This window comes from Acyrthosiphon pisum, chromosome A1 (assembly GCF_005508785.2).
Source record: "Acyrthosiphon pisum isolate AL4f chromosome A1, pea_aphid_22Mar2018_4r6ur, whole genome shotgun sequence".
Lineage (NCBI taxonomy): Eukaryota > Metazoa > Arthropoda > Insecta > Hemiptera > Aphididae > Acyrthosiphon > Acyrthosiphon pisum.
This window is the reverse complement of record NC_042494.1, coordinates 74,955,663-75,008,749: the sequence shown is the minus strand read 5'-3', so window position 1 is coordinate 75,008,749 and position 53,087 is coordinate 74,955,663. Positions and strand designations below refer to the sequence as shown.

Here is a 53,087-nt window from a genome sequence, read left to right as displayed (position 1 = left end):
CTTCTCCGCTCATCTAAACTTTGAATATTTATAACTACATACTACTCGCCCCAAATTTGATTTTCATGTATCAAAATACTAAGAATTATATTCTGCTTTGGAATATAAAATTAAAACCCTATGTTGTCGTTCAAAAAAGTAAAAAACTTAAAAAATTATACGAATAAAAAATATTTAAAAATATAATTTTTTAAGAAAAACATTGTTTTATAAGCGACTTGAAACTATGTAAAAAAATATTTTCAAAAAAATTTATACTTTTTGAAATAATGAGTGTTCTATGATAAAAGAATCACCCAGTATATAAATATCCACATAAGACAATTTTTTTCCAGTGTACTTATTGGCATCGCTTCAGGTTTGATTTTTAATTACGCAGTGTGATCAACCGCAAATGTACCGAATGTAATATTATAATATAGTTTTTATTTAAGCACTTGAACAATGTACCTAAATACAGGATTAAATTATGTATATTATATTCAAATTCTGAATTTTAGAATTTTAAATACACGTCTTGAAGACCATATTTTTGAATACTTGAGATTTTTCGTATTTTTTATCAAATGATCTTGTGCCAATGTAAACCTCTTTTTTTCAAAAAAGAAGACCCCTTTTCACTTTTAATTATTCAGCAGATATTTTTTTTTGAGAACTTGAATGTACCTAAATCAAAATTCAAGAGAATAGTTGTGTTAGAGTTGTGTATTAAGGATAATATATGGCTATAGTAATGGGTTAAGTATATTTGGGGGCTTAGATGATTTGAAAAATTTAGTGATTACTATTGATTTATCAATATTAAATAAGGTATACATAAATATTCTAAAAATCAGAATTTGAATAAACGTAAATGGAAAAATAGTGCTGAGCGTGCTTAAAAAATTAACCTTTGTCGACACTCGTGCTGATATTTTCAAGTAAAATTACTAATACAATAATAGGCTGTTTAATTATTTAAACAACAAAGGTCTATTATAGGTGTAGACTTTCATAAATTTCCTATATAGGTACGCAAAACAAAATAAGCTTCAAAGTCTAGTCTTGATTTAAAGTCTGAAAAGATATTTCAACCGACACGGACATAAATTATAAGGTGATAAACGACCAATGTCCGATCGCAGAGTAAAAAATAATTAATGTATCGTAGAACCACAACAGACCTTCAACGGCATAGTGGCACCGCACAGGAATCCTACGCTCTGCGACGTGAGGGAAGTTACCGTCAGGAAAACGGCGAAGTAACCGAATCGCACAAGTTCCAACGATTGGCCGGTAATCGCGTACGCCGGTACGATGTAGACGAGACAACACAAGGTCTGTGACGAAAAATAAAAATATAATAACGTCGAGGTGAGTTTTCTCGAACAGTAGTTGTAGGTAGGTATCTACCTGTAGCGGTATTTCGACCAGCAATACGGATATGAAGTACGAGAAAAGCGTGTACCAACCGTTGAAGTGCTCCCTCTTCAAGATCATGTACTCCAATGGGACTGGACCAATTATGTCAGTGCGTTTAAACAAAATATATAATTAATGAGTATAATAATATAATATATTTTTACGAGTTTGAGCGCCTAAGTGATTATTAATATAAAAGCGACACTTGTATAACAATAATAATATTGTACCGTATGATTTTATTATATTAATATGCTCACAAGAAACGATGACGGCCATCAGACCGGTGTAGACCAAGAACAAATTGGAGCCGTACACGAATTTCATGTTGGCGAGCACTTGAGCAGCGTCGTTGCCCACTCCGAGGTACATGTAACTCATTATGAGGGCTACGGCCAAATGGGCGGCGATCCGCAACAGCAGGTTAGTCTGAAAAGTTTTCCAACCATGGTTATCGCACTGCGACCGTAACCGCGGTCGACAGTGAAGACGCATTCACAGCTACGCCGCGTGTGTCGTGATCAAGACACACTGCGATTGGACGTTACCAGTGTTCGGACTTATCTAGATAAATTTATCTATATGAATATCTAGATAATTATTCGTTCATCTTTTATCTTATCTAGATAAATAGTTACAAGGTATCTAAACGTTCATCTTAGATAATTTTTTTACTAATATAAATAAATTCATCTAGATACATTTTTTATTGATAAAAATCGCGACATTGTACTAAATTTTTAAATATTTATACAGATTCTCAAACAAAGTTTATGGTTTATAAATAATGTAATTATTTTTATTTATATCATTACTATTATTATTATGTTCCTAGTGCCCAACTAAAATATACCAACATTTATAACCATTTAAAAAAAAAATTGTATCTTTTTTTTTTATCTAGATAAGAAAGTATTTATCTTTATCTTTATCTAGATAAAAAAATACTTATCTAATCCGAACACTGGACGTTACTTGTTTGCATGTATCATATTGCAATAACCAAACTACAGCTAGACTTTTAATCAAATATGGTTACCAGTCGTAACCATACGGTTACCTCTCCCTCGCACGTCACAAGTAGCTGTGAATCCGGTTTAACCATTTTGTTATTCGTAGATTAAACCACGACATCGCGTGACGTTTCAGATTCGGAGTTAGGTCATTCCACTGGTCTTACAATGAGTTATTTTTTTCTCACTTAAGTAGGTATTCGAAACCTTTTTTTGTGTAAACCCTACTGCTTAGTTTTAATCAATTAAAAAAACTATTAAACACTGCATAACTCTTATATTATGTATGATGGCTGTTGCGGGCAGCAGTTAAATCATAACGCGCTCGCGACAAAAAAGTTAGCGTACTTTCCACTATATCCTACTAGTGGGTCTAACAAACAAAGGTTTAATAAACAATTATCTCACATGGTTTATAAACATAACGTGTTGAGGCTATTCATACCCACTAATTTATATTAATTTTATGCACATTGTACCTAATATGCATTACTAATTTTGTTGTTCTAGATCAGCCGCACTGATATATACACTCTTATAAACTCGAGGCGCAGCGGTTGATCTATTTTCCAACAGCAAAAATAAAAATTAAGACGACACTGTACGTTTAAATTAAATAGTTTATATTTTACTATCAATTATATTATCAATTTGAAATTATTTAAAATTTAATTTATCGATTAAAAATGTTTGGAAATATGTTACAAAATTAAAAACAGCCTAACGGTAAATAAAATTATTTTTGTGCGCACTATGAATTTCGTTTGTGAACGAGAAATAAAAACAATTCACAGCCGTTAAACTATGGCTTCAAATAAATATATATTGTGTAAATAGTCTAATCTAATTAACCATTAATATTATAATTTATGTAAATTGTTGACAATAGAGCTCAATAACTGCCTTATAACAGTATGATCAAAACTCATACACAATATATTATATTATATAGGTAATTATAACTTAATGAGCATTGAGCATACAAAATATAATTAATAACACATGATTATTAATAAATAGGTGTAGTTTGTATAGATATCTTCTTAAGCAACAGGTAAACTATTTGTTATTGTAGCTAACTATAAAGTAAAACATTTGACGCATATAGGTTGGTACAGACAAACATCCTTATTAACCTATATCTCGCGAAATGCCAATAGGAAGAATTTTAAACGAACTCGTGACTCGTGAACGACTTCAAAGTCTCAGTGACGTTAAATATAATAATATTATGACTAACAGAACTCTATCTAATTCAAATATTGGAAGTTTAAAACTTGTTTCAAATATGTAATGTTTTATACCTAAGACTAAATTTATAAATTTTATAAATCAAAATAATAACTACACCATTTTTTTATACACCATCTCCCAATGTAGCGAAATGATATAATAATATGTGTGCTGTCCGTATATAACTTTTTACCGAATTTACATAGTCACTTTATATTATAGTAGTATATGACTTATGAGTCATTATAATATTGTTTTATTAGAACCCGATAATATTCACTTAATAAGATTAAGTTCATTACATATTTAAACGACAATAGTTCCGATGTTATTATACCCACAACGTTATTATAATATCATATATTATTTACTCACTTTGTTGCGTTTGTACATGGTAACGTTTCGAAAATATAAATGATAGATCTGTACATAAAACGGGGGCTTTTTTAAAAGCTCTGTTTTATACAGCGATTGTTCGTCATTGGTATTGTTGTCTTCCTGGCCTACAAAATGAATAGATTCGCATTGCAATTTATTAATACCATCGCACTTATTATATCGATATTATTATATGTATTAAATATGATACATTATATTATTTTTATAATAAGAAAGATACACACGAATTTCTAGTTCTATTTCTTCGTGGTCTTCGTCACAAATTGTATGATACCCGTTGCGACCATTTGTGTTCGTGATTTTTGTTGTATCGAACAATCCGACGAGTACGTCGGTACCATATTCACCTATGGCCACTTCGATCACTATGAAAAATATATAATATTATGTACTCGATGATTTTTTTTTATGTATAACATAAATATGTTATGAATTAAAATGGTCGATTAACTACTAATACATATTATTTAAACTTAATAGTAAAATAATAGTAAATAATAGTAGTAGTATAATAATGTTTAGAGTAAGTGTTATTATTGACATATTTTATTGTTCTTATATGCGATTAGTATAGTTGTACATGCTTTCCAAATTTTTTTCAATATGTACCAATTTTGAGTAGTACACGATTATAAAATCATTGTCATAGTTGATACACCGACATAACAATAAATCATTATTGTGTTATGCAACATATAATATTACACTCACAAAAGTCAGCTGGATTGTGGTACGGTGGACATACGACTAACCGTTCGGCAAAGTAAGGAATGACTGAGCTGGGTGGCCCTTGGTAGATGCACCGGCCCGAGCTCAACGCATAAACTTGGTCAAACTTTTCGAACAGTAAAGCACTGGGCTGGTGCAGTGTGCAGACCATGGTACGGCTTTGATTGTGTGCTAATTCGGCCATCAGCGAAACGAATTGGCTGCAAGATTGGCTGTCTAAACCACTTCGGGGTAAAATATTTAGATTTAATACATCATGTCATATCATACTAATTATTATTACTATCATTATTATTATTAATATTATTTTTATGACGATTCGATTTGATATTATGTTTTTTGATATATTATACTTTTGTCCTATGTCTATATGGCGAACTGTTAAGAGGACGTCACACCCACGTGTCTTACGAACGTTGAACATAACAAATTTGCAGAATTGATTTTGTGATATAAGCAATTTACCATTGATATTATAGCGAATTATCAAATTAAAAATGGTAAGAATGTATCTGTGTTCTTACAATATTTTAATTTCTGAACGCAGAACGAAACATGAAAATTTTTAAATTACAATATTTTAAATACTTATAACACTCGAACAATTAAAATAATAACGTACAAACACAAATAATTTTCTCATCTTTAATAGTTTCATAATAAGTAAATTCACCATAACAATGAAACTAACTATACACTAAATTGGTTATTTCGATTACATTTTGCTGTATTGTGCGTCTGCAAAACGAAGACTAATCATGCAAGTGTTGTGCTCTATATATTACATTTTACAAAAAGACATTCTATAGCGTAAATAAAGAGAAATTTGACCCCTACCCCAGTCACGTATTCTGATCACGTAGTTGACTCGGAAGAGTATTAATAAGAGCTTAATAACTTTTTAGTTTTCAAACAACTTTTATAAACTTAAAAAAAATTTAAAAAAAAATAGAAACTGGTTTTTAATGTACCTATCCAAAACATAGCGATAAAAAAGACCTCTTGTCGGTTCGCTAAATATATTTGCTTCAATCATACAATTTAACGAATATTCTTCACTTTGGTACATAACGATAATGATAATTTAGGTACATAGAGCAGGTGTCTTACAATTTAGTAAATATATTAGTACGATGGGAATCATCCATAAACAATATCAGCCAAATAGTATTATCCGGTACTCACGAGGTGGGCTCGTCTAGGAATAATATCGACGGGTTGGTTATAAGTTCTAAGGCGATTGACAGTCTCTTTTTCTGACCTCCGGAGAGCCTTTTAGTAACGGTGTCTCCATGGATGGATAGCCCCAACGCGTCCAGCAGGTCCTCCACTTGGCTGGCTTTTGATTTCGCCGACACAGTTGTTGGTAACTTGAGGTGAGCCGCTATCGTCATTGATTCCCTGACGGTCAACAGGTCGCGAACGTAATCGTCCTGCTGTATATAACAGCTGATGTTCGCCATTTGATTTTTATCTCTTAACGAGTCGTTCAAATACACTTTGCCTGAACTTCCGCTTATCCTGCAACGTACATTTAAATCAGGTCAGCCGAACACTGACGTATTCACTGAAAATATGGTTCCGAAATATCGTGGAGCAAAATACTTCTTCGTTAAAAATAAATTGTGCGTACAATGTACGTTTTATCAATGGGTTTTAGGGTTCAGTACCCCCCCCCCCCCCCCCGAAATTTTTTACACAGTTTTTCAAACTGGAAAAATGCGTTGGAAACTTTTCAATCGCATTCAAATAAATTGTACCATGAAAAATCTGTAGAATCTGCTGAACACTTTTTATTTGTACAACGGGGCTTACAACCAAATATTGTTCAACAAATTGATGTAGGTTTAAAAAAACAGATTGAAGAAAATAAAAAAAAACTTCGTCGAATAGTTAATACTATAATAATGATGGGTAGGCAAGAAATTCCATTTCGGGATACTTCGGATTTTGGACGATTGACGGTATGCGATAGCGAACCTATAATAAACGACGGTAATTTTCGTGCAATTTTACGAATGCGTGTAAAATCTGGAGATATGGAATTAAAAAATCATATTGAAAGTAATCCAGGTAATGCACTTTATACTAACCCGGATATACAAAATGAATTTATTTCGTTATAGTATTTATAGTACGTTTTACACATTTTTTTATTTTTTTGATATATGTATTGTATATAGTTAACTTGTATACTAAAGTGTAATGAATTAAAATTATTAATGTAGAAATATAAGATAATGTACATAGTTACTTACCGAAATTTTTTAAAAAATGTCACGTTCTTAATTTAAATAATATTTTTTATAATTTCATATTTTATTACATAATATAACATTTATACTCTAACCCCCCCCCCCCCCCGAAATATTTTTTCTGGCTACGGCCTGGCGTACATTATCTATATACCAACACTACATGCGAGATATCAAGTACGAAATCACTGGGTATACTAATCGTTATATTATAACTAATTCTTAATGGAATTTTGTTTTGTCTAGGTATCTATATATAGTACAATAATCGACGTGTACCCTGTAAGTAATTTGAGCGCAGACGTTGTCCAAACTTCTTGGATTCCGACTACCGTCATGATCTTAACAATATTGAATAATATAATATATAAGTTTGGCAAGGTGAGACGCACCCATTAAAATCCAATGATGGGAAATTTCTCTTTAAAAATTAACTAGTTCAAGTTTGTCAAATTGAACTAAGGTCTAAGAGTAAATTATATTGTGTATAGAAATATTTAGGTAATTCATTTGATGATGCTGTCAACCCAATTAGGCTAATTTGAATTAAGAAGACGCTACACGGACATTTGTTTTCTCCGTCTTACAAGTGCACTTGCATATAATATGTTATACGTTACATAACAAATTTACGAGCAGCAAATTACGTTTATCTTCGTTGATTTAAAAATAAGAGTGAACCAACCTATTATATGAAACACGATGGTAAGAACATTATCTGTGTTGGTAATTCGTATGTGTGTTTTTACGATAATTCGATTTTAAGTGAGGTATGAGTAAATAATTCACGCTATACTATATACAAAAAACTTGCTAAAAATAGAACAGTCGTAAAAACCCACATACAAACATAGATAATATTCTTACCATCAAGTTTCATAATAGGTAGAATGACTCTAGTTTTTAAGCTAAAGGTGCTAAACGTAATCGGCTGAGCGTAAATTTGGTATGTTACACACGACTTGTAAGGCGGAGACAACAAATATCTGTGTACCTAGCGTCCTCTTGAGTTGTTTCTATTTATTTAACAACAGTTTAATAATAGTCAGTAATTTTTTTAATTTTCAAATATGTTCCATTCAAAATGAATGTGATAAATATATTATTTTGTATTTCAGACAAAAAGTTGAAACTTGAAAGACCAAATTGTATCTCGATCAGATGTGTAAATGTAAAAAAGATAGGGACCTGCAGCTAATATAAATTGTTACAATAAATGAAAAACTACGAGTCACCTGCTCAAAGATTAAAAACAATCATTATGCCATATAATCTTATAATATAAGATAATATTATTATGATGACTACTACATCACAAACGAATATTCACCAAGTATAAGAGTGCGTTGTGGTGACGGCTAAGGTACAGCACGCCAATCACTAAAGATAGGTACAATAATAACGAAGTCATAAAAAATATGTTTACATTAAATACTACTTTTACTATTGATAAAAATTATTTATCTTTGAAAAAAAAATTAATGTTTCAAAGTATCTCTTTAGTAGTTTAGTGTACCTATAAAACGTGTATTACGAAAAAAAAGTTTTATTTAATGCTCGAGACGTAAAATAAAAATGTGCCCATCACAATTCATAATATAAAATATTCGATAATATCCCATAACTGTATCAGGATACAAGATACTTAGATACAAAATACAATACTATCTAAAAATCTAAGTGTGAACTGGACATGAACACGTTAATTTTTCAACAAATGAATTTGAACTAAATTTATGATTAGGCAGTATCTCCGATACAAATTACTTAAATATGAAATTCTACGACTCTGTGTAAATCACACAAAATGAACCCGTTCTTCTTAGCTGTCACTGCTAAAATCGCATGGAATTCGTAAAATAATTATAAAGTGAGTGTACAGGGCCATCGCCTTTGGAAATATTTTCACCTTATAGAATCGTCACGCTGTTTGATTAATAATTATTCTTCATAATTATTACAATAACCCATACTTTTATATACCTGCAGACCGCAATGGGCTGGTTTTTATGAGTACTGTTTCGATGTATTCTCAACAGTCATCGGTATAATATTACACACCGAGGCACATGACTACGTTTATTAAAACTTTATTACTTAATGTACTCACGAGTATCCGGCGAGTACGTTGAGTAATGTGCTCTTGCCACAGCCCGACGGTCCCATGACAGCCGTTAGTTGTCCGGACCGGAAACTGCCGCCAATGCCGTGCAAAATCTCCTTTTTCACTGAAGAAACGATTACCAATATTGGTTAGACACTCGGGTAATTCAGACAATTACGGGAGATAAGTAATCTCCAAATCAATATTGTTGTTCAAACAAACAATAGGAACAATATTGTTTCATGATAAAAATAATCGTATATTATTATTATTATGCACACAACACTTTGCGAGTGACCATCGACGTGTACATGTTATATACCTATAGGAAGTATGATACACGTCACTCCCACTCACAATCTGATTATACATGCACTTTGCACATTGCATAATATGCCATAATATACCAATATTATTAGAGAATCACAAAACAATAAGATACATTGTTTTTTTGTTCAACAAATTGATGATATAATATTATATTTAAATAAGGCAAATTCGCTAAAAATACAACTGTATTATATATTTATATTATTATAATAGTGTTCCATGACGATATCGATATCTGACTATCTGAGACAATATTGTGACATGATATACAATATACAATAAAATATATGAATAATTACTATTTCTAAAAATACCGCATACACTGTGTATGCCAAAATTTCAAAATTTAAATAACAGTTTCCGTCACTGCTTGTCACCACTAATATCAAAAAAGTCGATTCCTGTTTCCGGGAAATATTAAAGTATACAGGGTGATTCATTAAGCGTAAAACACTCATTATCTCAAAGAGTATTAATGTTTTTGAAAATATTTTTTTACATAGTTTCAAGTTGTTAAAAGAACAACGTTTTTCTTAAAAAAATATATTTTTAAATTTTTTTATTCTTATATTTTTTTCAACGGCAGTATAGATTTTCAATTTAATTTTCCAAAGCAGAATATTTTTCTTAGTATTTTGATACATAAAAATCAAATTTAAGACGAGTAGTTTATGAGTTATAAGTATTTAAAGTTTAGACAAGCGGAGTAGTGGACAAACATTTTGCGGGGTAACCACATACCACTCCACTCCGTCCATCTAAACTTTAAATACTTATAACTCATAAGCTACTCGCCTTAATTCAATTTTTATGAATCAAAATACTTAGAAAAATATTCTGCTTTGGAATATGACATTAATACTATAATATGATGTCATTCAAAAAAGTAAAAAACTTAAAAAATTATAAGGATAAAACATATAATTTTTTAATAAAAACATTGTTTTTTTAACAACTTTAAACTATGTAAAAAAAATATCTTCAAAAACATTAATACTTTTTGAGATAATGGGTGTTTTACACTTAATGAATCCACGCTGTAGATACAGCATAATATGATTATTGATATGAGCTTCCAGCTCAAGCATCAGCCTCGCCATGTTTAACAACAAATGCATGCTAACCATAGTATTCGTGCTTCATGTACCGTAGTGCCTCATATAAAAACAATTATAATTGTGAAAATAAAATATCATCAGTACCGTATAGTTTTCATTAGCTGAATAATAATATTTTTTATTCGACGTACTTTATTCGTACCCACAAATAATCAAAACAAAAGGACGAGCTGAGTTGAATTTTGTATATACTTTTTCAATTACAAGTTCTCACTATTTTTAGGGATGTACAGAATCTATAAAATATTTAACTTTGAGATGAATGTATTGATTGTACTATGATTTTTTTTTGTGTATTTACACACAATATCTAGTAGAACGTTTGTTTTGATTTTCAACTTCAATATCTGTTCTTGTAGAAAAGGGAATCTAATTGGTCTTTCTGGGAGGTCAAAATTAAAAATTCCAAGAACTTATCAAAATAATAAATTCTGAAAAACAAAAGTAAATTAGGAGCAAACGTGCAGACCCAGTAATGACAAAATCGATTTCCTTATTTTGTTAATATTTTAACTCTCATGAGCAACCTATTTATATTGACATTTGACATTTTTCCTTTTCTTTTTAGTTTTTTTTCCTATAAATATGGTTACTTAAATTCGTTTTCGCTAGGTCAAAAAGCTTAAAAAAGTAATATAAGATTCCCTATAAGTAGGTTATCAAGTGACATCACTTTAAACCACTCATAAAAAACTATTCTGACTTCACTAGGTACTTTTAGATTTTGAGCGGAGCGATGAATGTATTGATTTTACAATAAGTATGAGTGGGTTTTTTTATTTCATTTTTTTTTTTGTGTCTGTCATCACTAGGGCTAGGGACATCATGCCCTTAAAAACCTTAAAATATGCATTCACTTATGCCCTAGAGAATCACAAATAGGTATGCTATTAAAATATGCATTAAAAAATAATCTGATGATTCATCATCATTTGGGGCAGTAAAACCGGTACGATTTTCTTCAACAGTATATTGTTCGATGGTAAAATTAATCTAGTTGGTGCATTCAGAAGATCGAAATTCACAACAAATTTCAAATTTCAAACGGGGGTCAAAATATAAAATTCCCAATAGTTTTTAAAAGCGTCGGGAAAACAACATAAAAATTAAGGAAAAACGGGAATTTTTACGCAAAATCAGTTTTCAACAAAATTAGAATGATTTTATTCAAGTGTCATATGCCCACCTTTTTTTAAATTTTAATTTCCAGTAAATAAACCTATGTTTAACAAATTATGATTTATGGGAAATTTTGTATCAAATTTTTAATCCTCAGGTTATGTACTTAATTAAAGATTTTATACATTTTTTACAACAAAATATTTTTTTCTAAAATGTTCATGTTTTTGATGAATTTTGTAAAAATTAGCGCTTTAACGCTTCCAAAAAAATATTGTGACTCATAAGTAGCTTTAATTTTTTTTATTTTCTGTGAAAAAACTTTAAAAGAACCTCATATTAAATATTCAACGTTTGCACTTGCACTCGAAAATTGTATTCTTCATAAACCGAAAAAATCTAAAATTTAGTCAACAATTTAAAATATCTATCTCTGTCTTCTGTGTAATTATAGCTATAATTATAGCTATAATTATTATAATATGACATCGTGTTCGACATTACGACAAATATTTTTTTTCAAATTTAATTTTTACCGCATTATATTTCTCTAAAAAAATAGTACAATCTATATTATTTGTAATTTACAAAATATCATTGTTTGTTTCACAGAGAAATGTACGGATACCTAAGTTCCCATATATTGTAAGTGCCTACACGATATTAAAATAATATTATAAAAATGATTTTAAAAATAAATTTGTTTTAATACCGGTGGCTATAATATAGCATCCTACCATTGATTATAAATACTATTCCTAATTATGTGGCTATGTATAATAATATATTTATACCTTTTTTCAAGTTTATGTAGGTATTCACGGTGTAGGTGAGACTTTCAAACGACAAGTGGACTTCGGGCTTTTTCGGGAACGATTGCAGCGCTCGTCCCGTGGTCTGCACTTCTTCGTTGTTGTTCTCGGTCCGGTGACACTTGGCGTGGTCGACCATCTCGGGAGAGAGACAGAATAACGACGCGCGGATACGGAGGAAAAATCGTGAACTTCGAGAATCGCTACCTTTACAGCATCACACACAGGCGCCGTCGCACTGTCTGCGTGTGCAGTGAAGCTCGTGAATGACTCGTTCGACGACGACGACGACGATGATTTTATTTTATTATTTCAGAAACTCGACGACTAGGGGCGCACCACCGGTGGCAATAAACAACGTGTCATCACGAGTCAGTCCGGCGTAGTCCGAATAAGGTATTATGTAATATCGAAATGGGCCCTATGTGGACGACCAGGCAGGCAGGCAAGTGGTAGGTGCAACCGTAATTATATTAATTATATATAAACGCGAAACGAGGACGGAACGACGACGACAACAACATAAAAAAAAAATCGATTTCCGCCAAAAACCCTGAACACGCGTGTTGTATAATATTATTATTATGACGTTTGTATAATATTATTATGTGTTCGGTCGGAGTGCTTTGCAAGTTTTCCGCGGCAGCGGGCGAGTCGACCGGGGGGGAATACGTTAAAACGAACTTTTCTGATGAAAATAAATGAAAACGCCAACGCGCGGTGATCGACCGTCGTCCGCCGTCGCCACTCAACTGTATGTTATTATGTTCAATGTTGTGCTTCGTGTCGATCGCGACCATTATTATAGTACTGTTCATTATACTGTACAGTGTACACCAATGTTATCGCACATTTATATCGATATATTATTATTAGTACACTATTGTTACACTGCGCGTACTATAATTTACAGCCGCACACTACGCTCGCCGCGTCGCGAGGCTTATCATGACGACCACTGCTAAATTACTAATAATATTATAATAATAATAATTAACAATTTATTATTTTTAACGATCCGGCCCAGAGACTCAAGCACCGCGTTTTCACCGAATTTCAGGGGCTTAAGTTAGCAGCTGACCTAATATCGTTGTCATATAATTTTAATTTTCAAAACGAATTTCTCCAATTTTTCGGGCCAAAAGTAATTGCAAGTGCCATAGTACCTACATAATTATTTGTGGCGGGGGGGGGGGTCTATTAACAATTCCATTGTTGGATTCCATCCAATTTCAAGTGCTTTTTAAAACTATCTCCTTCAAATAATCAAATGTAATAATTGAGAGTAAACTAATCAAAACCTCAAAGAAATCAATAAAAATTAAAAATTAAATAGAAATTTGAATTAATTTAAATTAGGAAATAGGAATTTAGCCTAGGTAATAAATATAATTATAAGATATAAATTAGATTGTGGGGTTCAATAATGAAGGAGGATAATATTATCGAAGAGATGTACTCATGGTAATGGACAACGGGAAAAAGTACGAATCTTAAATCTGAGAAGGAAGGATATAATCTAATAATATCTCACACTTTTTCTGAAATCATTTTTCATAGTTACACAATTAATATTTTTAATGATCTGACAATATTAATTATATAAGAAACCAGATTTTTTTCTATATTTTTTAAAACATTATAACATTTATAAATAAACATAGCAATTAGCAATATTATACAAATTGAAAATAAAAAAATACATTAGGGAGAAATAGAGGCCGTCACTAATTCGGAACATCGAAGAGCATTCAACTTCACACATCGCTCACAAAGGTCCAGGACATTGCAATGCATTTGAAACACGGGGATCAAATTATTTATCAATCTTGAAAATTATCAACATTTAAAAAAAATATTTTACTACCTACCTCTATATAAAACAAGTTAATAATAAACTTAATAAAATAATCAATAGGATTATTAGTTATTTTTACTGTATTTTTTTCTTTATATATATATATATATATATTATATCTTTTTATATACATACGAATGTTTGGTTTTTTTTTTTATTAATTGGTTTATAGTACAATTAGGTTGGGTTAGAATTTTGTACTAATTGATTGTATAACTTTGATACTTTAGAGTTAAATTATACACTTACACGTACGCACCACGTGGGGTTCACGATCAATCGCAGATAGATTGCCTACTTGATAATAAATTCGCATGATCACATAAACCCAGTAATAGCAACGCATTGCTAAGTCCAGCTAGTTCTAATTACAATAGATTAGATAATCGATAAAATTATTTAAGTTCAATACAATTTTTAATTATTTGTAAGTAGTGAGTACAATATTCTCAAAATATTCAATTAATCTAAACATTTTTGATTTTTTTACTACATATTTGTGATTAAAAGCCACTATCACATTTCTTAAACTGTTTGTATTATATAAAAATTATATTTATCTATAATATGATTTTTAAGAAGTTAAAAATTATTAATACTAATTAGACTGTTTTTTTGCACACAGGTCCAACAACACCGATATAACTGAACACGTTGTCCACATAACTTAAACATTAAAAAAAAACATGCAAAATATTGAAACAGTATTACAATACATTTGAAATCCTAAATACTAGCCAAGTTAACGGAAATAACAGTACCTAATTGGCTATTAGCAATATATATATATATATATATATGTTTAAATATGTATATATAATAAATATATTTTTATATATTATATGTTTCACTAAATATTACAATTCCTATTTACTAATAATAAATTAAGACTTCACGTACGTCTGCAGTAAACAGTTCCAAATTTCACTGAATGTTTATATTAGCATTTACTATATACAATAAAATTTTGAAAATAATTTGACTCTTTTTGAGCTGTTTACGGACATTGTAAGTTTTCAATTTTTTTAGTTTTTTTTTCTATAAATATCAATTAAGTTTTATCTATTGGGCCAAAAAGTGTGAAAAATTAATACAAGGCTCCTGATACATTATTACAATAGCAGTTGAAAAATATTAAAAATACATAGGCACAATTATTTTTTATAAGCATTTGAAGTTGAAATTTTGACAAAATTTATCAAATTTAAAATTGAATAATTATTTTTTAGTTAAAAATTTATAAAATGTTCAACTTTTATATCTAAGGATTAAAAATTTAAAACAAGATTCCACGTATATATTTAATTCTGTTACCAAAAATTATAAAGAAATACATAAGCACAGTTTATTTTTATAGTCATTTTAAGTTCAAATTTGGGACGAAATTACGTATTAAAAACCTGGAATAACTATTTTAGTTATTTTGTTGTGATTGCATAATATTATTTGTGGGTACTTGAAACTTCTAAAGTATACTATTATATATCTATGATAGTACCACGGTTTGTTGTATAAAGCGTTACCTAATGGATATTGTGATATGATTAATTTGGAATTTATTATTGATACCTATTATAGGTCAATTTTTTTTTAATACTATAGATAAGTATACCTATAATAGGTATGACTAATATCTAGACTGACAAACCGTCTCCGCTCAAAATCGTTTTACTTATACAGTGATATTATATCATTGAATTCAAATTTAATACTATCCATTATACAGTGACCCACTTGTAACCTACTATACAGCAGAGCGACATCCACTTACCCACCTTTTTTTTTAAAAATTTCAAAATAGCCAATTTGTAAATCTGGATTTTAGATATTTTTTTATGATTTTTAAAATATTACATTTTTTTGAAGTACCTAAGACTCATTAATTGAAACTATTTAGATTTTAATATTTAGGCCTATTTAAAAATGTTCATGAAATATTTAAAAAAAGTTTATTCTTTTTGAATTAAAAACGTTTTATACTACTGAATCAACTTAACTTAACAAGAATAATGAGAACTTAAACAATTTTAAAATTTAACTACATTACTTAAATAAATGTTTTCTCAATCAACATTTTTCTTTTTTTTTTTTTCATTTATTATAATTAAAATGTTTTAACATATTGCATGTTTTTACAAGTTTATCATTTAAATTAAAGCAATTTAGAATTTAGAATTTAATTAGAATATGGTATGGATAATCAGTAGATACGTGTGTTAATTAAGGAATGGTAGTGATGAGGAGTGGAAATTTATTTATTAGGGATGTTAGAGCAGCTAGGAGGGGGTTTAGTATTAATTTTAGCTCGTTAAGGAAACTTGTGACGATTTGGAGAAGTTGATCGGATAGTGGTGTATTTGCTGTGACTTCGGCATTTGAGGGTTTTTCCTTGGGTTTGAGCGTAGCGTATCATACCCACTTCTGTGGAGTGCAGGTGGTACAGCTTGAGTTTGAGTGTGTAGATTATCTCTTTTTGTTGTTTTGGTTTTGGATTTGATGCGGCTTAATATTTTTTTGAAGGTTTCGCAACCTTTATAATTGGCAATGTGGTTTCCGCCACAGTTAGCACATTTTGCTGGTTCCTCCAGTTGTTTTGTGCAATTATCAGTGAAGTGTTCAGCTCCACATTTCACGCATCGCGGTTTGTGGCGGCAGTAGTTGCGTGTATGTCCATACTTTTGGCAGTGATGACATTGGGGAGGACCAAGTTGTCTCTTTGTGTATTCGAATTTTATTATTGAGTTTAATAATTTGGTGATTTTGAATATTTCACGGTTGTTGGTGTTTCGAGCTAAGCTGATGTTGAATAGTGGAAGTGGCAATTTGTTCGCACTGTGTGTTATGTTTGTAATGCTGATTACTTTATGTCCGAGGTCGTTTAGACAGTTTATGATATCTGTGGTAGGAGTGGAGTGGTTGAGGTGGCGTAGTACCACACGGAATGGTTGGGAGGAACGGGGGAGATAAGAATGATATTCTTGGTCGGTTTCTATTAGATATGACTTAATAGCCATGAAGTTGACTCGTGTATTTGACCGTATGATAATATTAGATTTAATTGCTTTACATGTGAACCCCTCAGGGCCTGCTATGCGAGTTAGATCTTTATGTATTATGCCAAAATCGTTTATATTTGTTAGGACGATATTCGGAAGTTTAACATTACTTTGTTTTGTTGAGGTTTCGTTAGGTTGTGTGACGAGTAGAACTTCTTTTGTGACGAAGACGTTATCCTGTTCATCCGTTTCATCCGTTTCATCCGTTGCTAGGGCTTCGAATCGGTTTGGCGAGACAAAAAATTTGCCTTTTTTTTATCCTCATGGTCTAGTGAGTTGGTTGAAGTTGACGATAGAGCTCTCTTTGACGAATTTTCTACTGTTTTCTTTTTTTGAATTTTGTTCTTGTTTATAATGACAATTGGTGATACAATATTCGCCATTACGGCGTTTTTAATGACTCAATTAACGGCAATTGGTTTGATAAGATAAGCAACGCATTACGGAACGGAACGCACGTGTTATCGTTATTGCTGTCTGAGCCCGACTGAACATTTTTTATTTTTTTTTTCTAAAAAGCATATTTTACAAATTGACTATTTTTAATTTTTAATATAAATAATTAAAATGTTAAACTATACGTATAAGCTACCATGGACTTAGAGGGTGATGAATAAAGAAGTGCGATGGGCAGTTCACAATTATGGAAAAGCATTCAATCCAGAAGAGATAAAATAATAGGACACATACTAATACACGAAAGCCTACTTAAGACAATAATTGAAGGAGATGTAGAAGGACATGACCCAAATAATGAAGGATATGAATAAAAGAAGCTGACATGAAAGAATTGAGTTACAATAGACAAGCGTGGAGAGCTACAACAAACTAATCTAAAGGATTAATAACAAAAGAAGACTATAAGTATAACGCAAGCGTTTTTTAATCCCTACTAATATTATAAATGCGAAAATCTGTCTGTCTGTTAAGCTTTCACGACTAAACCACCGAACCGATTTTGATAAAATTTCTTACAGAGATAGATTAGATTTTGGAGAAGGACACAGGCTACCTTTTGTCGCGAAAACAGGTTAAATTTTAGGTGCTCAAATAATGAACTTGAGATTCACTGTGGAAATTGAAACTTTTTAGTTGTTTTAGATGGTTGCCATTGGTTGCAGATTGTAAGAGTATAATAATTGTAGAAATACCTAAGTATTTTTTTTTCTATATTGGTTGCTACATTTAGTTCATCAGGCAGATCAGGTTAAGGCCATGCATCAAATAAAATTTTCACAAATTGCCGACCAATAATAATATCAATCGGTGGAAGACATAAGCGCCAAAATGAGATAAGAAAGAAAAAGTCGTATCGTACAAAAGTGCCAAAATCCTAGGTACCTGTGTGCCACGGTTAATAGATATTAAATAACAGATATTAAATTTATAGAACTATATCGTTCAAAAACTCCAAACGTTTAATCTTAATCGATAAATGTATAATCTGGTAAATAATATTGTACAATGGAAGAGATAGCAGGATGGTGAAATAAATCGTGTAGAATATGTGAATAAAATGGGATTAGAAAATCAACCAATTTATTAAATTTATAATTTATTATTTACATTTTTTTTTTTATAAAATCTCAACCAATGTACTAAATTTATATTGATTTCCGTGTATATCATAATTTATGATTTATTCATTTTATAATATAATATAATTCTTATAAGACAGCAATTTTCAAATAACTATTTATATTAAATAATATTAATATAATATAGTATACATATAATATCATTTTTATAGGATATATCAATTTTGAAAAAACTACTTTTATAAAATATTTATTTTGGTGCAAATGATATGTCATTTTTGCACCTTTGGTACATATGTCATATGTTGGGTATAACAGGTATAAAATATTAGATTGGCACTTATGTCCTACAAATTTTGGCGCAAATGATCGGTCATTTTTGTACCTTTGGCGCTTATGTCATATAGCCATATCAATAATACCTTCCATCATTCAAATACGGTAATTACCGTACACGTCCTGTTTACATCTGACAGTAACTGCAAACTACCAGTGGCCCACAAGAGCCACAATAGTATATTGGCAATGTATAGGCGCAAATAGAGGGAGGCTTTAGGGGCTACGCCTCCCTCCCAAAACGATGTCAATAGCCCCAAATATTTCCTACATTTTGTTTTGACAAAGGTAATGCAGGTAAGGATCTACGCAACAACCAGACTATTCTACGAAAACAATATTTCACGAAAGAAACGATTTGTTTTTATTTATTTTAAACATCATGCATGGAGGTTACAATATGAATAACAGATCATGTTTTGTAAGGACCGTGTTATAGATTTCAGTGTCTGGTTGTGCAGGGGATACGCGTGATATGCGCGCCCATCACTTTTGGGGATTTCCTGCACATTACCGCCGACACTATGGGGATTCCCACTTTACTGCCAACTGGACGGAAAAGGTCACTTTCCGATGCTTCAGCCGTCATCATAAACTAAACTTTCGTTGTAGGCGTGACAAAAAATATGTGTTATAATTCCCAGTACCTATACCACCAAAGTATATTATAACCATATATTATATGCGTCAAACAATACCCTATCGATTGTTGTTTAATTTGTAACGATTTATAATCCAAATTTAAAAATGTGTACACCTACACAAACTTCGGAAAAGATTATTTAATAAATAATATAAAATAAAATATTACCATACGAACTAGTGGAACTAAGTAATACGAGATGTTCAATAATTTTACGACCATCCAAAGTGATCAATTGAATTGCCTATACAATACCCCGTAAAAAATTGTTACTGTCATTACATAGTAATGATATTATGTTCATTTTTCATGCAAGGCGTTATAAAATAAATATGAAATAAAACTAAAAGAAACAAAGTTAGTTAAGTTTTTTTAGATATTATAAAAAAAATATATATAAAAAGAAAAAATTAATGCATTATTTTCTTAAGAAAATAAAAAAATATAACACTAAAATGTAATAATCCGACAGTACTTGACTAAATTCGGGGTCTATGATATTATTTATCGGTATAGGGTTCTGAATTTGAAATATTTCACTTGAGTTCTTTGAAAATTGAGAATTTTACTCTTCTAGAAATATTTCAATGGAATGATGAAAAATATATTTTTTTATACACATTTTTATATAGATTATTAGTATCGATGATTAAAATTTGTAATTAATGATTGATATATCTCCTACTAATTGGGTCTCTATTATTCGTTGATGTTTTTGATTTGTACAAAAGTACCTATTATAGTTTCGAGTATTTGTACATGTGCACTTATTTGTTTGTGACTATACTTATTATATTATAGTCATATTAATAATAATAATAATAATACCTAATAACACTACAATAGTTTAATAATTATAATATTACAATTTTTAATCAATCAATATTCAATTAAATAACAAGTATAGTTATTTTAGCTTTAAAATGTGTTAAGATATTGTGCGAGTTAAGCTTTGGAGTTAGTGACTTACCTAGATTAATGAGTTATGTGTTTATGACTATGAGGTTAAGTAGTTATGTTTCAATTATTTTATATAGTTTTTAATATTATAAGGGTGTACATTCTACACTGTATATCAATAGTTTTACATATTTTGTTTCATACAATGAACATAATATGGTTTTAAAAATGTTCATTCGTTTTAAGTATACATACCTATATCTAGATTAGTACAAATTGTATACATTTAATTTTAGATCGATTTGTATTTATTGTCACACGAATGATCTAAGATTTCAATAAAATAAATTGTGTGTAATCCTCCCATGTGTCGGATAACCGAGACTCTACAACAGTACTTACAAGGATTATAAAGATGGATGTTCGCTGTATTGTACCCGATTATAAAAAAAACAAATAGTATACCGTCTCCACGTCTCGTTTCGTTGTACAAATAATAACTTGAAAATAAAATCGCAGCCCGTCAATCATATTATGGTACACGTGGCCCGGACGTTTCGAAAACTGTCAAAATCGAAGGTTTTCTGTGGTCAAGTGTCGTTTTGCGAAATAATTATAAGGCGCACAATTACTAAATTATACACGTAACCCACTACAAACCTCTTTACGTCTGGGCGTGGTCTCTAAGGCGAGAATTATCGACATGCGTCGCAATATTTTTATAATAATAATATGTTAAAATCGTTATGACAGCTGTTATTGTCCTACCATCACGGAGAGCATTAGTGTATAGTTAGGTCTTAGATACCTATTCAAATATCGTTTGTTTTGAGTATATTTTTTAGTATATATTTTGAGTATATTTATTTAGTATATATATATATATATATATATATATATATATTTAGTATATTATATTTTGAGTGATTATTGTTTTTTTTTTTAGATATTATAACATTTACGTTAAGTATCGACAAAATTACGAAAAAAATATGCACCCTCACGACGATTATTCTTGTACGTTTTATAAATTAGGGTTAGGCACGACCTTAATAGCGTAAATGTTGTATCCAAATTTTAAAGTTTGATGCAAAATTACTTTTTTTGTGTTATCACTTGTGAGCATTTAGCATTGAGTGAAGTCGAATAGATAAAGGCAGATGCAAGCCTGAGAATAAACTCGACTGATTTTTATAACAAATAACGAGTTACTTTTAATCAAATCCAAGTTATATTAAAATAATAGATAGGTTAATTTATAAATAATCAAATAATAATATTATTGATGCACATTGCCATAAACGTTTACTTTTTATTATTTTAATCATATTACCTATTGGATATTTATATATTTAAAATAAAAAATAAAAACAACTTATCTTAAGTTAATAAGTTAATTGTAATTTGTAAATTTCCATATAACCTTTAACTTAATTAAGTTTAAAAAAATATTATAGGATAACCATTAACTTTAAGCTTTTTGAAATGTTTTCTATCAACTTAACTTAAATAATTTAAAATTATCATTAACTTGCCCAAGCTTGGATAGATGTCACTGCCCTGATTTTTTGCAAATAGTAATGCATCATAATATAACAATTATAATATAGTAATATTACTATCGAGTCCATCAGCTAGTTACGTTTTACTCGACAGACGGAATATCGATATTACGAGTAGAAACATTAAACAAACGCTTTGATATAAAACGTAATAATATTGTGTATTACAAAAATAGACGGCGAGTAAAAAAACATTACAATTATTATAGTTATAGCATATCAAATGGTATTGAAAAACTTAACGTATTTGTGACAAACAAAAAAAATGCCATAAGTACGTTCCTAAATAAAACATTTTTATAAGAAAACAAAATAAAACAATTTTCTAGGAACTTAATTACGAGATGAGAGTTATTCTATATATATATATATATACCTGGTATATAGAGTAACGTCATTGTAACGAACATACCACGGGTAAACAATATAAACCTCATCAGTTATTATATCAGTTATCACAATAATTTATCTTTGTTATATTGTACTTTACAATAAAAATTACACATATCAATAGCATATAGCCTCTTATTATTATACACACAATTGTAGTTTATAACATAATATTATGTACTATTACATATAAAAAACATAAATATTATATTAATCATCATTGTACACACTATATACACATTACACGTACAAAATAAAACGTATCGCCACGTGATTTTAAATAATAATATAGGTACACATAGGCAGGCATATAATTATAATATTATCAGCGACTTAATAATAAGGCTCATCGATCCTATCGTTGATCTCGGGTCAGATAGATATCTACCGCTTGTTCAGCCTGTACCATATTACCGTTGTGGTCAGCACGTAAGTGCACAGGAAAAAGAAGCATATGTAGAAAAATTCGGGATAGATGTTCACCTGGGCGAACTCCATTTCGGTGAGAAACTTCATCGGGTTCTTGTAGTGACAGTACATCTCGTCGGAGCACGGCAAAACGCCTCTGCCGAAACCGTACAGCGTGTACACCAGGCTCTGGAATGATCCTCGTACGAAACTGAAATAGTGAAGCCACACATAAATAGCGGGTATGTCCGTAAATCGTATCGCGAAACCGAACACGGACAGGAGCACCACGAACACCGGTCCTACGAATACAGATACCTGAAACGAAAAGTCATTAGGCATTATGACCATAATGTATACGCGTCACACTCTTGTATAATAATATAGTCGTAGGTATATTTCTCATACGTGATTAATTTTTTTCAATTGATTGGGGCTACGCATTATAATATTTTGGATAAATTACATTAGGTACGCCATGCGGTACAATGGAAAAACATGAAATTGAAAAAATATAGAAATATTTGAAAAACAATCATTACATTAATTTAGACACTATTATTATCTATACTGAGATATGAATCCTATAATATCAATACGATCATCATACGTTATTGATGAAGTATATATTATGTATATTATATAATATCGATTAAGTGTTGAAAATAAATGAATGTGGTATCTGCTTATATAATACGAAACAATATCGTTGTAAAGCATTTTGATAATATTTATATCAAGATACGACTATTTGCGTTATAATAATATATTGGGATTACGTATCCCTCGAGTAACGAAAATAAATTGATTTAAATAATAATAATAATAAATAATTATAATAATATTCCCTAATCTTAGGTTTTTAATTTGTTCAAACAAGTCTATGAGGAAGTCAATAGTATTTCGATTGGAAAGTGGTGAACGACCAGTATTTATTAACAGCTGATAGCGAATAGAAGTAATACAACAAAACTTACTTTGACTGGCATAGTAGCACCGCACAAGAATCCGGTACTCTGTGACGTTAGGGAAGTTACTACCAGAAATATAGTGAAGTAACTGAATCGCATCAATTCCAGTGGTTGGCTGGTCATGATATACGACGGCACAATGTAGACGAGGCAACACAGTATCTACGATAACACAAAAATAATTAATATTATAATAATTATAATAATATACAACTCGCGTTTGTTAGTTACTTGTTACCATGTATAGCCCGGTATAGGCATACGCTTTTTGGATAAAAAAAACATACACATTGTGTTCCACTTAACGTAAACATTAGTTTATAAGCCAATCATTTACTGGGATCAAGAGATAAAAACCTAAACCAAATTTTAGGCTATAGCATGGAAAATAAATTACGAGACGTGCAAGTGCAATCTACCACCACAATATTGATATTTTATTTATTTATTTAATACATTTTTTTCTTTAATCCATTAAGCATAACTTGCTGTACTTTATTGTGTCTCGTGACCTCACCTGAAACGGTATTTCAACCAGTAGTATAGATATCATGTACGGAAAAAGTGTGAACCAACTGTTAAAGTGTTCCCGCTTCAAGACCTTGTACTCTAATGGAACTGGACAGACAAAAACATAGGTTTATAAACATATTAAAAGCAAAGTTTGCAGATATTATACACAATACTTAAATATTATTATATACTCACAAGACACGATAACGGCCATCTGACCGGTGTAAACCAAAAACAAATTAGTACCATACACAAACACCATGTTGCTGATCACCACCGACGCATCGTTGCCCACACCACGGTAAAGGTATCCAAAAATAAGGGCAATGACGAAATGTGCGAGAACCCGCAACATAAGGTTTGCCTGAAATTTTTTGAACCATCCATGTTAACACAACTATACTACAAATACTACAATAGAGTAGTTTTTACAATAACTCCAAAAGTTGATTTTTCAAGTACGTGAAGTTGGAGCCACACTGTTAGCACACTTGCAACAAACACTTGCAACAATCATATTGTTGGAGCTTGTTAGACGTTGATATAAAGTTGTTATAACTTATTGGACTTTACATTCCGAGTTATACATTTTTGGTGCCAAATTCACGTATTACAGACTAAAAGCTTGAAGTAAAGGAAAACGATGTCAAAGAACTCCAAGACACTTGCTACTTGTTAGACGTTGTTGGAAATGTTTGTCATCTCTGCAGGTATATAACTCTGCAGGTAATGTACAATAGGTTCCAAACAACGTCTTGCAAGCACCAAATATGCTTGTTGGACGTGTTTTCAGGTACGATAAGAGCACTTTCAGTACCTGCAGTGGTGCCAATCACCTAATTTATCTATAGCATATATGTCATAGTAGATTTTTTGATGAGGGGAAGGATATTGCAGTACTGTAGGATACTGCAAAGGATCCCGCTGTGAATCCAGAATTCGCGTCAAAACATAAAAATAAATGATCAAACATTGAATTATGTAGGTGCTTTGATTGCATCTAAAAAAAGGGACTATATATGACATCATAGTATATTTTAAAGCCTTTGGCGCCACTGAGTACTTGTATGTGTCATCTTCCAGCAGGTTTATTTTCTCAAGTTACTACGTTCAGCATTATATATTTATATGCTATAAATATTATACTGCACAATTTAACGAATATCGTACATATTTTTTTTCCCGGATGTAATCGTGGAGTTCGTTTACAATTGGTTAATCCAATTTATTAATTAGTATATATTTTACTTACTTTGTTACGTTTGTACATGATTACATTTCGCAAATACAAATGATAGGCTTGTAAATAATACGGAGGTTTGTTTAAAATCTTGGATTTGAATGTTTGTCTCTTGTCAGCAATATTATTGTTTTTCAAGCATGTGCCTGCAAAATGAATACATTTCCATTTGAATTATCATCACGATCATCCATAATATAATACATTACAATAAATATAAAGTAAATGCACCATTTTCTAGTTGTAATTCTTGATCCTCGGAAATTAAATGACAGTTATTGTGGTCCTTAATGTATGTGATTTTTGTTGTATCAGCCAGTTTAACCAGTACATCAGTACCATACTCACCTATTGCCACTTCGATTACTAATATTGATAAACAAAAATAAAAATAAATTATAATAATAATATACAGTATAAATAAATTTAAAATTCAAAAAAATAAATTAGGTACTATTAAATGATAAAATAAATCTCACTAAGTTTTTATCTCATAATAAATAAAATACAATATTTTTCAATAAATATTATAAGTTTAACTTAAACGTTTTATGTATCTTAAGCCTTCAGATAAGTAGGTACTTAAACTCTAGACACAAATTATAATTATTTGAATTTATATATTTCTAAATAATTCAATAAAGGTATTACAGTTTTCCGTTTATATAATGGTATGGATTTCAATAAATACAAATAATAAATATGGATGTTAAAAAATATTAAGATTAATAGATTAAAATATATACTTTTCAAAGAATATTATTTCTTAGTGATAAGTTGATAACAATTTTCAAGTTAGGTATACATTTAATTTTAAATTAGTTCAAATTACTTAAAACGATTAATCAAACATTCATTGAATTGAATTGGAATAAACATGATTTTTTTGCCAAAAGTCATATGGGCTTTACCCAACTTAACCTTATACTTACAGAAGTCTGCAGGGTTGTGGTATGGTGGACATACGATGGTTCGTTCGGCAAAGTAAGGAATAACAAAGTTGGGAGGTCCTTGGTAGATGCACTGGCCAGAGCTCAACGCATAAATTTGGTCAAACTTTTCAAACAGTAAAGCACTGGGCTGGTGCAGTGTGCACACCATGGTACGGCTTTGGTTGTGGGCTAGGTCAGCCATCAGTGATACGAACTGGCTGCAAGATTGGCTATCTAAACCACTATAAAAATATATTCTAATTTAGTTGTGCGTCTCGTCATATTATAAAATAAATAATATAAACGTCACTAGTAATATTTTTGTTGTATTTAATACCTACATATACATCATAATCCAATATGTATACAATTTTAATTCAACGCATCAAAATCCTCTATATGTTTTTTATGAAACAAACAGACCATAATATGTTGGTTTAAATGTGAGCATATTTGTATTCACTGTTTAACAGTTTATCAATAACGTATCAATAGTCGTACTACAATTGTATTACTGACGTTGTATATATTAATAAGTGGTACAACGGTAACAAATGGAATGATTTTGTGTTAAATAGGATTCAAAGTTCTAAAATGTACGTGACCACAGTAAATAGTTATATACTTCACTTTGGACCAGTCAGGAGTCAAATATACATAGGCTTTCAACAAGGTGTAGGTAACACAAATAAAAAATATCTGTCGATGTATTGTTGAAATGTAGCCGAGTGAAATGTCCTGATGTCATAAGATAAAAACTTAATATTATTAGTAACTGTTTTATGTGAGAGATCATCCGCTGACGTTCTGGATGACGTCATAATATGAATGAATCAGAGTAATTACAAAGAAAATAATTATAATAATATACGATGAAAGGATTGTTCCGTGTCGAACAACAAAACTGGTCCAACGGTTTTGTACTGTATAATAAATAATAATAAATCAACAAAAAGTATACGTAAGATTACGTAATAGGTTTTAAACGATCATTTGATAAAAACCTGTAAGTATTTTTGGAGTTTCATTCTACTTAAGTACGAGAATATTCATTCGGGTTTTATACTTCTTTTGTGTTTTTTATTTTCTGTAATCATTCATCACACACTGAAGAGAACACCTATACGGCTATACCAGCTAAACGAATGAAACGTTAGGAAAGTTGACCTTCAAAAAAGTCACGTCGTAACTGACTCATGAAAAGCGTTATTAAAGAAACCACACATGCCGACCATAGTCTATAGATTATACATATTGTCATATTAGATATATATAATAGATTTATTTTATACGATACTTATGACTTGTGACTTATAATATTAAATTATAATCAAATAATTGTTTCGTGAATTTAAAAAAAAAATGTCTACCTAAATAAATAAATAAATAAATTGACGCGACCGTCAACTGGTGACAATTTTTTTCCCATACATTTATTTAAAAATGTCGTGAATACAATGGGAAACATATTATACCTAAGTATATTAGTCAACAATAGTACACAATAATTCAATGCTTATCATTAAATCGTAATCAATAAAAACACACATAAATAACAAGCAATACTCCCACATATTATTTATAGTTGTTTTTTTAATTGTATAATCGCATCGATATACAAGGTGTAACGAAATAGCTGAAAAATTAACAGATTATGTATGTTATAACGGTTTGTTTAAAATTTAAACTTTAAACCAATAATAAAAAAAAAAATGTATTTAAATGTTATGATTAAAAAAAACATTGACTCTTAGGGTACCTATATTAGTAATGTGCATTATGTAAATATTATGGTAACTACATTAAGCATTGTAAATAAAGGTAAATTTATTGCTATAAAGTTTCTATAATCTCCGTTTATAATTGTTTTTTAATCATATTTGTCTACTTAAAAAAATCATACACCCAATGTATTATGTGGGAAATGAAATATTATTAACTGAAATCACCTAGCTAATAATAATACATAATAATATACATATCGTAAGATGTGCGGTACTCACGTGGTGGGCTCGTCTAGGAATAATATCGACGGGTTGGTTATAAGTTCTAAGGCGATTGACAGTCTCTTTTTCTGACCTCCGGAGAGCCTTTTAGTAACGGTGTCTCCATGGATAGACAGCCCCAACGCGTCCAGCAAGTCCTCCACTTGGCTGGCCTTTGATATCGCCGACACAGTTGTTGGTAACTTGAGGTGGGCCGCCACCGTCATTGATTCCCTGACGGTCAACAGGTCGCGAACGTAATCGTCCTGCTGTATGTAACAGCTGATGTTCGCCATTTGTTTTTCATCTCGCAACGAGTCGTTCAAATACACTTGGCCTGAACTTCCGCTTATCCTGCAACGCACATTTAAATCCCGTCAGCCAAGTACTATATTATAATACTATGACTTATTTGGGGCAATCGGGAAACATATATATGGCCCCGAAAGGTCAAATGCTTATGCAAAAAATCAGGCAGCTATTAAACAAATATAAATAAAATAAAACATTGTAACCAAAGTGAGGTTTCCAGCGCTTTTTTTAATTTTAATACGGATAAAATTTTCACACCTCACGGATACGAATTTGACATCCATATGAGATATAATATTATACAGAACACAGATAAGTATTAGCCATTAGGTACCTACTACCTGTGAAACCTGTAGAGTCAGAGATTTAGTCAGGTTTTTTTCGTGTGAGGGAGCACATTTAAAGCTTAGAATATGGCAAACATATGTTTTAAATATTTTTGTTCGTATTTAGGTATCAATAATTGTATCATTTGTGCAACAAACAATAATACATGACAGTTTAAAACACTGTTATTTAGAAAACTGAAAATTAAAAACTTTTTACCGAGATGAGATGGGTCCGATTAACGATAAAAACTTAATATTGACTCCAAAAAAGTCCAAAATAAAATCCAATTTAATTATTTTTAAATAATACAATTACAAATTGTACCAACATAACACAAGTTATAACATAATTATACTTGTTAAGCATAAAATCGTTTTGGAGGGACTTATATACTATTTGAGTTGGCTAAACCCCTAATACTTGCCTATATATGACATAACCTCTCATCGTTCAATTTAAATTGGCAATTAAATGATGGTTAGTAATTAATACATTATATATTATAGGTAGGTATGGAACAATATATGTTATGTCATTATAATCATATTGTATCATTGTAAAATTCGCTAATGAAATATTGCGGAAATATTAAGTTGTTCCCCTTTGTAACTATGGCAATTTGAGTGCAGATGTTGTCCGAACTATACTTAAGAAATGCACGGAGCGTTGTCTCCGTGCGATTTTAATTGGCCACACCGTCACACGCGGAAACTACAGGTGGTTCCAATTATTGATATTATCATTTTGGTAAAGTATGCACATGTTTATATAACGATTAATAAAAATACGTTAAATTGTTTTTTTATTTTAATAAATTTAATATGACATCCTTGGTAATAATAACAACCACCCAGAAGTCAATTTTTTGTTTATTAATATTATTATAACATTATAATCACGAATAATATTAGTATAACGTTATTATAATACTATTATAATATTATCGTTACAAAATGCTGTCTGGGCAATTGAGTACATGTACATGTACATGTACTACTCTAAGATAAAATAAAATTTAAAAAACTTTTCAAAAATAAATGTTTTCTAGTTAATAGGTACATAATGTAAGTAATTTGCGTACAATTTATTTATTTGTATAGGATGATAGTTAAGTATTTAATTAGCTAATCTAGCTATTAAATACCTATATACTCTTAATCCGCATAAATTTGTATAAATGGACTTTATATATTTTGAATATCCTACCATATTTAGAGCTGCAAAAATATTGAGGAAACGAGGATTGTTCTATAAATATTTAAAGTAAAAATTAAAATGTTTATCAAACGTATTTGAAATTGTTTTAAATTACTTGTAACTTGCATAAGTATACCTATACTTGTCTTGTATAAGTAAAATAACTGAGTCCAAGATACACACTAGTATCATTTTATAATTTATTATGAGATGACTAACTATAATATTGTGTTGATTTTTAATTTGTATACATAAAATATTACATGCACGTGGCTAAGTGTTTGCCTGCATGGTTATCGGATCTTAAACAAAGAACAATATAATAGCTATTGTTTGTCGGGAGTTTTAAAATCATATTAAATTATTAACCCATCAAAATACAAATCATCTGATAAGTACCTATATTCTTCTGAATAACTGAATTTTTTCTCACAATATTTAATATTATGTAAAGGTACAAACAAACTATCTTGGTTCGTGTTGACATTTAAAACTAACCAAACACCATTTTTTAATATTAAAAAATAAAAATAAATGTTGTATATTATATGTGTAACGCAAGTGACTATAAAATAAATAATTTAAAAATATTGCTCAGAACAAATGTTATTTCATCTGTCAGGTCTTCGAAGACCTGTTATACTCTGTATATTTTATATTTTTATGGGATTTAAAAACAATTCAATTATTTTATTTTTATTTGTATTTGTTTTTACAATAACAATAATCAGCTAACAATTATCGTCATGGTTGTAGTTAAAGAATAAAAGTCAGTGGGAAATTCCTATTTCCCTCATTTGATTTACACAATCCATACAAATTTAGTATGATAAGCGTATATTATGATATTAACTGAAAACGGTTCAATACCTACTAAAAGAAACTTGATTTGGAGAAGCCGTTACTGATGACACTCCCATAGGGATTTAGTTGGAAATAATAATACTTAGGAATAAGCCACGACACCAGTTTCTATTCAAATTTTTGAAATAAGTTTTTGCTAGGATCTTTGGATGGCCATTTTAATACTTATGACAACGAGTGTAAGATGGTTTAGCTGTTTTTACGATTGCTTTCATTTAGGACTTAAAGTGTAGATAGTGCATTTGTGATAAATCGGAAGAAATCTTTGGGTGTTATTTTAACTGTATTGAAATTGGATTATTTTAGCAAATCCCAGATTCGTATGTCCAGAGAAAGAGCTTGTAAAGATTATATTTTTTAAGTAGTATTGAAGTGGATAAATTGTTTAAATAAGCGCAGGAGCGTGAACTCGTATTTTTATTTGATGACACAGTAATTAATTTTAAACAATTTATTAGAAGTACGGTATATGTAATATGTATATCTTATTGTATAATATGCGTCTAAACATTAGTGATAAGTTTAATACCTATACCTAATCATAACGTAGAAATGCCCTATATCGTATCAAAGTACCTAGAACATATCATATTTTTGTCGCCTTAAGGTCGCATGGATACAACGTTAAACGACAACCGAAATACTCGGTTGTCTTGTTCGACAAAAATTACATTTCCTACCCAGGTTTTTACTCCAAGAAAACAATAGCCCGTGAGCTAGCATTTATTTATAGTAGATTTTAATGTATTCATAATTATTAATTACACACTGCGGTACACGACGCTTATTAAAATATTATTGTCTTAATGCACTCACGAGTATCCGGCGAGAACGTTAAGTAATGTGCTCTTGCCGCAGCCCGACGGCCCCATGATGGCTGTTAGTTGTCCAGACTGGAAACTGCCGTTGATGCCGTGCAAAATCTCTTTTTTCACTAAAAACGTAAAACAAATATTTACCGACCATGACACTTTAATTATACATATTTTGATAGGTACCTAGCTAAGTATATATCATTATTATTATAATTTAAATACCCATACATCAGTTGTACAATAGGTTAGTATTGTTATGTTTGTATGTACCTATACGTAACACGCGTGCAGTGTTAGTCAAGCTTTTACTACACTTCACTCGACGCTGTTGATTACATAAACACAACAATATTTAGTGAAATTAAATATTAAGATTTGAATATGACATCAGATAACGGTATGGGAAACTGTTATACCTACTCAACAAGCCTCATTAATATGACTCGACATACACTTCAAATAATATATAATTATATATAATATTATAGTCTTTTACTAGTTTTACTACTTCCTGAGAGTCGAATAATATAGTTCGATGACAAATAAATAAGTGTAGGTATATGTTTATAATATACCATACAACATATAATAGGTATTAATTTCTTATATACTTGTAGGTACAGTTATTTAAAAAAAAACATCATCAAATTGTATTATATTAAGAAAAATTGCGACCGGTTTTAATTTTTGGGACGTTGTATTATTTTTAAAACCGTTCTAATTCAATCAGTTTCTATTTCATATTTTCATACATTTATTTTTCGAATAAATTGTAAAACATATTATTACCAGCATATTAAGCAGTATTTGGAAATTAACGGGAATTCAACAACATATGCGTTTGACACGAAAATGTTTGATACGAGTGACTCGTGAAACACGTCGATAATATACAAATGTATAACTTTTATATATAATAATAAATAATAATGTATTTATTTTGTGATAAATCGGAAAAAATGTCTCACAAAAAAGCCAAGCTCGAACAGGTACCTCTGGTACAACTAATAATCTTTCATCGAATCTTTTTGATGCCACCCATCGTCTCGATCCGTCACCGACCCAGGCCTAAAACTTAATTAAAAAAAAAAAAAAACAATCAACACGTCCACGGTAATTTTTTTCTTGGGAAGTCAAAGGTCGTTTCGATTTGTGGAACAGCAATGTCACCAAAGAACAAAACTACTATAGAGTCGGAATGTCGGTCCGCTGGGACGGAAACGAATTTCAAGGCGGAAATCGTTCGCCATATCATTTGATAATAGTATGTATGGTTGTATCACTGTCGCGTCGGATAGATACGGTTTTACTAAAAATTGTATTCTACACGCAGGTTCGCCTTTATTTATATATTGCACATTTCAAGGCTACAACCACAGGCGACGACGCATACACACATCTCTGGGTATTATTTAATTTATTTTTTTGCTCTGATAGGTAGGTAGGTAGGTAGGTAGGTAGGTAGGTAGGTATAATAAGCACATTTTTTACACGGTTATTGAAAATATGTTTTTGTCACGGTATAATTTTATCATTATTATCAATCAACGATATTAAAATATATATATTATACAATTTACAATTGATTGAAAAAATGATAAAAAATAAAACGAGTGAAATAGAGGTAGATATGGTATTTTTTTATTTTTTTTTCAAAGTATTTCCGTATATAGATAGTTTTACACATTTTACCCTTCATCGATACGTCGACATACTGCTTGTATACAACATATTGTTTCTTTTTCTTCAATGAACAACTAATTATTATTTATTATTTATTATTTACAATATTATATCATATTATTATAATTATAAAACATAAATAATCCAATCAATTATCTCAAAGATCGTAGGTAGGTACATGAAAATAATTTGGGTCATTCGACGGCCATGACACTCAACTTGCCCAGTTGCCCGCATTATAGTTATACTGTGCGTTCGCCTCCTCCTTGTGCGTATATTATTATAATGTTCAGATCGAAGGCCGTCGACGGCGGTAACGCTTATACCGAAATGTATTATTCTGCTACCGGCAAGTGAGATTCGTAAATAAATATTATAATGATATAAATTACGATCACAATAATATAATATCCTAGTTGAATAGTGAAACTCCAGTGGGGTGATAATATTATTTCTATTTATTAACTTTTGGCTCGACTTTTGGTTAATTGTTTACAGTATTCGTCGTGACTTCTTCCCCAGAAACCATCTGACTAGATCTTGGTGTGGCTACAGTCTAGCTATAATTACTATTATAACAAACCAAACGAAAAAAAATCTACAACTATATGGGCTTAGGTTTTTTTAATTTTATAACCGCCATCGCACGTCACCAAATATGATAAGCAGCAGGCTGATATAGCAGCACTATAATATTATTATCGTTGATTGAATTCGATAATATTATGATATTATCGATATTATGGTTTGTTTATTTAGTGCTTCGACGAAACATACAATTTTTATAGAGTAGTTACCACATTATAACTTTTTAATCACTAAAATGCATCTAATATTACAGTACAAATATGTTTTACGGTGCGTATTGTGTTTAAATGTATTTCGACATAATAATATTATTCACAGATACAATATATGTTTAGGGTTTTCGAAGTCGTTTGATAAGTTGTGTCCGTGGTAAATAAAATAAAATGTATTAAACATTACAAACGATAATGATTATCGCTAATTTATATTCCAAAACGGCTTTGGGAAAATAGAATCAGAATAAAATATACATATATGAAAGTTTGTATTTACGATAACATTTTGTATATCCAATAACATGTTTGTATACACATTATAGATTAGGTACATTATGTCCGTATATTATACGAATAAGGAAAAACCATTAGTATGAAGTTATAATATTATATACAATATAGTCTCGTCACAACGCACTAAAATGAGGGAATTGATTTTAACCTGTATATTCACTAAATTCACACTTGTAAACATTATTTTTATTATAAATATCTAATACAATTTTTAGTTTAAACCAATTATGCTGTAATATATATTTAGTAATGTAGTTTATAATGACTAAGAAACAAGTCCCATAATATGATCGAAAACATGTCAATATAACGACATTGAAAACAAACTAAAATTCTAAAATATACCTATAATACCTATTGATATTATCATTCGCACTTATGCGTGACGTAAAGGATTTTGTAAAAATATTAATTTATTTATAAATAAAGTACTGTAAGTTTCATTTTAAAAAGTGAAGCTTGTGGAGTTAGTTCAAGACTATCCATTATAATTTAAAGATTCTGAACCAAATAAAACATTTTAAATATCCAATCACATAATAGAAGTAAGTAATTACTAGTTACTATACTCAGTACTCACATCTAATTTATGAAATTAATTGAAATTATAAATAGTTAAATACATTTTTTAACAATTAAAAAAGTAAATATTTATTACTCAAAATCATTTTTATTTAGTTTGTCAACTCGTTTGTTTTTCTGTAATTGTATAAATCTTACCATTCACTATACCTATAATGTTTTTGGTTGACTATAATACAAAGATGAAAGTATCATCATACTCGATTTGAAAGTAACTATAATCGCATTAAATCCATATTGTACACATTAAGTTAATTTTCAACCAATAATAACTATTATGTAGGTACCATGTCTCCATTATATAAACATAATGGAGACATGGAGTCCTTCTATATAAAATTATTATGTTCCTCGAATAAAATAAAAATTATTGTATAACCAATAACATCACAAGGTACTAATAGCTGGGAAGTACTCTCAAAATCTAAAAGTGAATTGGTTAAGTTAGATAATAAATAAAATTTATAAAATGTTGTAAAATATAATAAATTATTATAATTATAAAATCATTTGTGAACAGTATTTATAGGAATAGGTTATATAATTGATTACCAATTAAATTTAAATCAGTATACATATTATTGAGAATTTTTAATATATATTTTGTACATAAAACTCTCATCATTTAAGAATATAAATTAAAAATGTAGGTTTTTTATTGCAGTTATTTCGCTATGCAATAAATACAACATAGGTACTTATAGGCCGGGCTATAGGCTATAATATCATAAAAACATACATAGAACTTATTCTCTATAACACTAATAATCGGGTAAAATATTACATTTTCTGCTGATTCTAACCTTTAGGTACTATTAATTTCGTAAAATGTTATCATTTTGATAAATGGGTGATTGAGTAGGTGTTAATTATTAACATCTTTATAAAACATCAGCTATTTGGTGTATTTAAGAAGTAATGATAGAAACAGGAACGAAGATAAGAGTTTATTGAACTGAACGAAAATATCGAATTAACAACTCAAAAAATAAAGGATTTATTTGAGAAGTAGAAAGGTTATTATTTTATCAATATTATAATATTTTTAAATGTTGTATATCAGTGTATTCTTCGAACCTGTTTGGTTTGTTATTAGAGTGTTCATATGTTTTAATTTAATTAATTAAACTAACTATTGTCAGTCAACGAACCTTGTCGACGAAACAGTCTTATTCTTTCAATAAAATATGTAAATCTTACCTAGTAATTTGTTTAAAAAATTCTAATGACATAGATATTAGCTAGATATTATAATAGAAATGGCTTATAGATTTCGAAATATTGATATTTTTCGGTAATCCAGACTCCAGTGATACATTTAAATTTTAAACTTCTCATGAAATATTTGTATAATCGTTTTTTATTGTTATTATTATATATTATATTGTTCTGAAAGCGTGTATTGGATCATAAAAAAGAAAAAAAATTGTATTTTATACTAATATAATAATACACACAATTATCATTATCTATTAACATAATATCTACATGGAAATAGAATTGCTCAAATTAGAAATGTAATTAAGATTTTAAATAATTGAAATAAAACAGTTGAAAACGTAAAACCATAATATTAATAAAAATATAGATACACGATATGATCATATACCTGCATGTTCTATGTAGGTAGGTATAGTTAAGTAGTTTAGAAACATTTAAATATGTCTTGCAAACGTTATTTGAGATAATTTTAGATTTGTTTTTGGCATAGAGCTTTAAAGATACTAATTAGTTGGCTTAGTATCACATTATCTACTATTTACGAACAACAATAATAGCCAATAAGACTTAATTGAAGGAGTTATACGACAGCCAATACATCACCTTGTTTCTATAGGGTATGTGTTTATCAACCAACAAATTGCAACAATAACATATAAGCAGTGTTCGGATTAGATAAGTATTTTTTTATCTAGATAAAGATAAAGATAATGCAACTCAAATATATCTAGATAGAGATAAAAGATAACTTAACTTATATTTATCTAGATAAAGATAAAGATAAATACTTTTTTATCTAGATAAAAAAAAGATACAATTATTTTTTAAATGGTTATAAATTTTAGTATATTTTAGTTGGGCACTAGGAACATAATAATAATTATAATGATATAAATAAAAATAATTACATTATTTATAAACCATAAACTTTGTTTGAGAATCTGTATAAATATTTAAAAATTTGGTACAATTTCGTGATATTTATCAATAAAAAATGTATCTAGATGAATTTATCTAGATTAGTAGAAAAATTATCTAAGATGAACGTTTAGATACCTTGTAACTATTTATCTAGATAAGATAAAAGATGAACAAATAATTATCTAGATATTCATCTAGATACATTTATCTAGATAAGTCCGAACACTGCATATAAGTACAAAATCAAATATTATTTTAAATTCAATAAAAACTCGGAAGTCCTAAATTTATCTCTCGTTTTGTACATTATTATTATATAAGACCATATTTTTATACACACTTTCGATTATTATTGTTAGTCGGCCATTGACATTACAGAAAGCAAACCGGTTCAAGGTCGCCAAGACTCCAGTTTGCCACAATAATTCACTAATAATTAATAATTAATTTCAATTTGTGTAGAAACATTACTAATTACTTGGTTATGACTTTTAATTAGTTTTAAATGCATATCTATTTTAAAATCGGATGACATGAACTATTTGCAAACATTATTATGTATTCCATATTTTTAAGCATAGGTACATAATACATCGAAATATTTCTACCGAATGCGTTTTTAGTATTCTAATGAAACCATTTTTTTCTAACATTATAATAATAACTAATTAACAACATATTAAATTATAATTAACTAAACAAGTGGATATATTATTAATTATTATGTTTAATATGCTTTAATGTTTATATAGTTATATACCTCAGTTGTGAATCCAAAAGGGGAGATGTAATTTATTCTCCAAATCCTGGAACATCCTAGTTTAACATACTAGTATTGAAATCTTAGTATTTTCTATTGTTGGTTAATCGTTTACCATTTTAAAACTTTAGTTGGTGCCAAGCTTATTTGATTTGTACTTAAAAATATAGCTTTATGTTTGATACTTCTAATCAAATAGAAAAGTAACTATATAAAGTAAAATATTATGTATCAATTCTTAATTTCTTATTTTCTATCAAATAATTGTTAGAATATATAAACATTAAACAGTGATTTCCAAAATGCACTCAATGCATTAGGTATAGCCTGAAACTGTTTTTACATTAGAATTTATTATTTTTCTACAAATTTCTCTTGGCTGTAAAACATTTCCCATCAATATGCCTATACCTTAATTATAACATAAGGTGTGTATAGTAGAGGTTATAATTATGCCAAGGTTAAAAGCACTAATTGAAAGGTGTTATACTCATTGAGTCATAGGTCGCATTCGTTCTATAATAAGTTCGGCAATGTATAATCGTATATTTCATTATTTGCCGAAAACCGTATCCACCCGAATAGGTAAGATTATATTTTGATATTAGAAAAGTTTGAAGTTTTGTACGGAACACGGAAACATTATAACGATACGACAAACGGGAACCGATTTTTCAGATCGCAGTCGTCACGCCTCGAAAATGCGGCACGTGGCATGGCGGGATCGAAATAAAAAATCGCAAGCAAAAACCAGAAGTGACAATGATGACTACGGCCACCGAAATTATTACCATAGTGTATGATGCGCTTCGTATTATTATTATATTATATTTTGTGCATTGTCGCGTTCCGTACAGACGTCACACACGCAACTGCGTCGAGACGCGCCGGCAATATCAAATAATATCGTACGTGTCGTCGGCGCCGGCGTAGGCGGTGATGGTTCGTCGAGTTATTATTTTGAATCACACGAATGTGATTTATTTACTCACGATGATCAAAATTAATATCGTAACGATAATATTATTATCAAGGACGATTAATCGCCAGAACAGGAAGGAGAGTATAGCACATCCTCTTATACTATCTCAGGCGTAAGCAATATTGGTGTTTACGTATGGGCGTATTGCGGCAGGTATATGTATAATGTATATTCATATAAACTATTTAAATTTTTTTTTCACTGTTTATCGAAAATTGTCACGCGTCACGTATATCCGTTGTTCAGTGAATATTATAATATGTTAATATACCATTACTTTAGAGTGTGGCCTGCAACCACAGATGCTAGTCATAACTACCCTAATTTTTGTTTTAGTATATAAGTCAAAAATCTCGATTGTTAATGACTTACTGTTGGCTATTATTGAACTAAAGAATATCAATTATCATCATATTATTATAACAAAAATAAATCGTGCAATAGTTGAAAAATAAAAACGTCTTATACTCTTATTCACCCAGAAAACCAATTCCGATTGCGACAATGTGACCACTAGCTATTTTAAAAACAATCATATATAGCCACAAAAGTATAGTTATTACAATATAATTCTATGTCTACGATCATTACAATGAACTTGTGTAATTTTAATGATACCATGGTTTTTTACAGATTTAATTTACCCATTCACTTTTTAGCTAAATCAAAATTATAATCTTTTACAATTGTTTAGAAAAAAATATTATTCACGGTATATATAAGTACTTACCTATATTAAAAACGTACATTTGTTATGGATGGCATAAAAATGACTATACTATTGGGTTTTTGGTTGCTCGTTTAGCGTGGTCTATTACTTTAAACTTAAAATGTTATAAACATAGAAAAAAATCTAAAAGCTTGCATACTTTTTACTGGACGACTGACCTATGGTTTAGACTTTAAACTTTAGTGATTTGCTGCTTTAGAATGACGGATGTGCAGGTTTAAGTGACAAGATATGTAGTTGTAAATTACATGGATGATTATAACAAAAATCAAAAAAAATTATGCTCATGCAAATGACGTTACAACTGCAGTTGATCCATATTTTATGTTATATAATACGCACGGGTTACGCGGTGCGCATACATTGGTGTAGAGAGATGACGAAGAAACACATAATCACTCTATCGACATCTTAACAATGAGACATTGACTAACATCAGAAGATGAGTATGACTTACGATTCATTTTAGTGTGTACGTAGGTACTAAACATTTCCTGACAAATTCCAAATTGACTTTACCTAATCGTTAACTGGTATTTGTTTTGATCTCGAACTTTGACGTAATAAAATTTTTAAACAATTCACACAGTCATTCGATTTCAATACGTACTAACCTTAGGTACATTCTACTCCAAAGACTGCAGTTACCTAAAGCACTTCTTTGATATCTGAAATGGATATTATACTCTCATTACATAATATGAATATTTTAATTTGAAAAAACCATAAATTCTAACCTTGAAACTTGATGACTATACATTTAAAAAAGTAAGTAAAATACTCACAATAAATTTCAAAATATTTAGATTCAGAAGAACATGAACAGTTAATAGCACAATATCTAAACATCATCATTTATTATTAACATAATACTAGTCACTTGTCATATATGATATATGTATTCGAATACAATTTGGCTATATTAGCAAAGAATTAAAAAGTTCAAATAACACACAGGTACCTATAGTTATACCATTATATGCAATTAGCATGACAATTATAAAATAAATTGAAAAGAACACCAAACAAATATTTTTTAAAACAAATAGTTCTTACCAATCGTATACCGGATATAAATCAAATTAATATCATAATTATAATAGCTAACACATGTATTTACGTGTGCTAAGCGTACTGATTTAAACCCTTTAAATTATTTGTTGACCAATCAAAATCTACAGAACGACATGATGGTAATTTCAAAATCATAATGATTTAAAATAATTTAACCTGACCTACGGATACTGGGGTTAACACTCAGACATCACATTAGATGTATTAAGTTATTGATTGTATGTATAATATGACAGGGATACATTGGGATACATATTGAGAAATTATTTAATATAATGTCGATAGGTATTATGTATTGATTCATATTTTTAAAATTGAACTAAATATTGTTTAATTTACTTCTTAAACAATATATCAGATACCTACCAGGATTCATTAACATTTATACCTATTTTATATTCCAAAAACAATTTCAAAAAAGTAAAGAAATATAATACAAATATTAATGTAGTATTATTCATCACAGAGGCTCATAATAGTCTCGTAAACCATAATTAAAGCCTTTAGACTTTAGGACTTTGGCACATTAATTTTTTTATGTTATTACTCATTCGAAATATAATATGTTATATCGATCAGGTTCACTAGAGTTCAACAATTAAGTCTTTAAAATGATGAAATATTAAAATCTTTTAAACGTGTAAAACTTATTTGTACTAAAATGATAAATAATAATAATTGATAAACACACAGCATGTGTAAGTAAATAATATATTGTCAGTGTCTTCCAAATTGTGTATACGAGTATAATATGAATAAAACCGATACATTTTCTTAAAAAATATTATTTTTGTACATATTCTAAGTTGTGAAACTAATTGCTGAATCCATAGTTGAATAATGTATTAACAGGTTACTCAGTAAATATTATATAAAATTATTCAATCAGATATTCAATAATGGATTATTACTAAGCACTATAATTACAGTGTATCAAGTTTAGATTAAAGAAGTAGAGTGGCAAGTAACACTTTTTCCCCACCAAGTTTTATTACTGCACCAAAACATTCATGTACGTTGAACAGTATATTATTATAATATTATTCAATATGTAATCTAATAAAGTGCAACTAATTACGCATCTTATCTATGATAAAAAAAAATTATGTGGAATACCAATGGTTCATAATTCTATCATCATCGTATAACATTATACAAATATATCTATATATTATAATATTATGTTATGATATCATATTATACATATTATACAGAATGCGGTCGACGCAGTCATCCGTCTTCATAAAATATCAATACCGACAGCTGATGACAATATATCCGAATATATCCCTACACCCACCATCAAGTTTGTTCTCAATTCACCGCCACCTTCGTGTAATTTAATTATTATAATATGGTCGTATAAAAATTACTTATCATCCAGCTTTAGATTCCGAGCAGAGTGTCGATGAGTGTATTTTATTTTTATTTTTAGGTATGTCTATCATCAAATGTTTAGACTTTCAACTTAAAAATTTAAGAACTTAAGAATCTAGTTGGCACTTTGGAGGATCAAAAGTAAAAATTTCCGAAAATAAAAAAAAAAATAGGAAAAAAAAGAGAACTTTTTAGCAAAACCAGTTTTCCATGTTTATATTAGCATTTTCTATACATGGCACTGACACTTTTTGAGTTATTTATTGACTTTTTAAATTTATGATTGTTTTTTTTTTTCTATAGGTATCTAAATGTTGATAAAAAAAAACCTTTGCTCAGTCAAAATGCTTGAATATAATACAGTACAAAGTTTCCCATAACTTATTTTAATAGCATTTCAAAAATATTTAAGATAAATAGACACAATGTTTTTTAAGCATTTAAATTTTAAAGTTCAAATGTTGACAAAAAATCACGAAAATGTGCAAATTATTTTGTAGTTTAAATACGTCTTTACATAACTTTACATATTATGTATGTCTAAAGGTATTTTATTTCATTTTTTTCTTTGCTCTTACTTTCTACGGATTTTTTTATGGTGCAGTGCAAAATTTTACATTTATTTATATTTATTATATAAATTATATAATTATTAAAGCAAGAGACTTTGTACCTTAAAAATATCTAAATATGCACAATTACTGTATCAATCATACACTCTTAAATGCGCATTAAAAACCGAAATTTTTTATTAATAAAATTATTCAAGCAATTATTTATTTATGTTGTTATTTACTTAATATGTTAAATCTTAACTTAAGTTGGGGAAAACTAGAACCTACAGCAATGATACTAAGCAATAACTATATATCATAAAGACTAAAGAATGCCTATATAACATTGACGAACTAACACTGATTGATCAAAGTATCCAGTGACCCTTAAAATAATCATACAATACCTATATATTTAGAGCCTGTGTGTTGATAAAATTATATCGGGAGATGGCAGTTTATAATTTAAACTAAAAATTAAATTAAATCAAATGCCCTTTAAGTCATATAATTTTTTTTTTACCAATAAAAAAAAAATTAGATACTATTTTAGAAATAGGAATAAAAATATATGCACTTAAAATGTGAATGTAACAAAATATGCACTAATACAGTGTTTGACCACTATAGGCTAAATTAATATTTTTTTATAATTTAGTCATAACTCATAACGGATTTTATTTTATTTTAAAGTACAACTGGTAGGCGGAAGCTGCAGATAAGTGAGTAACTAATAAAACATCGAACAAGTTTGTATACGCTAACATAGTTACATTATACTTTGTGCAAATAAAATATTGAAATAATAATAAAAAAAACTAGGACAGGATACAGTATATAGTTGCTGCAGAATACAGGGTACCTATAACTTACTCATACTCGTTTAGTCGTTTCGATTCACCTCGGTGCAGGATAGTGGTGTATTTAACGTGTAACTGAATCTTGAGAGGAATAAAGCTTTTTGAAATAATTGCATTTTAAAAATCCTGCTTCAAACTCTAACAAATGCATAGTATACCCACTGTTAATTTGCTGGTATGTATAAGGTTAGGTTATACATATATAAGTTAAATACTAAGTTGATATATTTCTTAACTCACATATTAATATAGGTACTTATTTCATTAATTTGCTATCAATAAAACTTGACCTCAACAACCTTGGTTACGGAAATATTTAAAATAATGATTATTTACGTATATTATTTATTTTATTATAACTTATGGATATGCTTTATTATTATTGACAAAATATAAGAAAAATATAATATAATTATACTCGACAAGTATAAACAATTCATTTTTTAGTCAATGTTTCAATTTATGAGAGTACAATTATTATTAGTTTGGTACCTATTTTTAATTTAGGGAACAATAAATAGTACCTTAATATTAAGATTCTACAACAAATATAGATTAAGTAAATGCATAACTTCTACATACATATATTAGGGTACCTACACAATTATTACTATCAACAATCTGTGATTGATATTGTTTATTAATATTTCTTTGTGGGTATAAAGGCGAATATAGTAATCTGTTCATTTAAAATTGTATACGAAAACCTACATTTAAAATGTATCTATATTATACAGCGCATACCTATGTACAAAATATGTTAAAATTTAGAACAAAATTTAACAAGGTAACGTGAAATAATTTATTTAAATTAATTTTGTGGTTATTATTTTAGTTAAAAAATGTCGTACATTTTAAAAACAAATTAAATAAGTAAGTTTATAATTAATTTTGAAAAACTTATTGTATTCTATGATATCCATGTAGATACAATCATTAATAGTAAATAACAATTTGTTTAAAATGAAAACATTGAATTATCCATCCAGTTTAATTGTGGAAATGTTTCACAATAACAATTTTGTAGTATCTAATGCTCCGTGGACGACCAGAAAAATTGACGTATACAATAGGTACTATAGTTTCAACTCATTTCGATTTTATCTGCAGGAACGGACGAGTGCTCCCTGTTCCATTGAAAACATAATTTTACAATCTTTTATACGTTTAGTACCCGTATAATAATAATATTATATTATAAGGTATTTATTTAAAATGACTTAGATAATTATTATTTTAAGCACTTTGTCACTTTGATGTACATTCAATATATAAATCATAAATCAATTAAATATCCAACAACAGAGAAATACATAATTGTTTATACTATATAATATTATTTAATATGAATGTTTTAATCGAATAAAAATCGTTGAACGTGTATAAAAATGACTTACAAGACTACAAGAGTTAAAACCAAAGTGTGTGCATAAACTATACCTATTCATTATAAATTATTCATAGAGTTTATTTTGAGTGATGAATTCCATATAGTCCATAACTACAAATAAATATAGGAATTTAGAAATATCAAAATTATAGAATAATAATTTAACCTTGGTATTTATAAAATATTGTATTGACAGAGAACATCGAATTAAATGTATTAGTATATAAATATTTATTAAGCAACTAGTGCACTTCCTATAATTATTGAGAATTATCACACACGTATTATGTTTATTTAATGTTCAATTAAATTAAAAAATATATTTTTTTGAACCCATAAAAAACATGAATAAACATTTTGGAAAATCACATTACGATTACATAAACATTGAAAGGTGTTACCGTTAGATATATCTTTGTTTCCTTAAGTATAGTCAAATTAAACTTAAATATCAAATTATATATTTAAATATATATTTGTTGATTATTTATTTATTGATATTTGAAAATATATATACCAATGTGTATTGTGTAGATTAAAAAAATTAAAAATATTAGAGTTATGTGGATATTTTAATATTTATAATGAAAAACTCAACTCAAAACTGTAATGATAAATCTCCGAATACATTCAAAAAAAGATAACGAGCTGAGCTCGATTTATGTCAAACAGCAGTCAAACAAAAACGTTACAAATAATAATTATTATTGTATGGGAATAGGATATGTAATGTAGGTATAATATAGTAGGTAAATCTATTTTTACTAAAAATTAATATGTATACTGTTTGGTGGATTTGAATGAATTTTTCATTTTTCTAAATCAGATTATTTATAATTATGTCGACCAGACTAGATCATAATATTCTATAGTTTCATCTGTGAACTTGACATTTGAATACAATATTACCTCGAATATTACAGTATTATACATAATATCATATAATATTATTATAATGAGTTACTATGTTCTATACATTTTGAACATCTTTATTCATTAACTTTTTTGTTAAACGAGGAACTTAAAATTTTAGTTGTTGAATAATTAATGACCGTTATAATAGCCGACCAGCCTCATCCAGAATCGTTTTTTTTGAATACGATATAATGTATCTATCATTGATTTCAAATGTATAGTAAGTACCTAACAAATAATAATATTACATTACTATCTAACAATGATTTGACCGAAGCGATGTGAGTGACAATCACGTAGTTATGTATCCTGTCTAACTATGTTATAATTTATTCAATACATTGTAAGAAAGTGCTATTTTTTTATCGACTCCAAAACTCATAACTACAATCAGTAGTTGACCTTTTTTTTAAAGGTATTATTTACTATTTATGTTATTCCTATAAACTTGACCCCATATTTTACCTTGACAATCATTTTTTTCTATTTTCATTTTATAAAAATAATTTCTTTCCTATAAAATATAATCTATTATCTACATAATATTTAAATATATTATTGTTTTTAAATCTTATTTTATTTTGTACTAAAAGTCTGAATACCGATTTATTGTATATTATTATCACCGTATTTACTACCTACTTACCTATAGTAAATAGTAAAACGTATACTGCTATTCACCTCATATAGATAATAGATATAATTGTATACCTAATGAAATTAATTATTATTTTTTTATTATTTTTTTTTTTTTTAATAGAATTAATTTAAATTTTAAATTCTGTTTCATTAATTAGTTTACGTTCTTAGCTCGGTTCTTAGTAAGTATAGTCTTATAAGTTCTTATAGTTTTTATTCTATATTCTTAGAAAATTATATTTAATATTCAATATTCTAACAGTTCTCAAAAAAAAAAACTATTCTATACAATACAAATATAAAATGCATAATTAGGGACATATTTTATAAGTACCTACCTACCACTAATATAGTTATATTTGACGATAAAATTTGTAATTAATGTAATAGGTACCTGCAATAATAATAATACACATTATTTTTAAAGACACGTTACAACGAAAATTATTATTATAGGTACTCGAAAGTTTCGTTCAAAATATTTCACTTCCTCCCAACATTGATTTTTAAATATAGTTTTCGGTTATATAACCGTCGTGTTATCACACTTTCTACTCGTGTATCTAAAAACAATGATAACAATTATAAACACAACATCATATTATTAAAATATGATTTTCATTTGTGTGGAACTCCATTTATCGTAAAATGTCATCGTAAAATACTATTGAAATCTATTATCTGCACAAACCATCGTTATCATTTTATTCGTGTAAATAATTGACCAAAATAATAATGCTGAAATAAAACTGATTTGATAAGTGATAGGTACCCACTGCAAAAATTTTGATTTTGCAATAGACATATTATACCATGATGAACCGAAGATTTCCTATGCACCTACTATTATTTTATTATTTATAGGTCCTTTTTATTACAATAGTATAATATTGGCATATTGCCTGTTACCATATAGTTTCGTTAATATAAAAGGTACCTATGACTAATAATATTATATAGGTGATAGGTACCTATATAATTATGGTGGCGTGGAGCCGACACTAACCTTTTTTGAATTTGCTGAACGTATTTACGGTATAGGTGAGATTTTCGAAAGACAAGTCGACTTCAGCTTTTTTCGGGAACAATTGACCTTTTTTTCCGATCACGTTGTTGTTGGACGCGTCATCGGTCCTGTATTTGACGTCGGTCGCCATAGCTTCTCCGAATGCGTATGGATAATGATAATAATATTATTATTCCGATGCACTGACCAAGTGCGACTGCGAGCTTATGTCGAGCAAGAAAATCGACAGTCGGGCGGGGTGTGTGTGTACTTATAAAGTGTTAGGTATAATACAATATTGCCAGTTAATGCGACGACCTAGGTCACGTTCGGACGCGGTAAGTAGACGTCATATTATCGAGCTGTGTCCGTCGTCAAGTAAAATCGCCCGGCGACTTGTCGCACGCGAAACGTGTCGAGAACAGAACAAAAAAATTATCGATCACGCAAATACTAATTATATTTCCGTTCGCGGCCAGAACTCGTTTTTCGCGTGTTTGATGATATTATTATAATGTGTGATTTCGATCGTTTCCGGCGGTCCCGTTCAACGGCCATGCGGAGCCATACAAATATATTGGAAAAATTATAATTTTGAGAGGGAAAATAAAAATGTAAAACACCAACGACGGACGACCGGCCGCTGTCACTACTGGTGAACAGTAGTGTGCTGTAGCTAGTGCGTTCGGCGTTGAGCTCGGTATATTATTATTATTATCATTATTCTGTGCCCTCCACCGCCTCCGCTCACCACTCCCCTTTTTAGGACCGGCACCGATAGCGTGTGTCGCATGCGGTAAAATGCCGCCGAGTTCCGCCGCCGCGCGCCGCGCCAAACCATTATAGGGCCACGGCCGGCGCGCATGCGCACCCTTCCGAAACGGGGTGCGCAGGGACCGTATCGGGCGAGAGTGCGTCATACAGGCTGATCTTCGCAACGCTCGAATTGTCCACGATAATATAAATAACATATTATACAGTGTGCCCGCGATTTCGGTTAAATCGCGGCACCATCGTTTCATGGGTGTATTGTGTAGTTGAGAAGTGGTTAAACCACAACATGTTAATGGTAACTTTCTCTCTCCTGTTCACCCGCACACAATATTATGATAATTAAAATATTTATCACTAAAAACGAATTTTCTATTACTCTGTTTACATGACGTGTCTAATTTTTTTCTAGCCACCTGCTCAAACCGCTGCTGTCTTCAGCTGTCCGTGAATGTATTTAGATGATTTCAACCTATCATAATTCATGAAAACACATTGCAATAGAGCATTATAGCAAATAGAGTAATCGTATAGAGTGAATATTATATTATTTAAGTATAACTATATAAGTGATGGCTGATAATAATAAAGCATTATAAAATTTAATTTCAAATTCACTGAAAGCTATAAATCAGTGTGTTATAGCCTATACTCTAGAACATATAGGCAGACAGTACGTGCATATATATAATTATAACTATATTAAATATATCGCAATAAGGTAATATAAATTATGTCCAACATTAGATTTAAATATCATGCACCAGCAAAAATGTACATATTATTGACTTTAGATACCAAAATCAACGATGATGATTATTATTATTTAATGACTCATAGTTTATATTATATAAATCTTAATTCTTATAATAATGTTATCTCATAAAAGTTATTGTGAAAAACGTGCATAAAAATGCTTCAAAAGTCTAAATATTAAATTATATTGATTAATTATATAATATATTATTAAAAATAAATCAAACTAAAGACATGATAGTAAATATAATAATTTAAAGTTTATTATCATGATAATATAAATATAATTTACTATAGCTATCTACTTTACCTATACATATCTATTAATTATATAATATATAGTATACCATGACAATCGACAATATTATTATTTTAATTAGATTTTTCAATGATGAAAAATAAATATTTTACTAGGTACATATTAATTATTAAAAATATGTTGTACGGATTGATTTTATTTTGACATGGTTAAATAACAATTTATTTCAATTAAATACTTTTAAGCCATTATCTGTGAAAATAACAAAATATATTAAAAATTATTTAGTCAATGCAAATGTTTAAATTAACCAAATAGTCCAATAATTAAGTGAATAAGACAATAACTACGAACGATAAGAGTTATAACTAGTAAATTATAATATTAATAGTTAGGTACAAACTCCGAATGACTGCTGAGTGATAAAATTAAAAAAATCTTTATTGTATTAGGTATATTGTCAGTATAGGTACCTATATTATAGATAATAAGTACCTTATTTTATTAGTCGTCAGTCGTCGCAATATTTAATTATAAAAAGTGGGCAAGTGGATGTCACTGTGCTGTACAGTAGGTTAAAAGTGGGTCACTGTAATGGATGGTGTTAAATTTGAATTCAATGATATAATATCATTGTATTAGAAAAACGATTCTAAGCGAAAACGGTCAGTCAGTCTACTATGATGATATTAAGGTGACTAAAGTAATTTCTATATAACCTATTAACGTGGAATCTTGTTTTCAATTTTCAATCCTTAGCTATATAAGTTGAACATTTTATAAATTTTTATCTACAAAATAATTATTACATTTTAAATTTGATAAATTTTGTCAAAATTTGAACTTTAAATCCTTATAATAAAAATTTGTGCAAATTTATTTTCAATATTTTTCAACTGCTATTGTAACAATATATCAGGAGTACTGCATTACATTTTCACGCTATCTTAACCAAAAAATAATATTTTATTGATATTTATAGAAAAAAAAACTAAAAAAATTGAAAATTAACAATGTCCATAAAGAGCTCAAAAAGAGTCAAATTATTTTCAATATTTTATCGTATATAGAAAATGCTAATATAAACATTCAGTCAAAATTTCATGTACCTACGGTCATTTGTTTAAGAGTTGCACCAAAAACTGAAATCAATTTTCCCGAAAACAGATTTTGCGAGATAAATTCCCGCTTTTCCTTAATTTTTCTTTTGTTTTTCACCGCGCTTTTGAAAGCTACTGGGAAATTTTTACTTTTGACCCCCCCAAAGTACCAACACATCATTGTAAAATCAATACATTCATCGTTTCACTCAGAATCTAAAATAAATTAATTAATTCAAAATTCAAAAAAAAAAAAAAAAAAAGCACACTTCATTGTAAAATCAATACATTCATCATTCCACTCAGAATCTAAAATAAAAAAAAAACACACATCATTGTAAAATCAATACATTCATCGTTACGCTCAGAATCTAAAATATTATATTTCAACAATTAAATAAAAACTTAAGCGTGCATATTATTGTTGAGGTACTTTAATTAGTAGTCGGTAAATTAAGTGGCATGCAGACGCAACACAAAGATGCTTTGATATAAGTAGGTAATCATATAAAAATGAAATAGGTAATAAATGTAATGAACCATCGGTATTAACTGCTGCAACTTTATATCCAACACCTTAATTATTTAGAATTTTTAAAACCTAATCTAAAACTGTGACATTAATATTATTGTTTTTTTTTTTTTTATGAACAGTTCCTAGCCGGATCAATGCTTTTATAGCAGCCTCGATATAATATAGGTACTTATTTTAAATTCTGTAGACCATAGACTATATAGTAGCAGTTGCAGACCAGGTGTGTTTGTCCAAACAATATTATATGGGCCGCTGAATATCTTATGATATTATTAATAAATTTATTTTAAATACCAAACAGTTTTAAGCCTCTTGAGCAAATAGAAGATAATATACTGCCTACCATATTATGTAGTAATAATTTTTATGTTGAAGGAAATACACCAACTGCAAGAATGATGAGAAAATCGATTTAAAACAATATAAAAGGATAAGTAATGATAAAATTTTGTTTTTTATGATTGACAGATTATTAATATTTTTTTACCATAACTAAATTTTTAAGCTATTTGTCAATGAATTTTATTTTTAATAATAATTGTATTGAGTTTTTGCTTCTAACGTAAATTAAAAATAATGCACTAAAACCAAAAATATTCCATTCCATCACCAAGTGCGAATATGTTAAACTTAAAACTAAATAATTATTGTTACTATTTTGTATTCAGTAACAAATCGATAAGACAACGTTGCATGAAAGTTATGTATGAAAGTATCATAGGTAAAAATGTTTGCAGTAGTGTTATTCAAAAATTACTCCCGATGTGTACCTTTCGCAATCATATTCTTCCCGTTAAAACAGTAGGTATCTGATTTCAAAATTACTTTCTATACTGTATATAATATACTAATAAGTAATTGACTATAACTGTACCTACCTATACAACAAAAATAAATGTAAATAATTATGCCAAGTACAGTTTACTGTCGGAACATTAATAAAAGATAAAAATTAAACTAAATATCCAGTATTTTTTACTATTATAATAATATAGGTTCAATTGACCTATTATACAGTTAAAAGGTAAGATTATTATCTAGGGCCACATGTAAGCTTTTATTATTATTATTTATTCACTCTAATATCAAAACTAACAGCACATTATTAAAACTGTTGAACGGAAATTTGTTATGTCGTACGTGTGTAAGACGGAGACAAGACATGCAGATATTTATTGTTGCTTTTAAATGATAACACTTAACTTTAGGTTACCTATCCCGGCATCTGAAAGAAAATATTTGTGAGGGACCTGGGACATTTTTTACTATCAAAATTATACTCACCTTCGAGGTGCAGCACCGGCGTATGCGGGCGCTTTATACCTACTACAACTCATAGGCGTGCGCAGGGGGGATGCCGAGTATGCCATGGCATCCCCTGCAGGGTTATTATAACCATATAGTTTTTAGTTGTAAATGTTTTGATTATAAATTAGAATTATGAACCTACCGTATCTTAGTTCAATAATTTAAATATTTTGATATTTTTTTTATATTATTTTCTTATATAAA

At 29.1% G+C, this 53,087-nt stretch overlaps 2 protein-coding genes across 4 annotated transcripts in view; both read right to left on the bottom strand.

Annotated features, from left to right (window-relative positions):
- The window catches only part of LOC100164565 (ATP-binding cassette sub-family G member 1), a 14,227-nt gene extending 936 nt beyond the window's left edge, over positions 1–13,291 (bottom strand). Inside the window, exons 1-9 of one of the 3 annotated variants that reach the window (XM_001943601.5) lie at positions 12,496–13,288; positions 9,141–9,258; positions 5,961–6,296; positions 4,758–4,999; positions 4,271–4,411; positions 4,023–4,150; positions 1,662–1,830; positions 1,393–1,493; positions 1,164–1,319 (exon numbers count right to left, since the gene is read on the bottom strand). In XM_001943601.5, coding sequence (XP_001943636.2) covers positions 1,164–1,319; positions 1,393–1,493; positions 1,662–1,830; positions 4,023–4,150; positions 4,271–4,411; positions 4,758–4,999; positions 5,961–6,296; positions 9,141–9,258; positions 12,496–12,652 — 1,548 coding nt within the window. In that variant the 5' untranslated portion in view covers positions 12,653–13,288. Of the gene's footprint in view, positions 1–1,163; positions 1,320–1,392; positions 1,494–1,661; positions 1,831–4,022; positions 4,151–4,270; positions 4,412–4,757; positions 5,000–5,960; positions 6,297–9,140; positions 9,259–12,495 lie in introns of all 3 variants that reach the window. The other 2 variants (XM_029487531.1, XM_016806511.2) reach the window with 2 other exon arrangements.
- Positions 13,292–23,057: 9,766 nt separating this feature from the next.
- Positions 23,058–48,838, bottom strand: LOC100168638 (ATP-binding cassette sub-family G member 1). Its single transcript, XM_001943488.4, has 10 exons — positions 48,155–48,838; positions 32,365–32,482; positions 28,864–29,199; positions 26,861–27,102; positions 26,160–26,294; positions 25,941–26,074; positions 24,884–25,052; positions 24,693–24,793; positions 24,182–24,337; positions 23,058–23,522 (listed from the first exon to the last, which is right to left on the bottom strand). Exons 1-10 carry the CDS (start codon positions 48,303–48,305, stop codon positions 23,181–23,183), a joined length of 1,884 nt encoding a protein of 627 aa, XP_001943523.1. The 5' UTR covers positions 48,306–48,838; the 3' UTR covers positions 23,058–23,180.
- Positions 48,839–53,087: the final 4,249 nt, after the last annotated feature.

Excerpts from the sequence above, each read along its gene's own strand:
- LOC100168638 (XM_001943488.4), bottom strand. The coding sequence starts at position 48,305 with ATGGCGACCGACGTCAAATACAGGACCGATGACGCGTCCAACAACAAC. Across the intron at positions 27,103-28,863 it reads TTCCTAGACGAGCCCACCAC|TGGTTTAGATAGCCAATCTT; the intron begins GTGAGTACCGCA and ends ATATTTTTATAG. Across the intron at positions 26,295-26,860 it reads CCACAACCCTGCAGACTTCT|TAATCGAAGTGGCAATAGGT; the intron begins GTAAGTATAAGG and ends TATCAATATTAG.